This window comes from Camellia sinensis, unplaced genomic scaffold (genome assembly GCF_055761805.1).
Source record: "Camellia sinensis isolate YWXY unplaced genomic scaffold, ASM5576180v1 Unanchor1, whole genome shotgun sequence".
In the NCBI taxonomy this organism is placed as follows: domain Eukaryota; kingdom Viridiplantae; phylum Streptophyta; class Magnoliopsida; order Ericales; family Theaceae; genus Camellia; species Camellia sinensis.
The window spans coordinates 8481422-8553510 of record NW_028128987.1 but is presented as its reverse complement, the minus strand read 5'-3'; the positions used below and the strand labels follow the sequence as shown (position 1 = coordinate 8553510).

General features: G+C 39.2%; 1 protein-coding gene across 1 annotated transcript; it reads left to right on the top strand.

Annotated features, from left to right (window-relative positions):
• The first annotated feature begins 28618 nt into the window (after positions 1-28618).
• LOC114308252 (dihydropyrimidinase) lies at positions 28619-52410 on the top strand. Its single transcript, XM_028253802.2, has 13 exons — positions 28619-28871; positions 29265-29432; positions 31638-31689; positions 34758-35027; positions 35176-35387; positions 37177-37297; positions 49300-49387; positions 49502-49580; positions 49852-49939; positions 50072-50112; positions 50202-50254; positions 50417-50573; positions 52014-52410. Exons 1-13 carry the CDS (start codon positions 28773-28775, stop codon positions 52203-52205), a joined length of 1620 nt encoding a protein of 539 aa, XP_028109603.2. The 5' UTR covers positions 28619-28772; the 3' UTR covers positions 52206-52410.
• The last annotated feature ends 19679 nt before the right edge of the window (positions 52411-72089 follow it).

Here is a 72089-nt window from a genome sequence, read left to right as displayed (position 1 = left end):
AGATCCATACAAACCCTTACCAAAGTGTACTTTTAGGTTTTTGGCCGAGGTCTTTTAAACCTTCCAAAAATACTTCTTCCTGAAATCCGATATCCCTATTTAAGCTGACATCATGGGTATGTGGGAACATATGGTAAACACCCCAGAAAAATTAGAGTACTTTAGGCAGGAGTTTGAAATCCCGGCCGACGTTCATTTGAGGTTGGCTGGGGAGGATGACTCTATTTTGCCCGATGTAAACCTCATGCCCTTCCCAATAGTAGCGTTTATTGAGTGTGGACTTAGGTTTCCACTTGACCCTTTTTTTCCGTCAAATCCTTTACTTCTATAAGTTGAATCCAATGCAGCTCGCCATCAATTCCTACCCTGTTATTAATGGTACCATAGCCTTAGCCAAACAAAAAGAATGCTAGGATTACTCTTGCCGACTTCCAGTACTGTTATACCATGTGTCGTCTGAAATCAGAAAAAGGCCACATCTATTACCTCAAGCCGAGGTCTACTGAGTACAAAATCATTGCCGACCTCCCTAACTCCAACAAAGGAGCGGGGGATGATTACTTCATTGTCTCGGGAAACTGGGAGTTTCAGCCAAAAGATGACCTCCATCTCTATCCCCTTAGTCGAATAGTTTTCGGGGAAGGAGCTGGTAAGGGCCACCCTTCACAAATTTTCTTGCTTTTTTTGCATAAAGTTTTCAACATTTTGTTCTAATGTTTATGCTTTCTTTCTTCTTTTGCAGTTCTTCCTCAGTCACCAAAGGGCTTCTGCCAGTCTTTCTTTCCTAGCAAAGACTTGAGGAAACTACTAAAGTTGCCAGTTCATAAGCGGAAGGCCCCTCTGCTTCTCAACTTTATCCCCACTTACAAGTCAACTCTCCCCGACGTTCCAAAAAAGAAGAAGAAAAGCCTTTCTCCACCCTCTGCCACAACTCCACAAGTCGCGTCTACATCTCGGACAGACCAAGGATCGACTTCGGATCCAGCTGATCAGCCGTCGACCTCGACTCCGTATTTGATTCCTATATCCCAACGAAAATGTTGGCGACGACTTGTTCTTGCCGCCGAGATGGGCCACCCAAAACCAGTTGCTAAAGATCTTCTAGCCAACATTCCAACTGATGTTGACGCGCAATTAACACAAACCCTGCCTCCATCGAAGCGGAAAAGAACAAAAAAGGCTCAGCCAAAGACTAAGGTTACTCAAATTGAGTCTAAGAACGCTTTGCCAATCTCCAAGTTGACTAAGAGTAACAAATCTCAATCCTCTGTTGGGAAGAGGCGCTCTAAGGCCCAACCATCCAAATCGCCAAAATCAAAAAAGCCGAGGTTATCTTCTGCAACGACCTCGGGGTCTAAGAAGCCTAATGCCCCCTGGACCCCCGAGATTACTCTAGAAGATAAGCCTGTTATAGCTAGTGATAGCACCAATGATATCAACGTCGGTGTCGCCCTCAGTACTGCTCTACTTCTTCCCGGCGATCTCGACCGGAATGCTGAGTTGAGCGAGTACGAAAATTATGCTTTGATGCTCCAACGTTCTGTTCAAGTGAGTGTCCTTACCTGGGAATTTTTTCCTTTCCTGTACTTTAGAAGATTCTGCAATAACTTTTGTCTTGTGTTTTTTCAAGCCATCCAACATACGCATTCTTTCTCCATTCAATCTTTTGAAAATTGAGAGAGGTTGACCGAGATGAAGAGGGAGTTCTCTACTTTTCAAAAAGCCAACAAAAGCCTTCAATCGAAAATGAAGAAGTTAGAGAACCAGGCCGAAGCTGCCATCAAGGCTCAGACCGATGCCGAAGAGAAGTTTGATTCTGCTGAGGCCATTAGAAAGGTTGCTGAGTCCCAAAAAAGAGAGGCCGAGGAGAAGATGGCCTAGGCCCAAAAAGAGCTGCAGGAGGCCTTGGCTACCAAAGAGGCTGAAATCAAGGATGCCAACGAGAAGGCGTATCCCCAGGGCATGACCGGTGTTACGGAGGCCTATGAAAAACAAGTGAAGGAGGCATGCAACAAGGGTTTCACCCTTGGTTGGATGTCCCTTCTAAAAAAGCTCAATGTCCCTGAGGACTCGCCTTTGAGAAACGCCGACGCCATTCATCTTCCATTCCCTCCAACACCAACTCCAGCTCAATCTGATGACGACGACTCTGAGTCTGAGGAGGAGGAGGTATTGGTAAGGAAGTTCAAAGATACTGCTGGGGCCAAGTCTCCTCCTCAAAATGAGCAAGTCCTGGACTTGACTCAAGATAAGGAGGATGAGGAGGTTCGTAAAGATGCTGCTCCTGAGAAAGCTTTATCTGATGTTCCTCTTGCCGATAAGAGCCTAGATGAAACACTGCAAGAAATCGACGCTGAACTTGCGGACGAAAAGGTTGCCGAGATGTCTTCTCAGCAATCCTCCGAGGTCCAAACTCAGCCTGCTGTTGAAGACTCTTAATTTTGATGTTATTTTCTTCCATTTTTTGTACTTTTGCTTTTTTTTTTTTTTTTGGAACGATTGTAAGCTTTTGGCCGACGTGCCTTTTCTGAATATTAATACAACTTTCATTCTCTGAGTGCTTGTATCTTTGTTTTCTCTTTACTGCTCTTGTATGATTCTATACTTAGAAATTTTTGCATGTCTTCAATATACACTTCAATCCTTGTGCAACCTCCTCGGGGTGACACATCTCGGTTGTACAAACTGATGATTTATCTCGGCAAGTACCTAACTACCTTTCTCGGCGTAATCTTGGTTTCACCTTGTAAATACAAAATTTCAACAAGTGTTTAACCTTAGTCTTTTATCTTATAAATTGTTCACAAATTTCAACAAGTGTTAGATATCATCTCGGTTTAACTCCAACTTGTAAATTGTCCACAAATTTCAACTAGCGTTAAACAATGATTTCGGTTTAACTTCAACTTGTAAATTGTCCACAAATTTCAACAAGCGTTAAACAATGATTTCGGTTTAACTTCAACTTGTAAATTGTCCACAAATTTCAACAAGTGTTAAACAATGATTTCGGTTTAACTTCAACTTGTAAATTGTCCATAAATTTCAACGAGTGTTAAACATATTCTTCTTCTCTTTGCCCCCTAATGTGAACCTGAGTTCCACTTGGGTTCTCATTATGCATGTATTTTAGAGACAATGTCAAGTATCTTGAAAAGAGAACTGAATCTTTGTTTATTTACTTTGGCAAATGACAAATGAACAAAGAAATTCTAATGATAGAAAAATTTCAAATTGCAAGTGTTCCAAGGCCTTGGCAACTCTTTGCCCTCATTATCTTCAAGTCGATATGCCCAATTGCCCAGCACTGAGATGATTCTGTAGGGTCCTTCCCAATTTAGTCCAAGCTTGCCCTCTTTGGGATCCTTTTTGTTGCCGACGACTTTTCTTAAGACGAGGTCACCAATCTGAAATTTCCTTGGGTTAACCTTTTTGTTATAAGCTCTGGCAAGCTGTTGCTGGTATGCTGCGAGCTGGATTGCAGCTTTCTCCCTTCGTTCTTCTAGAAGATTTAGATCTCGGGCTAAGAGTACATCATTAGTCCCGTTCTCTACGCCCTGGGTTCTGATCCCAGGGATGCCGACCTCCAGCGGAATGACTGCTTCTGTGCCATAAGCCATGGCAAAAGGGGATTCCCCTGTTGATCTTCTCGGCGTAGTCCGATATGCCCATAGTACATTGGGCAATTCGTCTACCCACTTTCCTTTTGCTGCCTGCAGCCTCTTCTTTATCCCATCCAGAATTACTTTGTTGGAGGCTTCTGCTTGTCCATTGCTTTGTGGAAAGCTTGGGGTTGAAAAGTAGTTCTTGATCTTGAACTTTACACAGAAGTTCTTGATTAGCTTACTGTCAAATTGAGTTCCATTGTCCGTAACAATTGCTCTTGGAATCCCAAACCTGGTGATAATGTTCTTCCAAATGAAGTTCTTTACGTCCACATCTCGGATCTTGGCAAGAGGTTCAGCTTCTATCCATTTAGTGAAGTAATCTGTTGCTACCAGCAAGTACTTCCTTTGTCCAATTGCTTGGGGCAGTTGTCCGATGAGATCCATGCCCCATTGGGCAAATGGCCAAGGACTGGATACAGGGTTCAGGTCTGCTGCTGGCTGGTGTATTAGAGGTGCAAACCTTTGGCATTATTCACACTTCTTTACATAGGCTACTGCATCTTTCTGCATGTAAGGCCACCAATACCCCTGGGTGATGGCCCGATGAGCGAGTGATCTGCCTCCAGGGTGGCTTCCACAGATTCCTTCATGTATTTCATATAAAAAGTCTTCGACTTGTAAAGGGTGTACACACCTTAAAAGGGGTCCAGTGAAGGACCTTCTATAGAGATGTCCTTCTGCTGTCAGACTGAATCTTGTCGACTTCAATCTGATCTTGTGTGCCTCTTTGCGGTCATCTAGCAGCTTTCCTTTTTTTAGGAATGCAATGATTGTATCCATCCAGCTTGGTCCCATGTCTACACAAATTGCTTCGCACTTTGTGGTTAGTTGTTCGATGCTCAGGCCCGACAAGTAATCAACCATTATGGTCCTTGCTTTTCTAAGTTGTACCGCACTAGCTAGGTTGGCCAACGCATCGGCGTGGCTGTTATCATCTCGGCTTACCTGAAGTAGTCGGCATTTCTGAAACAAGACTGACAACCTGATGACCTCCTTCGCGTAGGTCGACATTCGTTCATCACGGGCTACAAACCCGCCCGTTGTCTGGTTAACTATCAGTTGTGAATCACAAAAGACTATTACCTCATCTGCTTGCACTGCTGCTGCCAGCTTCAGTCCTGCAATGAGTGCTTTATACTCTGCTTCATTGTTTGAGGCCTTGAACCCCAAACGAATTGATTGTTCTAGTACCTGCCCATCTGGCGATATCAATACTACTCCTGTCCCCGCTCCCTGTCGGTTTGAACTCCCATCAACGAACAGTCGAAAGGAGTCGCCGATGTAAATGCTGCAGGGTCTGAGTTTTTTTTCTTTCTTTTGTTCTTTCGTCTTTGCTTAGGCTTCTCCTTGCTTGTCTGGACATCGTTCATCTTGGCTTAACGGAGCCCGATGTACGATGGAATCTGGCATGAACTCGACCACGAAATCGGCCAGAACTTGGCCTTTGATTGCTGTTCTGGGCTTGTACTCCAGATCATACTAGCCTAGGGCGACTGCCCATCTGGCTATTCTTCCTGTTAAGTCTCCCTGCTGCAATAGTTGCTTCAATGGATGTTCTGTTAGTACCACAATTTTATGGGCCTGGAAGTAATGGTTCAACTTCTTTGAAGCCATTACTAAAGCCAGTGCCAATTTCTCTAAGGGTAGATACCTCGTTTCTGCGTTGGCTAGGGTTTTGCTTACATAGTAAACAGCCCTTTGCTCCATTTTTTCTTCTCGGATTAGTACTGCACTTATCGCATGTTCTAAAACTGCCAAGTACAGGAACAGCTCCTCCCCAGGTTCTGGATTCGAAAGAACTAGAGCTGTGGTCAGGTACTTCTTTAGATTGGCTAATGCTTCTTCGCACTCCTTTGTCCAAAGAAAGTCTGTGGCTTTCTTTACTAAGTTGAAGAAAGGTTTGCACTTGTCTGAGCTTCTGCTTATGAATCTGTTCAGAGCTGCGACCCTTCTAGTTAACATCTGCACCTGTTTTGCCGACGTAGGGCTCTTCAACTCTAGGATGGCCTTGATCTGATCTGGGCTGGCCTCAATGCCCCTTCTGGTCACCAGGTATCCTAAAAACTTACCAGATCCAACTCCAAATGCACACTTCGATGCATTGAGTCGGAGCCGATATGTTTTAAGGATTTCAAAGACTGCTTTTAGATAGGCGAGATGACCCTCAGGCTCCTTGGTCTTAACGACCATGTCATCGATGTAGACTTCTACTGTTCGGCCAATCAGGTGTTTGAACATTTTGGTTACCAACCTTTGGTAAGTTGCTTCTGCGTTTTTCAACCCGAAAGGCATTACTCTGTAACAGTACAGGCCTTTTGGGGTGATGAACGCGGTCTTTTCTTCATCTGGGGGGTACATGGCTATCTGGTGGTACCCCCTGTAGGTATCTAGGAAGCTCATTCTTCCATGCCCTAAAGTGGCATCTGCTAGCTGGTCAATTTTGGATAGGGGAAAGCTGTCTTTGGGACAGGCATTGTTGAGGCTGGTAAAGTCTATGCAGACCCTTCATTTATCGTTCTTCTTCTTTACCACCACTGTATTAGATAGCCATGTCGGGTAGTGAACTTCTCTAATGGCCCTGGTCTCTAAAAGTCTGTCTACTTCTTCTTCTACTGCTTCGACGTGTGCCAACATCAGTCTTCTCGCTCGTTGAATTACAGGTTTGGCTGACCTGTTGGCGTTCAGGTTATGGCAAGTGACCTCGGGGTTAATGCCTGGCATTTCGTAAGGTGTCCAAGCAAACACCTCAATATTTGCTCTCAAAAAAGCTTCCAACTCTTTTTCTTCTTCTTCGGCTAAGCCCGAGCCGAGAAGAAAGAAGCGTTCTTCATCCCCATCCTGGACGAGAATTTTCTTCAGTGCTTCTTTGCTTTTTTCGGCTGGCTTCTTGCTGATGTCTTCTAGGACTTCTACATCCTCATCTTCAATTTTTGCCTTTTCTGGCTCTCGTATGCTGCCGGCAGATTTCATTGCTGCCATGGAGCAATTCTTCGCCTGCAGTTGATCGCCTCTGACTTCCTCTATCCCATGCTTTGTTGGAAATCGCAATAGTTGGTGCAATGTTGAGGGAACTGCCCCCATCGTATGCAGCCATGGCCTTCCCAAGATGATGTTATAAGGGGAGGGTGTGTCGATGATGGTGAATTCTGTCTTGATCTTCCTGGTGCCAGCCTGCACCTCCAAGCTTACTGTTCCCAATTGCCATGTCGGCGTTCTATTGAACCCAACCATTGGGCCATTGGATTGTTCCATATCATCTGGGTGAAGACCGAGCTTGTAGACACCCCATTTTTGACCGACCTTAAGACTCAGATGTCACCAGTTGAGCACTTGGTGATATTGTATGATGTGCTTGTTCAGAAGCTTCAGAGTTGCGGTCGTGAGCCCTGCCTCCGGACTTCCGAACCCTCTTCTGTGCCTTGTCTCGGTTTGCGAACCAGACTCGGTTTTCTCTGTTTCTTTTCCTGAGGGGAGGGAGAGGTCCTGTAGACCATCTCTCAATGTCCGTAGGCTACATTTGGTGGCCGTAGGCCATTTTGCCCATTTCGGAGTCCGGTTCCCTGTTTTCGGAGCCGTCAGGCCGTGTGCCTCGGTTCGGGACCGCCTAACCATCTCCGTTTGCTCTGATTTTTGGCATACATCTTATTTTCTCCCTTTTGAGGGACACTGGGGGCTGAGAAACCCACTTCGAGGTCGAATACCATTTTCGGTGCTTAACGGCCCATTTCCGGGACCCCGAACTGCGTGTTTTGGCTCCGGAACATTCGTTTTGCAACGGTTTTCGCTCATTTTTGGCAGGTACCTCTGTTTTATCACAAGGAAGGTCACTGAAGGGTGGGAGGCCAGCAATTGTTGCAGCAACCAGTTATTTCTCTTCCGGAGCCTCCCGGCGCCCGTTTTTCGTACTTCCGGGCTAATGTTGAATATCTTAGAGCTAGTGTTGCCAACTTTCAACCACATATCTGTGATCTACACATCTGAGAGGCCCCTAAAAGTTCATGGCCGGCCATTAAGGTCATCTGACCCTTTTGACCCCTTTCTTCCGGGCTAATGTTGAACCCCTTGGACCTTTTTTCTTGAACTTTGAACCACATATCTGTGATGTACACACCTGAGAGGCCCCTAAAAGTTCATGGCCGGCCAGTGAGTCAACTTGACCCTTTTGACCCCCTCTTTCCGAGCCATTGTTGAACCCCTTGGGCCCACTTTCTTGGAATTTCAATTACATGGTTGTGTTGTACACACATAGGGCTACCTCCCCAATATCTGGCCGGCCAGAAAAGCTCCTTGACCCTTTTGACCCCTAGCCGGCCGGCTAGGGGGTGTGGCCGGCCGGCCACCTCCAGCAAAAGTATGAGGCCGGCCGTATTCTCCTCACTGTACCCTTTCCAGCTGTTGGGCAATATCCCCCAGATATTTTCTGTATCCGGGGGATATTTTGGGAGAGAGTTATGCTCTCCAATTCACCCCCCTTTTACACCCCTTTCTTGACCTTATAGCCAGCTGAGGGTCTTCTTCTTGAGGGTTAGAAAAATTCCTCTCCAAGCACAAACCCTAAACTCCATTGTCATCCTTCTCAATTCTCCAAAAAACCCTAACTTCTTAACCTTCATTCCTTCTACACCACCAAGCTCTACCACCACCATCTCATTTCCAGCAGCAAGGGAGGATTCTTGAAGGCTAAAGAAGCTGCAAATCAACCCAAGAAGCAACAAAATCTCGAATCTTCAAGGGTAAGTTACACTTTTACCCTTTTGACCCTTTATCTTGTTCCATTTCTAAGCCCCTCTTGCTTTTTGTTTCAAGCTCTGGCCCTAACTGAAAAGGGCCATATTTTGAGCTCATCTTCACTTCTCATTAAGGGCTCAACCCTGTTTGAGCCCTCCATAATACACTTGCTTCATTGACCATCTTGTATGTCATAGATTTGCATGCTATTTTTGACCCATGAGCAATTTATTTTCGAGCATGTTGTAAACTGATATAGGGCTTATTTTGAGCCCCTCTTCAACATTGGAGAAGGGCTCAACATTGTTTGGTGTCTCCATGTATCACTTGTAGTTCAATCCCTTATTTGGCCCCATTTTTGCATAAGTTGATAGCCCTCTTGGCTTCTGTTTTTGGACCTTGGTCCGAACTGAAAGTGGCCTTGTTTCGGCCTATACTTCATGTTTCATTCACACTTTTTTTCTGTTTGGTGATTATTTTGTATACTTCATGTTTTAGCACCTTTTGAGCCTCATTTTGCATCATATTTTTAGCATGTTTGTATACTGATTTTGAGGCTGCCATATACTGTAAATGTTCATATTTTTGGTCCATATTCAGTGTTGTAGAAAGAATTTTTTCAGTTTGGGTTTTGCTTATACCACTTGCTTCATTACCCCTCTTTTGGCCCCTATTCTTGCATGCTATTTCTCCCCTACCTATGCTTGCTGTTTGGCCATGTTTATAACTGTAAAAGTGCATCTTTTGGGACTGTCTAGCTTCTGTCTTTGCATTGCATATCCATATTGTGCATGTTTGGCATAGCTATAGGTCATTTCGGATGCCTAATGTTGCATTTCGGGACATTTTCTTGCATTTCATGTCATTTCGCCTCATTTCGGGGCTGTTTTCCCCCATATTTTAGTGCTGAAATTCCATTGGCATGCTTGCATATCATTTTTGCCACATTTCATCACATTTTATCATTGCCTCGGTTTGCGTGCCCGTGTGCACGCATTTCGAGGCACCTCATTTTCTGCCATCGGCATCTCATGTGAGTGCGGCTGAGGCTCTCTCATGTTAGTATAAGTCCATTTGTCATTTTCCATGTCATTTGCATTGCGTATGCACCGCCTCGGTTTGCGTGCCCGTGTGCACGCATTTCGAGGCACCTCATTTTCTGCCATCGGCATCTCATGTGAGTGCGGCTGAGGCTCTCTCATGTTAGTATAAGTCCATTTGTCTTTTTCCATGTCATTTGCATTGCGTATGCACCGCCTCGGTTTGCATGCCCGTGTGCACGCATTTCGAGGCACCTCATTTTCTGCCATCGGCATCCTATGTGAGTGTGGCTGAGGCTCACTTATGTTGGTATAAGTCCATATCATGTTTCCATGTCATTTCATCACATTTCATATCATTGCCTCGGTTTGCGTGCCCGCGTGCACGTATTTCGAGACACATATCATTGCCTCGGTTTGCGTGCCCGCGTGTACGTATTTCGAGACACATATCATTGCCTCGGTTTGCGTGCCCGCGTGCACGTATTTCGAGACACATATCATTGCCTCGGTTGGCGTGCCCGCGTGCACGTATTTTGAGACACATATCATCGCCGCGGTTCGCGTGCCCGCGTACACGCATTTCGAGACACATATCATTGCCTCGGTTCGCGTGCCCGCGTGCACGTATTTCGAGACACATATCATTCCATAACATTGTGCATGTTAGGATTGTATATTAGTTGCATTTCATGCATATCATGCATATTGCATCGTGTCCGGAATAGGAGTTAGCCCGGGCACGGGAAACGAGGTACATTTCGTACTCCGAGTGACGGAATATGTCTCAATTCCCCAGTCGCCGACACTCCGGATTATCCATGATGGAGTTAGGTTTTAGCTGTAGTTTCATGTGCATTCATCCTATATTGAGTTGTGCATTTCGACTCCTCTGCCATCATGCCTCGGTATGCGTGATTGGTGGCACGAGGATCGAGACATGCATATATCTGTGCAAATACATTGCTATGCCCCTTTCCAGCTCTCTGTTGCAGCAAAACCAGGAATCAGCAACCTTTTGGGGCTTGGCGCGCATTTCAAGAACAGGTGTAAACAGAGGCTAATTGGGGCATTCCGGTGGATTTCCGTGCAAGACAATCCGGACATGCATCATCCATCAGAAGCAAGGCAGTCCCTGGCTTGCATGCCAGTTTTATTTGCTTTCTTAGTTAATTTGTAAATTAATTAGGAATTTGTACATATTCGGACTGTAATATTCTTTTATTTGGGACTGTATATTTATTCGGACCCTCCGAGTGAGGCCACAACTGTAATAAGTGTGCGTAAGTGTGATGTATGTCTTCCAACCCCACGTCTTTCTTCCCTTTTATTTATCCGCTTTTGATGGTTAGATTAGGGCATATTTAAATTAGCATACAGTATGATAGCATGTTTGCATTCATTCATCTGTTTTGCATACATCGGGCTCGGCGCATCATACTAACTGCATTTGTATTTCAATTCCAAGTTGAATACATGATAGTTGTAGCATTTCACATGCCACCTTAGAATAGTCGAGCCTACTATAATTGCATCTTGCATGTGTTGCATTAGGCATTTCTGTATATTTAGGATCATGCATGATTTCTAATTAACTTCCTTTTTTTTGGCTTGGAGTACTCGGTAAGTTTTATGCTTTAGCATCCTTGCATGCGTGTGAGTGACTGCCATGAATAGCATGCTTACCATGAGGCTAATTGCTAATGTGATATAACTGCCTGAATGCCTGTGGGTGAAGGTTGGGTTATTTGAATTGGAATAATTCATCAAATGTGTGTTTTAAGCCCACTAGATAGTGGCAAAATCATGTTTTCTAAGCCCACCCGAGGGTGGCAAATCCACGTCTTAGCCTACTTGCGGGTAGCACCATCAAACCATTTTCAAATAAACAAGCATGAAGTGTTTTGTTCCAATTCGGACGACCCAGTCTATATTTATATGCTGCGAGAATCACATAGTAACCTAGGCTAATAACCGGAATAAGAACATACAATGTTTTCAAAAATTGATATCATGGTTAGTAGAGGCCGGTCTATGACCGGGCGAGCGGGGGTGCTCACGAAGTGACCTTCCCCAATCGTACCCAAGTTCCCGAACCGAGGCAACTTTGGTGATGACGGACACGTGGCCTTTTGGCACCGAGTCAGGGTTTCCTAAATTTCCCAAAATAAAATATTTAGGTGGCGACTCTGTATCTGGCAAAGCAGTCCATGTTTGGCACTTCTTTCAAAAATCAGTTTTCCTAAAACGATTTGCCGGATTTGGACTCTTTGGTTCAGATTTAGAACCGTGACTACGAAAAGTCGAGTCCGAGCTGTAGCGAGGTCCCCCCGCGGGCTTGTTACAGTTTCTGGCGACTCTGCTTGGGATTTAGAGAACTTGACTCGAACTCATGATATCTGTTTTTGACTACACTTGTGTGATTTTTTGCATTGCATTTGCATTGGTGCGCCTAGGACACCGTGTTTGCCATCTGCTATTCCTGAACGGTTTGCCGGAGGCTTGTCTTGTCAAGGCATGACCATAAGGCTGATCGGTTGTGGGCTCTGCCAGTATGGGAACACAAACCCCGGTTTCACCGGGGCACCCTTTTGACCATTCGACCTAGTGCATATTCGGATCCATAGTGACCATTCCAAATTAGGACAGGTTGCTTACCCGTTTATAAGTTGTTTGAAACCACTGCGTGCGTAGTGAAACCCTAGTTCCTGACACAATAGGACAGGGAAACCCTACCCCAACATAGGGGTGTTTTGGCTCTCACTTGTCTGCTATGTGCTTTAGAGTGCGTCTCTACAGGAATGCATGTGTCAGTTTGCAAGTCTGGGCATCAGGCCTGCGGGCATTACCATCAGTATCTGAGAATCAGTTTTACCTGAGGGTATCAGTTTGCAAGGGCGAAAATTTGGGCAGAATTCAGTGGAGGGCACACTCATTCAACTATGCTCGTAACTATTCAGATGGAATCAGGCTGAGATGCTGTCTGTTTTTCTCTTTTGCTAGGTAGTCTTGGAACTATAGCTTCAGAAGGCTCTGATATCCCCCGAGGTTCATCGAACTTGTGCTGATAGACTTTGCTAGGTCAGAAATTCAGTTCAAGGGCAATCAGTGTTCCTCCACCAGAGGCAAGGGATAGATACCAATCAGTCAGATGGAACGGCAGAACACATCAGGGATAGAGGCCATGATGCGCCAGATGCAAGAAAGTATGAAACTCATGCAGCAGGACGCTGCCCGTCAGGAGGAGTTTTCCAAACAGCAGGCCGCAATCATGACCCAACAGGCCGAACTGATTACTAGACTGCAACAGCAGAATGAGGCATCTGCTTCACAACAAATCCCTCCTCCGGCAGGGGCTCCATTACCTGAGCAGACACCTGCTGTTCGGAACGCTCCTCCAAACATCCAGAATACTGTGCCGACTATCCAGAACCAGCAAGAGGGCACAAGTCTTCCAACGGGGCCAGCTCCGCCCCCGCTTCCACCACAACTGTCCAAGGCCCATACACCCAATCACCCGGACTCTCCATTCGAGGTCGAGGTTGATAATACAGCTCTGAAATTAAGCAAACTGGAGAAGCTCTTCAAAAAATCCCAAGGGGCCAAGGCTATGCCGGATATCGGAGACGGATATACCGAGGAGGCCGTAACACTCCCTGATAGGTTCAAAATGCCACAAATCGACCGCTTTGACGGGACCGGCGACCCCATGGTCCATATTCGACTGTTTGCAGACGTCTTGCGGCCGATGGGCCTAACACGACCACAGAAGCTCTCACTATTCGGCCGAACCCTGTCGGGTGTGGCCTCCCATTGGTACGCAAGATTACAAGATGAAGTGAAGAAGAATTGGGATGAGATGGCTGAGGCCTTTGTCACACAATATTCATACAACACTCAAATCGAGATCACAACTCGTGATCTCGAAACGACAAGGCAAGAGCCCAAGGAATCTTTCTCGGACTTTGTGATCCGGTGGAGGGCGAAGGCCTCAATGATGACTCTAAGGCCTACTGATAAGGATCAAATTCGGATGATTGTGCGCAATCTCCAGCCTAAGCTAATGCAAAGAATGATTGTAATCCCCTTTCCCACTTTCTCAGATTTACACGATATGGGGGTACAAATCGAAGATGCAATGAGGCAGGGTTTGTTTGACCAGGATAAGGAGCAGCCCAGGAGGGCGTTTTCCCGCAGTTCGAATGCGACCACTAGTGGTGATGCAGCTGCAAGATCTTCTGATGTGGGCATGGTGGCTACCACCGTATCAAAAATAGCTACCCCATTCACCGGTACGTCCGGAAGTAGCTCACAAGCGGCCAAATATCCACCCCAAGCTAAGAAGGTTTTCACCCCACTTTATATGCCTTTGTCAAAGGCTCTTGGGGTTTTGATCAAGAAAGGGCATCTGAAGCCCCTGGAGCCGCAGCCATTACCAAAGAACCTCTCCCTCTCGCACAATCCAGCCGACTACTGTGCCTTCCATCAGCGAGCCGGCCATGACACTGACATGTGCTTTCGCCTCCGCCACGAAATACAAGATCTGATCGACAACGGGATCATCCCCGCGCCAAGTCCTGCAAAGTCTATCGGCACTTGATCAGTGAACTTGTGGGGGATAATGTGATACGATCGAGGGATGAACCACCTGCAGGCGGCACTCAGATTACTCCGGATGTGGCGTATGGCACGCACTGTTTTGAACATTTTGCAAATACTAGTTTTTGTGCTTTCTGACTTGGGTATTGAGTCAGTCTTGTCGTTTTGTTTTGGGTCTGTCTTGTTGTATCGAGTCAGTCCTGTTGTATAGAAGTCGGGTGATTCTGGGGGATGTTACCTCGGGCGTCACCATTTTGTTTTATGCTTGTCTTTTCGTTTTGTTTTGAGTCTGTTTCTGCCAGGGAGCCAGTAACACCAACAGATTTGATTGAAACAGTAGTGTTTTTTCATGCTTTGTGCTTGCTCCTGCTTTGTGCCAATGGTACCAAACGATTTGAATGAAACAGCAGTAATTTTTGCACTTCTGTGTTCACTTCTGCCGTGTGCTAGATGTGATGGAATCTGAATGAAATGGCAGTGCATTCCACCTGCTCTCTTGTACCCCAGAATCATTGCATCGACCTAAGTTTTTCAAAATTCTTTTTGAACATTGCAGTAAAAACGAAGAGGAAGGAATTCCTTGGGATTTGCAAAACTTTGATCATTTGAGAGAAAGAGAGGCGTGCCAAGCCCTTAATGAATGAAATCATGCTTGTTAGCGTGAGTACTGGGAAGGATCCTGGCTTGATCCAGATTGGTTCTACACTATCTTCAGCGTGAGTGATTTGTCGCTTTCTTAAAAATTTTCAAAAACAAAATGTTTTGCGCGGTCTTGCGAAGACCTGTGTGGAATCACTCTTGAGATTGTGCAGCCTAGAGTCACTCTCAGCCTCGAGACTCAACCCCTTCGCTTCCAAACCTTGAACTTGAAATTAGAAGGTTCGACGGTCAACTACGATGTGAGGCCTGTGTGGCTAGATTTGAAGCAGCCCTCGAACAAGAGGCGCCAAAGTCAGATCAAGAAGATCAGATCTCATCAGAAGAAGCTTACAAAGCAAAACATCAGCCATTCCCCTGGATTCAGATGACTTCAGGATCTCAAAACCATTTGACATGGACAAAGCTACACTTTTACCCTTGAGAGGCTCGCTGGGCCGAAAATCCGGAAGGGCGACCCAGGCAAAAGTTAGAGCAAGAGAAAAATACAAAAAAGAAGCAATACAAAAAATGCAAAGAAAAGAACAAAAAAGTAAAATAAAATAAAAAAAGGGACAAAGAAATGAAAAGAATTGAAAAGAAAAGAAGAACAAAGCTCGCAAGGTCGAAAACCTGCAACAGGCGCCTTGGCAAAAGTTAGAGCATAAAAAGGAGAGGTTAATACCCGAGTGTACCTTAACCCCGAACTACGTAAGGCTTAATTCCCATCTATGGGATACGTAGGCAACTTCATTCTGAAGTCCAGCCGTAAAACACTTCAAATTCGACTGCGTCCATGTAATGGTTTTGATCATCTTCGCTTTCTCTGTATCCGAGAATTTGGTTGTGTTCGTCACTCTGAGGACTGACTACAATGCACCGCGGTGTCATTCAAACAAGGGGCAACTTTCCGTTGCCATTCAATGCGCTGCGGTACTATCCAAACAAGGGGCAACTTTCCGTTGCCATTCAAAACGCCGCAGTGTCATTTCAAACAAGGGGCAACATTCCGTTGCCATGCAGTGTCCTTCAGACAAGGGGCAATTTTCCATTGCCATGGATCCGAGGTTGCGCATCTCAAGAGTAGGTCCCATGCTCGTTGAGCAGTGGTCGTTTGCGAAAATAGTTTTTGAGAATTGTTACTGAGGTTGACTAATCTTCTCGAAAAGTATTCCATTTTCAAAACTGGACCATTTCTTGGACCCAAAAAAGGAAAACTCTCAGTGCTCACTGCCTAACTTGCATGATTTTAAATCAGAAAATTGAACAAGCATGTTAATCTAACTCTCATTTTGGTCAAATTTTTTTTTAGGAGAAAACTAAAACTAAAAAATGGTCAAAATGATGAACTACGGGCACAGTTGAGTCAGGCTTCCTGTCTTTTCCCCATTGCCAACATACTTGCCAGAAAGACCACTCTACCCGCCAAAAAAAAAAGGGGATGACCGAAGTTAACAACAAAGGGCTGAAAGCTCTCTCATCCTCCAAGCAGCGAGGTATCAAGCCGAGTGTGAAGCACGAATTGGAATGGATCAAGATGCTCCATTCCCTCATCCGGCGCATCGACAGATGTCATCGAAGGAAATAGCCGCGAGCTGATTATGTTGGGCATGAGCCCGCAATTTCCTGTTCATCCATCAACCACCCAGGGGAGGGATGAAAAATGAGAGATTGAAGAATAGAGAGATGTGTGATGAGAGAAAAAGTGAGAAAAGGGCTTTTTCAGAAAAACAGAGCTTGAGGGCCGAGTGATGTGAGGATTACAAATGAGAGAGGGTGGGGAACACTACCCGGTGAAACAGGCTCCCTGTGCACGTCTGAGTGTCGTGTTTTTTTGTTTTATCTCGATTCTTGTTTTGAGTCGTTTCGAGTGTTACTCGATGTGTCTAGGTTGTGTGCCTTTTATTTCCTTGTTGCGTCGTTTTGCTGCGTTCAGTCATAGGCTCAATACTTGGTCGAAAGCTCATCTCTGAATTTCAAAAACAAAATCGTTTTGTGCTCCGAGTGCCATGCCATTCTCCACATTTGTGCAAAACAAGATTCGTTTTTTCATAAAACCGCAGGGTTCAACCCAGGTCATGCGAGAACAGTAGAACTAGGACCTATTTGAAGCTATATGGGTTCCAGACTACAAAGCAAAAGCAAAAGAGGAAATGTCGGGTATCTGAGTTTGTTTCAACTTCAGTAAGTTCCGAGACTACATCCCGTGTGTGCCTCTTCAAGTCTTGCCAAAGCTCCGAAGTATGAGTGTGCCTCTACCTCAAGCTCAAGATCAAGCCTGCTTCATGCCAGAATGGAAATCGAAGTGCTCTCCCTGAGTACCATTCCCTGCCAGAGGCATCTTGGCTGTGTTCGCAATGAGTTCCTAGGAGACCAACTGCGACGGTGGAAACTAGAGTTCGAATGGCTGAGGCCTAGAACGTAAAGGTTCGGGATTTCCGAGACCAAAGTCTGGTTTAAATACCCAGAGGCATGCCCTCGACTTGAAATCTGTATGGCAGCCCCATAGATTGAGATAGCATGTGAATGCGCCTCGATTCTGGATACTGAATCAACCTAGCCTGTCACCCCGTTGGAGAATAGGGAAAGTTGTGAACATAGCCAGGAAGGAAAGGTAGTAACTGCGGTTTGGAAGTACAATCAAGAAAGTGCAAGGAGAACCCACTCTTTTCAGTTCAAAATGTTTCTGCGGAATTTTCAACTCATATCTTCGATGTGTGGCTCATCGTCAGTCGGCATGCACGAGGTGTATCCTTTTTGGAATATATCGTGACCCTTCCGAGAGGTAAATCGGAGGTTGCGTTTGGAATTTGGTCTACTTAAGGCTTGTATTCCCTTATTCGGTATTTTTGTTTCAAACGGGTGTTGTCACGCACACTCCACTTGCGTTGTTATGCATCCTTCCACCCGCATTGTTATGCACCCATTTATCTAGCATTGTTATGCTCATTCGTTGCATTGTTATGCACATTTATCTAGCATTGTTATGCTCATTCGTTGCATTATTATGCACCCATTTATCTAGCATTGTTATGCTCATTCGTTGCATTGTTATGCACCCATTTATCTAGCATTGTTATGCTCATTCGTTGCATTGTTATGCACATTTATCTAGCATTGTTATGCTCATTGCTTGCATTGTTATGCACATCTATCTAGCATTGTTATGCTTGCATTGTTATGAACACTTCACCTGCATCGTTACGCACCTTTTCACTTACAATTGTCGTCTTTTCTCCTCTCGCATGCGATGCGTTAGGGCATCCTTGGTTTCGAACATTCGGATGAGTTCCGGTGTTCAAACTTATCTTTCCTCTCTTGCATGTGATATGCTGAGAGGTTTTCTCTTGCGTGTGATACGCTGAGAAACTTACCTTTTCTCTCTTGCATGTGATATGCTGAGAGGTTTTCTCTTGCGTGTGATACGCTGAGAAATTTATCTTTCCTCTCTTGCATGTGATATGCTTAGAGGTTTTCTCTTGCGTGTGATACGCTGAGAAACTTACCTTTTCTCTCTTGCATGTGATATGCTGAGAGGTTTTCTCTTGCGTGTGATACGCTGAGAAATTTATCTTTTCTCTCTTGCATGTGATATGCTGAGCAGTTTTCTCTTGCGTGTGATACGCTGAGAAACTTATCTTTTCTCTCTTGCATGTGATATGTTGAGCGGTTTTCTCTTGCGTGTGATACGCTGAGAAACTTATCTTTTCTCTCTTGCATGTGATATGCTGAGCAGTTTTCTCTTGCGTGTGATACGCTGAGAAACTTATCTTTTCTCTCTTGCATGTGATATGCTGAGCAGTTTTCTCTTGCGTGTGATACGCTGAGAAACTTATCTTTTCTCTCTTGCATGTGATGTGCTGAGCAGTTTTCTCTTGCGTGTGATACGCTGAGAAATCTCCCTTTTCTCTCTTGCATGTGATATGCTGAGCAGTTTTCTCTTGCGTGTGATACGCTGAGGAATTTGCCTTTCTTCTCTTACGTGTGATACGCTGAGAAGTTTACCTTCCCTCTTTTGCGTATAATACGCTGAAAGGTTTACCTTCTTCCTCTCCTATGTGTGATACGCAGAGAGATGTTGTGTGTTAGACTCTGGGTATTCTCGGTAGTCGATTTTAGCCTTCTCCACGTGAGACGCAGTGAGAATTGCATAATTTTCTTACATCCTTTCTACATGAAATGTAATTAGATTGGTATTCACTTGCTTAAAACTGTTGCATGGTATGCTTCATTACGGCTTTCATTTGCATAATCATTAAGTTATGTTCGGCTTCTTGCCTTATCATTTTGCATTTTGCCCCCTGCCTGCGGGCATGCCTGCGGGCGCATCTCTGTTTATCCTGTATGTTTGTCTAAGTCTTCGGCCTTGTCAAAAATGGGTCGTCTCTGGGCTTTGACATTCACTCCCGTCACTTGTGACTTCCGAGTTCTGTCAAAGAGGGGCAACTGTAGACACCCCATTTTTGACCGACCTTAAGACTCAGATGTCACCAGTTGAGCACTTGGTGATATTGCATGATGTGCTTGTTCAGAAGCTTCAGAGTTGCGGCCGTGAGCCCTGCCTCCGAACTTCCGAACCCTCTTCTGTGCCTTGTCTCGGTTTGCGAACCAGACTCGGTTTTCTCTGTTTCTTTTCCTGAGGGGAGGGAGAGGTCCTGTAGACCATCTCTCAATGTCCGTAGGCTACATTTGGTGGCCGTAGGCCATTTTGCCCATTTCGGAGTCCGGTTCCCGGTTTTTGGAGCCGTCAGGCCGTGTGCCTCGGTTCGGGACCGCCTAACCATCTCCGTTTGCTCTGATTTTTGGCATACATCTTATTTTCTCCCTTTTGAGGGACACTGGGGGCTGAGAAACCCACTTCGAGGTCGAATACCATTTTCGGTGCTTAACGGCCCATTTCCGGGACCCCGAACTGCGTGTTTTGGCTCCGGAACATTCGTTTTGCAACGGTTTTCGCTCATTTTTGGCAGGTACCTCTGTTTTATCACAGGGAAGGTCACTGAAGGGTGGGAGGCCAGCAATTGTTGCAGCAACCAGTTATTTCTCTTCCGGAGCCTCCCGGCGCCCGTTTTTCGCACTTCCGGGCTAATGTTGAATATCTTAGAGCTAGTGTTGCCAACTTTCAACCACATATCTGTGATCTACACATCTGAGAGGCCCCTAAAAGTTCATGGCCGGCCATTAAGGTCATCTGACCCTTTTGACCCCTTTCTTCCGGGCTAATGTTGAACCCCTTGGACCTTTTTTCTTGAACTTTGAACCACATATCTGTGATGTACACACCTGAGAGGCCCCTAAAAGTTCATGGCCGGCCAGTGAGTCAACTTGACCCTTTTGACCCCCTCTTTCCGAGCCATTGTTGAACCCCTTGGGCCCACTTTCTTGGAATTTCAATTACATGGTTGTGTTGTACACACATAGGGCTACCTCCCCAATATCTGGCCGGCCAGAAAAGCTCCTTGACCCTTTTGACCCCTAGCCGGCCGGCTAGGGGGTGTGGCCGGCCGGCCACCTCCAGCAAAAGTATGAGGCCGGCCGTATTCTCCTCACTGTACCCTTTCCAGCTGTTGGGCAATATCCCCCAGATATTTTCTGTATCCGGGGGATATTTTGGGAGAGAGTTATGCTCTCCAATTCACCCCCCTTTTACACCCCTTTCTTGACCTTATAGCCAGCTGAGGGTCTTCTTCTTGAGGGTTAGAAAAATTCCTCTCCAAGCACAAACCCTAAACTCCATTGTCATCCTTCTCAATTCTCCAAAAAACCCTAACTTCTTAACCTTCATTCCTTCTACACCACCAAGCTCTACCACCACCATCTCATTTCCAGCAGCAAGGGAGGATTCTTGAAGGCTAAAGAAGCTGCAAATCAACCCAAGAAGCAACAAAATCTCGAATCTTCAAGGGTAAGTTACACTTTTACCCTTTTGACCCTTTATCTTGTTCCATTTCTAAGCCCCTCTTGCTTTTTGTTTCAAGCTCTGGCCCTAACTGAAAAGGGCCATATTTTGAGCTCATCTTCACTTCTCATTAAGGGCTCAACCCTGTTTGAGCCCTCCATAATACACTTGCTTCATTGACCATCTTGTATGTCATAGATTTGCATGCTATTTTTGACCCATGAGCAATTTATTTTCGAGCATGTTGTAAACTGATATAGGGCTTATTTTGAGCCCCTCTTCAACATTGGAGAAGGGCTCAACATTGTTTGGTGTCTCCATGTATCACTTGTAGTTCAATCCCTTATTTGGCCCCATTTTTGCATAAGTTGATAGCCCTCTTGGCTTCTGTTTTTGGACCTTGGTCCGAACTGAAAGTGGACTTGTTTCGGCCTATACTTCATGTTTCATTCACACTTTTTTTCTGTTTGGTGATTATTTTGTATACTTCATGTTTTAGCACCTTTTGAGCCTCATTTTGCATCATATTTTTAGCATGTTTGTATACTGATTTTGAGGCTGCCATATACTGTAAATGTTCATATTTTTGGTCCATCTTCAGTGTTGTAGAAAGAATTTTTTCAGTTTGGGTTTTGCTTATACCACTTGCTTCATTACCCCTCTTTTGGCCCCTATTCTTGCATGCTATTTCTCCCCTACCTATGCTTGCTGTTTGGCCATGTTTATAACTGTAAAAGTGCATCTTTTGGGACTGTCTAGCTTCTGTCTTTGCATTGCATATCCATATTGTGCATGTTTGGCATAGCTATAGGTCATTTCGGATGCCTAATGTTGCATTTCGGGACATTTTCTTGCATTTCATGTCATTTCGCCTCATTTCGGGGCTGTTTTCCCCCATATTTTAGTGCTGAAATTCCATTGGCATGCTTGCATATCATTTTTGCCACATTTCATCACATTTTATCATTGCCTCGGTTTGCGTGCCCGTGTGCACGCATTTCGAGGCACCTCATTTTCTGCCATCGGCATCTCATGTGAGTGCGGCTGAGGCTCTCTCATGTTAGTATAAGTCCATTTGTCATTTTCCATGTCATTTGCATTGCGTATGCACCGCCTCGGTTTGCGTGCCCGTGTGCACGCATTTCGAGGCACCTCATTTTCTGCCATCGGCATCTCATGTGAGTGCGGCTGAGGCTCTCTCATGTTAGTATAAGTCCATTTGTCATTTTCCATGTCATTTGCATTGCGTATGCACCGCCTCGGTTTGCGTACCCGTGTGCACGCATTTCGAGGCACCTCATTTTCTGCCATCGGCATCTCATGTGAGTGCGGCTGAGGCTCTCTCATGTTAGTATAAGTCCATTTGTCTTTTTCCATGTCATTTGCATTGCATATGCACCGCCTCGGTTTGCGTGCCCGTGTGCACGCATTTCGAGGCACCTCATTTTCTGCCATCGGCATCCTATGTGAGTGTGGCTGAGGCTCACTTATGTTGGTATAAGTCCATATCATGTTTCCATGTCATTTCATCACATTTCATATCATTGCCTCGGTTTGCGTGCCCGCGTGCACGTATTTCGAGACACATATCATTGCCTCGGTTTGCGTGCCCGCGTGCACGTATTTCGAGACACATATCATTGCCTCGGTTTGCGTGCCCGCGTGCACGTATTTCGAGACACATATCATGGCCTCGGTTGGCGTGCCCGCGTGCACGTATTTCAAGACACATATCATCGCCGCGGTTCGCGTGCCCGCGTGTACGTATTTCGAGACACATATCATTGCCTCGGTTCGCGTGCCCGCGTGCACGCATTTCGAGACACATATCATTCCATAACATTGTGCATGTTAGGATTGTATATTAGTTGCATTTCATGCATATCATGCATATTGCATCGTGTCCGGAATAGGAGTTAGCCCGGGCACGGGAAACGAGGTACATTTCGTACTCCGAGTGACGGAATATGTCTCAATTCCCCAGTCGCCGACACTCCGGATTATCCATGATGGAGTTAGGTTTTAGCTGTAGTTTCATGTGCATTCATCCTATATTGAGTTGTGCATTTCGACTCCTCTGCCATCATGCCTCGGTATGCGTGATTGGTGGCACGAGGATCGAGACATGCATATATCTGTGCAAATACATTGCTATGCCCCTTTCCAGCTCTCTGTTGCAGCAAAACCAGGAATCAGCAACCTTTTGGGGCTTGGCGCGCATTTCAAGAACAGGTGTAAACAGAGGCTAATTGGGGCATTCCGGTGGATTTCCGTGCAAGACAATCCGGACATGCATCATCCATCAGAAGCAAGGCAGTCCCTGGCTTGCATGCCAGTTTTATTTGCTTTCTTAGTTAATTTGTAAATTAATTAGGAATTTGTACATATTCGGACTGTAATATTTGGACTGTAATATTCTTTTATTTGGGACTGTATATTTATTCGGACCCTCCGAGTGAGGCCGCAACTGTAATAAGTGTGCGTGAGTGTGATGTATGTCTTCCAACCCCACGTCTTTCTTCCCTTTTATTTATCCGCTTTTGATGGTTAGATTAGGGCATATTTAAATTAGCATACAGTATGATAGCATGTTTGCATTCATTCATCTGTTTTGCATACATCGGGCTCGGCGCATCATACTAACTGCATTTGTATTTCAATTCCAAGTTGAATACATGATAGTTGTAGCATTTCACATGCCACCTTAGAATAGCCGAGCCTACTATAATTGCATCTTGCATGTGTTGCATTAGGCATTTCTGTATATTTAGGATCATGCATGATTTCTAATTAACTTCCTTTTTTTTGGCTTGGAGTACTCGGTAAGTTTTATGCTTTAGCATCCTTGCATGCGTGTGAGTGACTGCCATGAATAGCATGCTTACCATGAGGCTAATTGCTAATGTGATATAACTGCCTGAATGCCTGTGGGTGAAGGTTGGGTTATTTGAATTAGAATAATTCATCAAATGTGTGTTTTAAGCCCACTAGATAGTGGCAAAATCATGTTTTCTAAGCCCACCCGAGGGTGGCAAATCCACGTCTTAGCCTACTTGCGGGTAGCACCATCAAACCATTTTCAAATAAACAAGCATGAAGTGTTTTGTTCCAATTCGGACGACCCAGTCTATATTTATATGCTGCGAGCATCACATAGTAACCTAGGCTAATAACCGGAATAAGAACATACAATGTTTTCAAAAATTAATATCATGGTTAGTAGAGGCCGGTCTATGACCGGGCGAGCGGGGGTGCTCACGAAGTGACCTTCCCCAATCGTACCCAAGTTCCCGAACCGAGGCAACTTTGGTGATGACGGACACGTGGCCTTTTGGCACCGAGTCAGGGTTTCCTAAATTTCCTAAAATAAAATATTTAGGTGGCGACTCTGTATCTGGCAAAGCAGTCCATGTTTGGCACTTCTTTCAAAAATCAGTTTTCCTAAAACGATTTGCCGGATTTGGACTCTTTGGTTCAGATTTAGAACCGTGACTACGAAAAGTCGAGTCCGAGCTGTAGCGAGGTCCCCCCGCGGGCTTGTTACAGAGCTCCTTGTAACATCGGACATACATGATGTCACAAGAGCTGCCTTGGTCAATCAGGATGCGTTTCATTTGGCACTCCCAAACCTGGAGGGATACTACCAAGGCATCATTATGCGGATGCTAGACCATCTCTAGGTCGGCTTCAGTAAAGGTTATCATTGGTCCCTGGCACTCTTCTGCCCGATGTCTTTTCTCCCCGGCTTGGTAGACATGTTGTAGGTGTTTTACCTTCTGGGGTCTCTCCTCGGATTTCATTTTCGTTGACCTTCGAGTGGATTACGTTGATTACTCGAGGTCCTCCTGCCTGCGGCTGCTATGCTGGGGGAGGTGGGGCTGTTGGTGCCTAAGGCAACCTTGCCCGTTCTTCTCTTGTCCTAGTCTCATCGACAAGGTCTCTCAGATGTCCTTGTCTCACCAGGTCTTCCAAATGTGTTTTCAGGGCTCTACAACCCTGAGTTGTATGCCCATCTTCATTGTGGTAGGCACAAAGCCTGTCAATGTTTCTTCCCATGAACTCTCCTGGAGTCCTCTCTGGCGTTCTGAAATAGGGCTGGTTCCGAATTTGATCCAGGACTTTGTGAATTGGGATTCGGAACACAGTTGTTATTGTATGTATGGCCCTCAGTTCTGCTTCTTGTTTGCTCGACCCATTGTTACCTTGGCCTCGCTTCGGCGAGCCGTTTCCTTTCTCTTGTTTTATCTCCTTAGCCCCCGACGTGTCTTCTTCGACTCTGGCATACTTCTCGATTCTCGCCATGCGCTTTTCCATACTTTTTGGCAATGTCTTTGCCAAAGACTTTCGTAGTGGACAGTTGTCTTTCAAGCCATTCTTGAAAGATATGTCTACCACCTATTGATTACATTCGGGTATTCAATTGAACACCTCATAGTATCTTTTTGCATAGGCCCTAAGGCCTTCATCCTTGCTGATCTTCAGAGCCATCAATGCATCCACCCTTAATGGCTATAGCTTGTTTGTCACGAACTTGGCCACAAACATCTCGGCTAGGCCTTCCCAAGTCTTCACGCTTCCCTTCGGTAGTTTGTGGAACCAATCTGATGCAATCTCCCCGAAGGATAAGGGAGACACTTTGCAGAGCAACGGCTCGTTCCCACTATACAATGCCATTGAGTTCAAATACAGTCCAACGTGGAAGTTGGGGTCTGACTTACCATCGTATATTTGAAACCTCAGCATACTGAATCTCTTCAGCGCCTCAAACCTATCTAATTCCACCGAGAATGGTGTCCTCAACTTATTTGGGGAGGTTACCTCAGCGTCGGCATTCTGTTGCTTTCTCTTGAGGTAATCTCTTAAGTCCTCCTTCGTCCACCCAGGAGCTTGGCTATCTCCTACTTTCAATCTTTTTGGTGCGCTACTTGCAGCTTCATGGTGAGTCCTTTTCGACCCTTCTCTATGAGTTATGTCGAAGCACAGTGCCTGCCCCCCTGAATATTTCGATGTCCTTTGGGGTCTGCCTCCTTTGTACGATGCGTCCTTCGTGATTCTTCTCTTTTTGACTCTCTTCGTCTGACTTTTCTAGAAGGTCGGTGAGAGTATCTGTCACTCCCGTTGTGCTGAGGGGCTGCGGGGATTGTTTTATGCCCTTCCTTCTGGGCATTGGTCGCTGGAACCGGCGTGTCCTGCAGCGGGAACGGTGGCTACATTACGTTATTTTGCATCATGAAATTGACGACCGACTGCAAGTCTACCGATTTGTTTGCCATTTCTTTTACCTCTTCATCCCTCCGTAGGCACCTATCTTTCCAAACCTGGAGGTCGTCCTCGTTGTAGTATCCACTTCGATCTGGTTTCTTTGGTGCGTCGCCAGTCTATCCGACATCTTTCACTCCGTGATTCTGGTCACGAGTTTCTGCGTTGCATTCGTCTCTTGTGATATCAAGGTCAATAGGTCTCCCACTCCCAGCAGGAGTGTCGTCTCCAATCTTTTCCTTCTGTCCGTTATTGGCCATCTATTCTCCTTTCGTTCCCACAGACGGCGCCAAATTGTGTGGGTGAAAATCTGACTACACTGCCAACTTAGTATTCAGTTGGAGAGCACTGGCAAAATAGATGACACCTGACTAACCTACAACAGAAAGAGAAGATTCCGACGGTGGTTCGTCCACCCGGGGGCACTCCGACGATCAAGTTAGTATATCTCTCACAGATAATCAATAGTGCAAACTCACTAGTCAGAATATAAATTGCGTACCTTAGACCCACGGGGGTGCCTCTCTTTTATAGCTAACTCAATCCTTGTCTCAACAAGAGCCTAGCTCTAATGGACTTAGGATTACTATCAATCTTAGACTCCTAGTAGGATTGGGATAAACTTCCTAAGAGTCTTATCCTTTTCCAACTGTAGTCTTCCCCTTTTCTAGGACTCTTATGCCTTATCCGCTTATCTCAGATTCTGATATCTTCGGAGGTAACCTCGGCGTCATGTCCAGGACACGTGGCACCTCGGCTGACGCGTCGGCGTCACCTTAGCCACGTGTTAGTACTGAGAAAATATATCCCCACATAAATTATACTTTGTAAAGTATATTATTATTTAAAATATATTTTTTTCTTAATGAACCCTATTTGTTTAAAAAAAGAAAACCCCATAAATATAACTGTTATTAAATATGTTTTTGGAGACAATTGGATAATTGATAATGTGAGTAATTTATTTTGTAAGTATTACCACGGAGGTCCCATGTCTGGACAGACTTAAATAATTATTAACTCTCTGATTAGTTACTTTAGTGATCTTTTGTTTATCATAGATTCATTGACTCTCTGTTCTGTTCTGTTCCGTACCATGGTTATGATTATTTTGCTTATACAATGTCTGAATTATATTTATTATTTAAAATAATTAATTTATTCTTGCTGAATTATTTATTGTTTAGCCTAAATAATTATTCATGGTGATTTTTATACCCTTCTACTCTCAGTATAATATTTCTCACTCTGCTATGTGCTTATAATACTTTTAGGTGATGAGGCTTAGGAAGGGGCTGTTAAACCTGTGTTCATAAGTTTCGAGAGTAGCAAGGCCGAGTTTGGAGTAGACATAGTGCACCTTGTATATTTGTAAACATAGTCTAACACTGGCACTATAAATTAATAAAAGCTTAGTTGTATGTTTAAATAAAATAAATATTTAGGTACCATTTTATTTTACTCCACTATGTTATTAATCTGTTAAATTTAGAAATTAACCTTTGATAACCTTAGTTATTGACTGGTTGCAATGCCTAACCTTTGATATCGAGGTTGGGTCATGACAATGGTAAAACGAGGGTTGGGGTTTCTGTGGTAATGGTAGAATCAAGTGGCTGAATGGTAGCGCAGTGGCGCGATGGTCTCCAAAACAGGTTTAGAGGATGGTGTAGTAGTAACAAGATGGGGCTAAAAGGTGGCTGGAAGGCAAGGTGTAAAGTTTCGAGGTGGTGGAGGAGTTGGTTAGGAGTGATAGGATGATAGTTGTGAGAATGGGTTAGAGTTTATGGATGGTGGTTATTATTGTGAATGTGAAGAGGTGTGATAGTGGAGAAGAGAGAGAAGGGTGTGATTGACAAAACTGCCGATTTTTCGTTACCTTAAATAAACGGAAATGGATGACAGGCCACATTAAAACATGAATAGAACTACAAAATTAAATTTATCAAAATTAAAATATTAGGGTTTAAAATGTAAATCTCGTAAAATCTCTGTATTATTTTTATAATTAACCCTATTTATAATATGAGCATTGATAGAAACCCCTCCAATCATCACCCCTACCACTCCCTCATACACACGTGACGGGTGGTGATTGGAGGAGAAGGAAAAAAAAAAAAAGCAAAAGAAAAAGTAGTCAATCAAAAAAAGAGGGGGTCAAAAGGTGGGGGGAAAAGGGTCTCAAACATTAATGTTATAATATTCGGCCAAATCCCTCAAAAATAAAATAAATAAATAAATAAAAAATAAAATAATTGACAGCGTAGAGATTTTCATATCCAGATTTGAAATTTCTACACAAAGATCCCATGGGCGCTCAATGGGGTGTTTGTTTCAGCTTTTCAGAGCTAATTTATGACTTTTAGCTTTGAAAAACTTATTTTAAACTGTTTGGTTAAACTTATTTCAAACGGCTTCTGATTCTAACAGTTTATTTTAACTCAAAAAAGCTGATTCTGAGAAGCTGCTCACCATTTACTTCTGATTATTAGCTTCTGCTGTGGACATGTTAATTTATGGTTATACTCTTAAATTTTTTTATTTATTTTTTTTTAAAAATAAAAAAAAGACCCAAATGGACTATAAATTATTATTATTATTTTTTATGAGAAATGTAGATAAACAAAAAATAAAAATTAATTGAAAAACTATTTCACTTCTTATTTAATAAACACTATTCAATAACTTAAATTTATAATCTATCAATTAGACCAAATAAATTAATAATTTTTTATTAAAGTCCTAATGTATAATTTGTTAATTTATAATCTATAATCAATAAGTTAATTTAACAGCTCCACCGAACGGACAAGTACCAATAGGAACTTCTTCCTTCTTGCGTAGAAATACTAGTAGAGTGATCCGTTCAGGAAGGTCACACTTCTCGTCAAGCTCGCTCACTCTCTCTCCCTCTCCTTCTCTGACTCTGCCTCTGTCAAATCCATGATGATGGGTACGAGTCTCCAAACTCAGATGATCCATTTCACATCCCTTGTAGTTCTTGTGCTCTCAATCTTTTCATCTGTATCAGAATCCAATCAGGTACTCAAACATTCTTCTAACTCCCAAGTCAACGTTTCATTTTTAAAGGCAAGTTTTTCTGTGAAAATTCGTTTCCTTTTGTTCCAACAGAGCTGGAAATAAGGTTTTGATATAATCTCTCAGTTTCTCAGCAAGCAAACAAAGGGTTTTGGATTGATTAAGCAACCGGATATGTTTGTAAAATCGTTTTTGTGATTCTGGAAGTGAAAATACAAAACTGATTTATTGAATTTTACTGGGTTTTGGTTTTCAAAAGCTGAACAAAGTTAATTCAACCTAGCTATAATTGTTTGCCTCAGACTTATTTGATTAAAGTTCTTCATTTTTTGGGGTTCCTAAATGATAAAGAGAGTTGGGTTTGATTAAAGAATTTTGGATTCCTTTTGTTTACAGTTTTGTGAAGCTGGAATTGGTTATGGCAATTCAGAGTGCGGAGTCTCATCTTCTTCCTCGTCGAAGATCTTGATAAAGGGGGGAACTGTTGTGAATGCTCACCACCAGGAGATAGCTGATGTGTATGTAGAGGATGGGATTATTGCTGCTGTGAAGCCTAATATCAAGGTATAGTATGTATTGTGCTATAATGAATTTAATTTAGGTCCACTATCAATAGGCCATAACAGTTTGACTTAATTTTCATAAAGTGTTATTGAAAATAAGTTCTAATAAAATCATCCCTAAAAATAATTTTTCTGACAATTTTTTGCGTATGTCGCTAAAAATTACCAATTAGTACTTATTTTGTCACGGTTTTTATAAATTGTCGCTAAAATTTAAGTGATGTTTTTTTGTGACGAATTTTTCAGGATGTAGCTGAAAGTTGAAAATTTGAGACTTTTTTTGTGATTTTTTTTAAACTGTCACTAAAACTTATAATTAGTGACATTTTTTGTGACAAAATTTTTAAATTATCACTAAAAATAATATTTAGTGACATTTTTTAATAGTGTTTGATAAAAAATGCCATTAATTATCACAAGACCTATTGGATAATAAGTCTACTTATTAGGACCTTCACGTAAGTCTCCTTCAATTTATGATGGTTTTCAGGTGTTGGAATTCATCTGAAAGCCAGTAATAAAACTAAGACTAATGCTATATGCACCAATTAGTGCACTAACTAGTGTACCAATTAATGATGTGGCATAATTTAAGATGTTTTTGGTATTTATAATTTGTATAATGAGTGGAGTCAATAATAATGTCATAACTAGTATTGGTATACTAGTTAGTATACTAATTGGTGCATGTAGCACCACTCTAAAATTAACTTGCCGGTAAAGGATTCTCAATTGTTGAATTTGGCATGATTTATTTTTTGTCAAGTTGGGACACAGTTTGCATGTCATTAACCAGCTTCTCTGTGTTGAAGAAGATGACTTTCTGATTTATTCTATGGGTTGGTAAAACATTTTAGTAGAAAAAATAGATTAATCATTTAAGAAGAATAAATTATAACATTAGGGGAAGATTATATTGATTATAGAATGATTGGAACAGTAACCGGTCTTGGAGTTTTTCAATTGTGAGAAGTAGAAAGTAGATATTGTAAGCATTTTGTATAACCCAATTGTCACATATAAATTTTATCATTCTTCAGAGTCAAATAACACAGGCCTTGAAAAGTGACCTAATGTATTTGATAGCTTTTTGAATAATGCACTTTAAAACAACTACAACACACTTACCCTAATAGGTCATTGAAGTCTTCCCCCATCCATTTGTTTGGCTCTAAGGTTCAGTTTGAACTTTTCATTTATTTTATTTTATTTTATTTTTTTTAAACTTTGAATGATTTCATATTTATAAAGAACTGGCCAATTTATTTTTACCAAAGTTAATACTAAAGAATTCAAATTTAAGAGAACCAAGAATATTCTCAAGAGTCACAACTTTAATGGTCATCAACATTGATCAGGAGTAAGGATTATGAACAAAATTATCCATAATCCTTTGGGTTATTTTGGTTAGGCATGCTAAGATGTTCATTGATACTTGGTACCTGTTACACGGTCTTGGTTAGAACTTACCCAAGACCATGTAACATCGTATCTGAGCCGAAGTACTTAGGGATGGGTAGGGTATGTGTCCTTGGCTTGCACTCTGCAAGTGCTGTCAAGTGAGCATGCTGGGTGTGAGGGAGGGTGTGAGGCGAAGTCATACATTGCTAAAGTACTAAAATAATATTAAGCATATAAGCGTGAGGGTACCCTCACCTCTTAAGCGTTGAGTTCTACCCAAGACCGTATAACATAATGTTAGAGTTGGAGTACTCAGGGATGGGTAGGTCCCACATCGCCTGAGTACTAAAATAATATTACACATATAAGCGTGAGGGCACCCTCATCTTAGGAGCTAGCTTTTGGGGTTGAGTTCTACCCAAGACCGTGTAACAGTACCCTACTTCATGTTATAATTGAAACGCCAACATGGACTAGGTTTTTTGAGGTGTGCTGAATGCATCCACAAAATAAATTCTTTCTTTTGTTTTTTAGATGAAGTTTTGATTCTTTGAGCTAACAGTAATTTCTTTTCTTTTCTCTTCTTTTGGCTGTATGCTTATTTATTTAGTGAATCTATTATAGATTGCAACTTATGCTAGTCATAACAGTGTAGCTCAATCTTACACATACATGCCTTTTAATTGCGTTTTCCAGGTCCTCTTGCAATCTATTTGCAGGAAGTCGTTTTCTTGTTGATTCTTTATTTTCTTTATTTTGTTATATGGTTGGATGAAAATCTGAATTTTTTGAGTGGCATCTGCAGGTTGGTGATGATGTTACTGTGCTTGATGCCACTGGAAAGTTTGTCATGCCAGGTGAAACTTCGTTTCATCATTGGGTGCCCAATAGCTTACAACTGGTTTTTAAGTCTCTAAAAGACTTGTAAAGTAGTTCAAGAACTGAGATTATATGGAATCGTAACTTTAATGAATCTCTATCCACTGGTTACTTATTTCAGTTTCATGATTATTCATATATTTTATATGAACCTTGCACACTAAATTAGGGCAAGTTGCAACCTTTCAGCATTAATCCATGCACATTAAGACTTGGGAACCTGTTTAACTGTGTCATGGGTATACACTTCCAAGATAGCCTTGGCTATGAATGGTTAATGTGATTAATGGAGTGGTTTTCCAAATTGATGGTGAAATTGTTCATGCTTTTCAAGGAAGACTATTAAGCAGATAATTACAATTATAAGCTCTTCCAGTTCCACATTTATAAAGATGAATAAATCACACAGAAAAGCACCTTTGAACCTCAGATTCTAACCTGATACAATTCACTATCTAATTTGTGCTATTTGTGAGACGTGTTCCACATTTTTTGGATAGGTAAACTTTATATGGTGGTTGGCTGATGTTAGGGCACCGTTAAGATCTAAGATATATATTGTGAACTATAAGTGATAAACCTGTATCAGTTGTAGAGGGAAAAAGTATAGTTTACGGTTTATTAAGGCTGAACAGTTAGGCCTTGGAAACCTGTGAAAAAAGAAAGAAAATAGAAGAAAAGGGAAAAAAAAAAAAATGAAGAAGAAAAAATAATCTGTAGCGACAATGCGAAAAGGGAGTTAACATTTGAGGTGACAAAAATTGTTTTACTTATTGAGATTAGGAGCCCAAGAAGATTAACGCATTCATACACTTTTAATTTAATGAGCTCTAGCTTCAAAGGTCATTGTTCACAAATGTTTGGTGTTGTTTTTCATATTCTTCTGTCAAATTTATGTCGTATAGTAATTGAATTAAAGTCTTCTTGATTCCCCTATAGACTTGAGAGGAGGATTCAGACTTGAATTCCAGTTACATGGTTTTATTTGTTTATTTAGGTTAGTAATTTTATTCATTAAAAGGAGCCAAAGAAAGTGTGAACCATGTAGATGGGAAGAACACAAGAGCTCCTTAAAAGCTAGCCCCCTTTAGAACTTAAGTCTCCTAAAAAATCTGCAAACTAGGAATTTTTTTTCGCACCACCAAAACTGGAATGAGTTGAGTATGACGTTCTTCTAATCGAGGAATCCTTATCTCCAGCTCCTTAAGTTATATCTCTTCCTCTCCCTCTAGATGATAGTCCATATGAGGCAAAGTGAGGTTGTGGACCAAGCTTGCTCCAATTGCTTCTAAGCATAACCCTAATGCCAGCAACTAGTCAAAATTAAACTACCTCGCAATTCAATAAGAGGTGATTAACGGTCTCCTTTAGCTTTGTGCACATGGAACACCATCTAGGGAGTGTGTTTAGTGTTCAGTGATTAGTAGGTTTGTCTAACTCAAAATTCATACACTTTTTAATTGAAATTATTTTGTAATCAATTTCTCAGAATATTTCACCAATAGCACCAAATGGAGGAACCACTGAAATCTTCCAGATTTCAACAAGTAATAGGGTTACCCCTTCGCACAATGTATAAGCATTACACACTTTTTCACTTTGATAGGGATTAGTTAATATAATTTTCTTTATTAAACCTCTTGAAGGTTGGTGAGGTGCAATCCAACACTTCTTGTGAGGTGAGATATCTTTGATATAATATTCTTTACTATACTTTTGTTTTATGAAAATGTAGAATAAAACAAAATTATCTAAGTAGGATTTAATTGTTAAAATCACAACCAATTCATCCTTCTTTTCCTTTTTCAACCTAAAGGCATACTCCAATAACTTTAACCCTCTCTAACCTATACTCCAAATATAAGTGGTTCAAGGTTTAGAATTGAAGGCTGTTAAAAAATATCAATGACATAAACTTGGAGGTTCCAGCTCTCATTCTAAAAGTGGATATATGTATGTGATGAATAAATGCCAATTAGATACATTGATGTGATTTAAGGACGTGAAATGAGTTGTAACTAATATTGGAAGAGAGGCAAGTGAGTTTCTAATAAAAATAGGCTTACATCAGTGATCCACGTTTGGTTATTGTTTATTTTATTCTTTTATATCACTTCTAGATGAGCTTATTTACATATTCATGAGTTTCCAATAAAAATAGGCTTATTCACATATCAACAAGTTATCACTTAAATTTGACGATTGACCTTCCATAAAATTGATCATAGATGGGCAACGTCATTATCCCTTGGAAAAGTCCATTATGGTGCATATATTCTCTTATTAATATTTCATCTTATTAATGTACTAGGCATAAGTTAACCATACAAGAAGTGCAGGGAATACTCTCTTGATCCTCTTTCTCCAATGTTTGTGTTCCTTTCATTCACAAAAGTTATTATCATCATATCTTAGCCTGTTGGTTTGTTAGTTATTTATGTCAACAATCAAGATCATTTCATCGCACAACTATGTTTATATAATATATATGTATATTTCATGAAAGCTTTGAGCACATAGCAATGTTATGTGGAATCTTCTATTCCTCCTAGTGTACCTATGTTCACCGGATATAACAACATAAAGGTATGGGATGTGTCTGACACCATACCCAAATTAGACTCTGGGATCATTTTAATTTTTACAATGTTTGAAGACAAAGATGCTCACATTTGGTTGTAAAGAAAACTTTCTAGTCTCTGACATGGATGAGAGATGTAACTTCTCTGTTTCCCCTAAATCCCATATAATTTTAGTTATATTCTTGATAATTTACATCTTATCTCAAAATATAATACAATACACAATACATTTAAATGTGTCTATGTACATATACCTAACTTTTGGATACATGTCCCAATATCCAAATATTTAGGCTTATAAAATCCCGCCGACACCTGCACCAGATACTTGTATCCATGCCCATGTAACATAGGTACATAGATTAGATCTTCATATGTTGTAATAGCAAAGTAGGACCTGTCAGTCATTTCATAGCGCTGATTCTTATGTTAGTATGGTAAATTTTTCTGTATGATGTTTACAGGAGGAATTGATCCTCACACACACCTGGCCATGGAGTTTATGGGTACTGAGACCATTGATGATTACTTCAGTGGTCAGGCTGCTGCATTAGCAGGGGGAACAACAATGCACATTGATTTTGTTATCCCAGTAAAGGGGAGTTTATCTGCCGGTTTCGAAGCCTATGTAGGAAAAGCCAAGAAGGCTTGTATGGATTATGGTTTCCATATGGCAATCACCAAATGGGATGAAACTGTATCAAAAGAGATGGAAATCATGGTTAAGGAAAAAGGTTTGTATCTCTTATTTCCTTGTAGTGTAGAATGAGTTTGGTTGATGTAACCTGATCTCAAATTCATGAGTCATTGGTGAATATCTTTATCTCGATTTTCATTGGACTTGGGTAAAATATTAAATAGGTTATTTCTGCAAACCTGCAGGTATCAACTCCTTTAAATTTTTCCTAGCATACAAGGGGGCTCTTATGGTCAATGACGAGCTTCTATTAGAAGGACTTAAAAAATGCAAGTCTCTTGGTGCCTTGGCTATGGTCCATGCAGAAAATGGAGATGCTGTATTTGAAGGACAAAAAAGAATGATAGAACTTGGTATTACAGGTCCAGAGGGACACGCGCTTTCAAGGCCTGCAGTGGTAACTCCTTAAGAATACATTTTCGTTTTCTATGGACATATTATTGCTAGCATTGCTCTTGGATGTGTAGCGTCCTCCACAAACCAAAAAATAGCACACGGGTTGTGGATGAAAACTTCTGGTTCAATTGCATTGCTTAGTAGAAACGTTAACATGGTGTTGTTTTCTGCGAAAGAATCCTTTTATGCTGCTTTCTGGTGGTTTCTACTTCTTTCTTCTTTTTCTAAAGATACGTGAAATATTTAGAAAACAATAATGTTGAGAGGGAGTCGATGAAAAGAATGCATGTTTTTTGAAGTGGAGCTAAATTTGTTAAGTTATTTATTGTTCATTGCACATACTGACTAGCACTGTTGATCATTTTTAAATGCATTTGTTACTGATTGACACAGTTCTGGAACTATGGCACTAAAATGGTTTTAAACTAGGTGAAATTTATGTATTCTTTCAATGGTATGGTAACTCTGGACAAAATGTCAGATTATTGAGGTGTCTGAGCTGGATGTGAGCAGGTTAGTGGAAGTGTATCATCCCCACGTGGATTTGTACTTCTCTTTAATTGAAATTTATAGCAGTGCATGGAGCTGTAATCTTAGAACTTTGCCTTTACTTTTCTATATTTATAGGCTCTTTTGCAGGGATTTTTTGGGTATTCTTGTAGGCATAATTTTTGTATGTCATCTTCATAACCATGGACTTCTTATTTGGGAAGAGAGAAACGGAGAGAGGGTGATGTTGTAGTACAGTGAGTTGTAGTCCACCAACCCTTATGGTCTGATTGCTACAATGGAAGAGTGGGAGGAAGGAGGAGGTATCGAGAAATGGAGTTTCTAGCATTCAGGATGAAGTGAAGGTGCACAAAAAGGAAGAAAGGGATAATACACTTTTCCCTTTGATGCCCACCAAATCTTTTTGGGGTGGCGAAGGTGGTTGGGGCTTTTTTTGTTGGTTTGGTTTCTTTCTTCTTCACTCCAAACATGGCTGACACTTTAATAGTAAGGGTACAACAATAAATTCAAACAATACTTATATTTCTTTCCTTGGGTCATTCAGGTTCTTTTTAGAGAACATTTTAGAGAACAAATGAAGTTTATGTACCTGTAAAGATATGTTTTGATCTCATGTCATATGATGTAAAATGGGCTCAGAAGGCTAAGTTTTCTAATTTTTTTCAATGATGCAGTGCTGTTGAGTGACAATTATTCTGCATTATTGATCACTTCCATGTTAACCATTCTAGTTGTAAAAATTGAAAGTTTTTTGTGATTTGGATTCTGCTGTTTTTATCTTTGGTTAAATATTGGGATCTTGTTTGGTCCTCAATATTGACCTCAATCTGTAAATGCTGTCTTTAATTATCATTATTATTATTTTTAATTTTTTTCCTACTTTCAAAATTTTGACTTTTCAAACACAAGTAAAACTTTTTCGACAATTCCTTGCTTTCTAGCGGATAGTGCATGTCAAAAATTCAATGTGCAACTTTAACACCCTTTAATTTGGTTATCTTCTTTTTCAGAAGCTGCAATCTTTACTTATGATATCTTTGACATTCTCCATCAAGGATCTTCTAACATATTTTGGAAAAATGAAATTAGAAACCATGGACTAGTTGTAACTTGTACGCTAGTAACTCTCCTAAGTATTTATTCTTCTGTCTTCAGAGTGTCAAACCCAACCCTCCTCCCTTTTTATTTTTAATTTTATGTGCTTCACCTCTGAACACTTCATTTCCTTTATAAAGCTATGCTTATTATGTAATTAACCTTTTGGTTTAATGTTCGTGTAGCTTGAAGGAGAGGCAACTGCTCGAGCCATTCGTTTGGCTGCTTTTGTAAACACACCTCTTTACATTGTCCATGTCATGAGCATTGATGCGATGGAAGAAATAGCTACAGCTCGAAAATCAGGTTTGAACTTTTTAAATTGTAGTGGTGATTATTGTGTCAAATTCATATGGTACGTTGACAACATTATTATTGCACTGAGATGGAGCATTTACCTGTGCTCTTGTATAGTTAACAAAGCCCTAGTCTAAAAAAATTCAGTTACATGAATCTAGAGCCACACCCTCTAATAGATTCTTGGAATCACATTTGTTCTCACGGCCTCTACTTAATTCTTGTAACCTTCATTTTTTCATTCTCCTCCTATATACAATTGGGCCTGAGAGACATCTACGCATCAATTTGAGAGGGACTGTTGAGTATATTGTCATTATTGAAATAGGGATGCTTTTTAAATTTCTTGGACTTTATTAGGATAAATACATGGACATAGGGATGAGGAGAGTAACTTATACCAAAATCCCTATTTTAATATGTCCAAGGGGATATGAATTTTTTTTTCATATTTCTTAATTTAATTTAATTTTTCATATTTAATGGTGTTTACAAGGTGAAAAATTATTTTTTTCATAATTATCTTATCAAAAAAAAAAAAAAACATTTTATGCATAATTATGTGGTAAACTCAACTTCTTAGACATACTTGCTAAGTGAATGTCCATCTACACATGACAGACACATACTGGATATCCTTACTCTACTATCAATTGCTTGACACCAGCAGTTATACATTTAGAATAGTTCATGTAATGTAACATAGCATACATCATATAAATACAGGAAAATTATTTATACTATGTCATATATAAACTGCTTATGTACACATTCGTGTTGACGTTGAATGTATGTGTACAAGTCTATAGTTCATGCTGTAAGTATTTCCGAATGAATTGTATATTCAACTTGTATTGATTGAATAAAGAATACATCATTTATATAGAACACTAAATCCTAATCATACATGAATACATCACTGATATATAGAAGTCTAATAGATATAGGACTCTAATTCCTAATCCTATAGGGAAAAAGGAGAACACATTCTCACACCCCCGCTCAAACTCAAGGTGTTTTAGCAGAAAACACTGAGAGTTTGTCAAGAAAAAACCGAAACCAAGCAGTGGTGTGAGTCTTGGTGAAGAAGTCAACAAGTTGCAGAGCCGAAGAGACAAAAAGAAGCGAGATAAAGCTAGACTGCAGATGCTGACGGACAAAGTGACAAATCAATCTCAATATGCTTTGTCCGTTCATGGAAGACAGTATTATGTGCAATTTGAATAGCACTTTGGTTGTGACAATAGAGAGAGGTCGGGGAAGATTGAGGGACGCCCAAGTTAGATAAGAGACCATGAAGCCAGACAATTTCAGCAGTAGCATAAGCCATAGCACGATACTCAGCTTCGGCAGTAGAACGGGCAACAATAGTTTGTTTTTTGCTTTTCCAAGAAATCAGGGAATCGCCAAGAAACATACAAAAACTAGAAGTAGATTTACGATCATTAACATCACCAACCCAATCAGCATCAGTATAAGCCACCAAGTTTAAGCAAGAAGTAGAAGAGAATAGCAAGCCTTGGAAGAGAAATAATAAAGAGAGAAAAGAAATAATATGTATTGGTTCGGCGGACGGCCAAGGCAAGACTGTCGCCCGCCGATAAAGCGAAATTACTAGGTACTTAACCTAGCTCCGATGACATGTTTTTCTTTCAGTATCACTTCGTGGTGATCTCTCTCTACTATTTTTTTTTTTTTTTTTACTCGTAATACATTTTTTTTTTCTCCACTATATCTTTCCCTCTGCTTCAACCTCAAATTAGGTTCTATCTGCAAACCTATTTGAGTTTGAGGGGGGTATTATACCTATATCATGGTGAACATGGTTATATACCATGCAAACCGCGTAGCCGCCTCCTTTGGCGCACAATCCAAGCCGCATTCTCTGGCGCACCACCAAACTCGCCCCCTAGCGCACCATCTAAGCCGCCTCCTGGTGCACTCAGTCATCTGTTGCCATCATCGTTCAGCACCACGTCATAAGTTATGTGTGGGCAAGACTGCCGCCCGCCGATAAAGCAAAATTACTAGGTACTCTAGCTCCGATACCATGTTTTTCTTTCAGTATCGCTTCGTGGTGATCTCTTTCTACTTTTTTTTTTTTTTTACTCGTAATACATTTTTTTTTCTCCACTATATCTTTCCCTCTACTTCAACCTCAAATTAGATTCTATCTTCAAACTTATTTGAGTTTGAGGGGGGGGTGTTATACCTATATCATGGTGAACATGGTTATACACCATGCAAACCACCTAGCCGTCTCCTTTGGCGCACAACCCAAGCCGCCCCTCTCTAGCGCACCACCAAACTCGCCCCCTGGTGCACCATCCAAGCCGCCTCCTGGCACACTCAGTCATCTGTTGCCATCATCGTTCAGCACCACGTCATAAGTTATGTGTGTGCCACGCTTGCTGGTTCAACATCTAGTCTTTATAACGGTCCAGCATAATCCCTTCAAACTGTCCCAACATTGATTCCGGTTAGCCCCTACATCGGTCCGGCATGACCCCTTTAAACTGTCCTAACATTAGTTCCAGCCAGTTCTTACAATAGTCCGACACGACCATAAACTGTCTCTCGGCATTAGTTCCAACCAGTTTCAATGTTGATTCGGCACGACCTTAAATTGTCCTGGCATTAGTTTTAGCCAGTTCCGACAATGGTCCGACATGACTATAAACTGTCTCCCGATTTTAGTTCTGGCCTCTGATCTATTTCAAGCACCCTTGCGCTCTCGTTCGAATTTTGCAATCTATTTGCCTTTTAGAATAATAAAGAGAGAAAAGAAATAATATGTGTTATGTTGAATGTATTGTATTGAATGTCTTGTCCTATACAATAGAAGGCTTGTATATATAGACTAAGAAAGAGTATCCTACTAGAAATCTAACTATGAGAAAGAGTATCCTATAAGAGACCTAACTATGGCAATAACTTATATATTTAGGAAATCAATACCTAATATGTGTAGGAATATATACCATATATATATTAACATCCCCTCCCTCGAACTTAAGGAGGATAAACATCTTGAGTTTGGAGAAATAAACTAAAATATGAAATAAAACTAAATAAAATAAAAGGCAAATAGATTAAAAAATTCGAACGAGAGTGCAAGGGCACTTGAAATAGATCAGAGGCCGGAACTAAAGCCAGGAGACAGTTTCTAGTCGTGTCGGACCATTGTAGGAACTGGTTAAAACTAATGCTAGGATTAAGGTCGTGCCAGATCGATATGGAAATTGGCTGGAACTAATGCTGAGAGACAGTTTGTGGTCGTGTCGGACTATTGTAGGAACTGGCTGGAAGTAATGCCAAGACAGTTTAAAGGGGTCATGCCGGATCGATATAGGAGCTAACCGGAATCAATGTCAGGACAGTTTGAAGGGGTCATGCTAGACCGTTGTAGAGACTAGATGTTGAACCAGCAAGCGTGGCACACACATAACTTATGACGTGATGCTGAACGATGATGGCAACAGATGACTGAGTGCGCCAGGAGGAGGCTTGGATGGTGTGCCAGGGGGCGAGTTTGGTGGTGCGCCAGAGAGGGGCGGCTTGGGTTGTGCGTCAGAGAATGTGGCTTGGATTGTGCACCAAAGGAGGTGGCTAGGTGGTTTGCATGGTGTATAACCATGTTCACCATGATATAGGTCGCGATGATGAACCAAGATGAAGCCGACGCGGACTGAGAGAGATACGATAAAGCAAGCGCGATAATTGATTGCGATTTTCTGACTCTGGTTGTCTCTCTCTCTCTGTGGCTTCATCATCGTGACTCTCTCTCGCAACTCTGGTTCTCATCTCTCTATCTCTGTCTCGGTAATTTGTTATCAATAGTATTAAAGCCCTTATTCTTGTTTGGCCCATTTATTAAGTTATTAGTATACTTTGACCCATTAATCTTTAGTTTATTAACTTAGAAAATATGAGGAAGAAGAACTCCGAAATATGAGGAAGAAGGAATATATTTCTGTTATATTCAAAACTTCTTATCTTACAAGACCAAATGACACTCCTTATATAGGAGATATTACAAACATCATTATAACCCATTATATGCCACTTGCATATTATATATTACCACTATCTACCACTATCATATTATATACATGCCACTATCTGCCACCAACACCACTATCATATTCTATACATGTCACTATCTGCCACCAACACCACTATCATATTATATGCATGCCACTATCTTATTATATACATTAACACAAATTTCCAGCACTCCCCCTCAAGCTGGTTTGAAGATATCTTCCATAGCCAGCTTGCTAGTCAGCTTATCAAATTGCTTCTTGTATAGTCCCTTCGTTAGCACATCAGCTAATTGTTCACCTGTTGGAAGGTAGGTCATACAGATTATGCCAGCATTGATTTTCTCCTTGATGAAATGTTTATCCACTTCTATATGTTTTGTGCGATCATGTAGAACTGGATTATGAGCTATAGATATAGCTGCTTTGCTATCACAATAGACCTTCATAGGTGTCGGGTGAGAAAGTTTTAATTCTTCAAGAATTCTTTTAATCTACATTACTTCACAGATTCCATGGGCAACAGCTCTGAACTCTGCTTCTGCACTACTTCTAGCTACCACATTCTGTTTTTTACTCCGCCATGTAACTAGGTTCCCACCTACAAAGGAGCAGTGTCCGGATGTTGATCTCCTGTCTGTAACACTTCCTGCTCAGTCTGCATCTGTGTATACTTCCACTTGAAGATGTCCATGTTTCTTGAACAGTAAGCCTCTCCCTGGAGTTCCTTTCAAGTATCTTAAGATCTTATAAACGGCCTCAAAGTGCTCTGCCCCTGGTGAGTGCATGAACTGACTTACCATGCTGACTGCAAAGGCAATATCAGGCCGCGTATGAGACAAGTAAATCAATTTCTCTACAAGTCGCTGATATTGTTCCCTCTCTTTGACTTCTTCAGCCTTAGCAGCTTGTAACTTCAAGTTAGGCTCGATCGGAGTCTCCACCATCTTACAACCAAGCATACCTGTTTCTCCAAGGAGATCAAGAACATATTTTCTCTGATTAACGAATATACCTTCCTTGGATCTTGCAAATTCCATTCCGAGGAAATACTTGAGGGCTCCCAGATCCTTAATGTGAAATTCTTTTGCGAGTTTCTCTTTGAGGGCTGCTAACTCTACTTCATCATTACCAGTTAAAATGATGTCATCAACATAAACAATCAAAATTGCAATTTTACTGTTTTTTGAATGTTTATAAAATATTGTGTGATCTGTTTGACTCTGCGAGAAGCCACAAATGATGACTGCCTTCCCAAAGCGTTCAAACCACGCTCTTGGTGATTGTTTGAGTCCGTATAATGACTTGTTCAATCTGCATACTCTGTCGCTTCCAAGTCTCTGCTCAAATCCCGGCGGTAGGCTCATGAACACCTCCTCTTCAAGATCACCATTGAGAAATGCATTTTTAATGTCAAGTTGATGTAGAGGCCAATCTGAATTTACTGCAAGAGATAACAGTACTCTGATGGAATTTATTTTAGCAACAGGAGCAAACGTCTCCTGATAGTCGATCCCATAAGTTTGAGTGAAGCCTTTAGCCACCAGTCTCGCCTTGTATCTCTCAACGCTTCCATCTGCGTTACATTTTATCGTAAACACCCATTTACACCCAACTGTTTTCTTGTCTTTGGGTAGATCAACTATCTCCCAAGTACCACTTCTCCTTAAAGCATTCATCTCCTCCATGACTGCTAATTTCCAATTCGGATCATCCAATGCTTCCTGTATATTCCTTGGAACAAACAAGTGTGAAATCCTAGATGTGAAAGCTCTATGGTTTTTAGACAGTCTTTGATAGGAGAGGTAATTTGCAATAGGATGTTTAATGCAATTTCGGACACCTTTCCTAATTGCTATAGGAACATCAAGGTCGGAAATAGAAGGAATAGGATTACTTAAAATTTCGATGCCAGAACTCGGGTGGACATTCGGGTCATTAGGATGGACATTCGGGTCATTATTCCTCGGATGAAATCGCTTCCTAGTATAAACCTGAAGCTCAGGATTTAGATCATTTTGTAGTACTTTTCCCCCTAAACAAGAACCTTCTTGACTAGGCACCATAGAACTTGGTTCTCTTAAGTGATCATTATCAGACAGATGTGGTTTTTGTGTAGGATAAATGACATTGGGGAGCGGGATAGAAATATCCTAAAAACGGTCTTCTACTCCACTTGTCTCCCCCTGAAGAGAAGTGTTGGGGAAATAGGATTTTGTTCCACAAATGACACATCCATACTCACATGAAATTTCTTGGTTTGAGGATCGAAACACTTATACCCCTTTTTGTTTGAGGAATAACCCAAAGAAACACATTTTATAGCACGGGGGTCAAGTTTTGAACGAAATTGACTGGGAACATGAACATAGGCAGTACATCCAAAAACTTTGGCGGGTAAATCAGAAAACAACCTCGTGTCAGGAAAAAAAGTTTTGAGACAATCAAAAGGTGTTTTGTATGTTAACACCTTTGTAGGCATCCTGTTTATCAAATAAGAGGCTGTTAAAATTGCTTCACCCCATAAATATTTAGGAACATGCATGTAAAACATTATAGCACGTGCTACTTCAAGTAGATGTTTATTTTTTCGTTCTGCAATGCCATTTTGTTGAGGGGTATCCCGACATGTAGATTGATGAAAAATCCCCTTTTTTTTCAAAAACTCACCCAACTGCTCATTGAAATATTCTGTTCCATTATCAGAATGTAAAATACCAATTTTGGTTTGAAATTGGTTTTCAATCATATTGTAAAAATTTGTGAATAAATTTTTCACGTCAGATTTTTTATTCATCAAATAAATCCAACATAAGCGGGTATGGTCATCAATAAATGTAACAAACCATCTTTTACCAGAAAGAGTAGTGATTTTAGAAGGGCCCCAAACATCACTATGAATCAAATAAAAAGGTTTGGAAGCCTGGTAAGGTTTTGGCAAATAAGTAGAGCGATGAAATTTTGCAAAAATGTAACTTTCACAATGAAAAGAAGAACAATCAATCCCTTTAAATAATTCTGGAAATAAATGTTGCAGATAAAGAAAACTAGGATGTCCTAGCCTATAGTGCCATAGCATTATTTTTTCTCGAATAGAGATTGAACTAGTACTATTAAAGCTCTGAGCTTTTTTATTACTAACAGGTACTTCATCAAAGTAGTAAAGACCTTCAAGCATCCTAGCACGCCCAATCATCATCCCCGAGTTTTGGTCCTGAAATTCACAATGGGATTCAAAAAATGTAACACGACAATTAGAATCCTTAGATAGTTTACTGACAGACAAAAGGTTACAGGCTAAGTTGGGGATGTGAAGAACAGCATTGAGATTAATTTTCTCAGTTAGTTTAATAAATCCTTTTCCTGCAATAGGTGAAAAACTACCATCGGCTATTCTGATTTTGTCATGACCAGAACAAGGGAAATAGGTACTAAATAAATGGGAAAAACTAGTCATGTGATCGGAGGCACCGGAATCTATGATCTACGGAGAGAAGTTTAGGCAAGAGAAGGCTTTAGGATTTCTACCTGTTTGTGCCAACAAAACACTAGGAGTACCGGATGAGGAGTTGGATTTTATCAGCTTTAAGAGTTGATCAATCTGCTCTTTGTTGAAGGGACCTGAATCGGCTTCATTAGCGGTAGGAAAGCCACGATTCTTCTCTCCTTGTTTGCTGCTTTTCCAGTTGACAGGTTTGCCATGGATCTTCCAACACGTTTCGCGTGTATGGCGAGGCTTGTTGCAAAAATCACACCAGACCCGTGGCTTATCATCAAACCTGCGCTGGTAATTTGCAGCCTTGTTGGCCGCAGCATCGCTAATTAAAGCAGAAATTTCAATTGATTCACCAGTACCTTTTTTCTTAAGCATGACGCTCCTTCGGCTCTCTTCCCTTCTGACTTCGGCAAATACTTCGCCAATGGATGGGAGAGGAGGTGTGCCAATAATTCTTCCTCGCACTTCATCGAACTCAATGTTGAGGCCGGCAAGAAACTTGTAAATACGGCTGTCTTCCACAGTTTTCTTGTGGTGGTTGCAGTCGTCAACCGATTTCCATTCGTATGTGTTGAAGATGTCAAGATCCTGCTACAACCTTTTCAACGAATTGGAATATTTGGTGACGGAATCATCTTCTTGACGAATCTCTCCCAACTTCAAAGTTAATTCGAAAACTTGAGATTGATTTCCTAGGTCAGAATACATCTGACTAACATTATCCCACAATTCTTGTGCAGTAGTATAGCACATGTAATTAGAGCTTATATCCTCCTCCATGGAATTGACCAACCATGTCATAACCATGGAGTTTTCAGCGTCCCAACTGTCGAACAGCGGATCATTAACAGTAGGAGCCTTCTTGTCACCAGTGATGTAACCGATCTTTCCTTGCCCACGGATATACATCCGGATAGATTGTGACCAGCGGAGAAAATTATCACCATTTAGGCGGATGGTGGTGATTTGGACAGAGTGAGAGTTGGACGTTTTCACCGGAATGGCAGCGGCAGGGGTTGAAGTGGTTTCGGACGTGACTTCCGACATGGCTATGACGGTTTTAGGGCTGCTGTGTTTTTTGTTGCTCTGATACCAACTTAGAAAATATGAGGAAGAAGAACTCCGAAAATATGAGGAAGAAGGAATATATTTCTGTTATATTCAAAACTTCTTATCTTACAAGACCAAATGACACTCCTTATATAGGAGATATTACAAACATCATTATAACCCATTATATGCCACTTACATATTATATATTACCACTATCTACCACTATCATATTATATACATGCCACTATCTGCCACCAACACCACTATCATATTCTATACATGCCACTATCTGCCACCAACACCAATATCATATTATATACATGCCACTATCTTATTATATACATTAACACAAATTTCCAGCATATTACAATGACGGATACCAAAATTCAAGCCATCAGATGTAAGCTCACTGGTGCCAATTATGCTTATTGGGATAGTATTATGAAGAATTTCCTTCTTGGTTAAAAAAAATAGGGCTATGTTTCTAGTTCTGTTCCTCGTCCATTGGACCCGAAACAAGAAGGATATCCGACTTCCTATGACACTTGGGATTGTGATAATGCCTAAGTTTTGACCTAGTTTCATAATTCTGTGGATGACCGTATTGCAATAATGTTTTCAAAATACAGTACTGCTAAGGAGGTGTGGGACTATTTATTAGGTGTGTATCAACAGTCCAACTTTGCCAAACGGTATGAGTTGGAAATAACGATTCAAAGTGCTTGCCAACGGGATCAATCTATTCAGGACTTTTACATTGAGATGACAGGTCTCTGGGATCAGTTGGCTCTCATGGAACCGTCTAGTCTCAAGGCACGAGACGCTTATATTGAGTTTCGAGAGCAAGGTTGTTTAGTGCAGTTCTTAACGGCTCTCTCTTCTCAGTATGAGGCTATCCGTGGTGGCATCCTTCATCGGTCTTCGCTCCCCTCTGTAGATGCTATTGTTCGTGAGCTCCTCTTCGAGGAAATCCGTCTTAAGACGGCCAGTCAGACTCTGTCTCCTTCAGTCTTCTTAGCACAGCCACCTCTATTGGCGACTCCATCTGCTTCTCAACCTCAGTCTTCTGCCAAGCCCAAAAAGGGGCCCTTAGCATCAGATGAGTGCTTTCTGCCATCAAAATGGTCATTAGAAGTACAACTGTCCCAAGAAGAGCCGTCGGTCTACTTAGCCGTCTCAACCACAGTTCCGAGGTCCTGCTCCGAGTACTTTTTGCCCTCCTGCTGCTTATACTGAATCTGCTTCGACTTCTGATCCTGACCTCGCTTCCTGGTCGCACAACTTCAGCATCTCCTATCCACTTCTCAGGTCGCACAACTTCAGCATCTCCTATCCACCTCTTAGCCATCCCCATCTGCCGCCGCTCTTACTTCTCTTCATTCAGGTTTGCTTGTGTCCTCTTCAGGTATCTATTCTTCTGTCTGGCTCTTTGATTCTGGTGCCTCTCATTATATGACTCCTCACATTTCCTTACTTCAAAACTATATTCCCCCACCCGTTCCTATTACTATTAATACTGCTAATGGGTGTGGTATGTCTGTTCTGTCTATTGGGTCTGTCTTACCTTCTGCCATGTCTGCTGTTACTATTCCTTCTGTTTTTTATGTCCCTCAGTTATCTATCAGTTTATTATCTATCAGTCAACTTGATACATCTGATTTTGATGTTTTCTTTTCCTCTTCTGTCTATTATGTGCAGGATCAGGTGTCCAAGAAGCAGATTGGGACCGGCCGTAGAGTTGGAGATCTCTTATGTGGTCGAAAGCTTGCATTTTCCCTTATCCACCTCTCTAGCTGCACTTTCCTCGTTTCAGTTAGATTCTCGGTCGAATCATTTTTACTTGTGGCATTCTCGCCTCGGTCATTTGTCTGTTGACCGCTTACAGTCTTTAGCTCAATCAGGGTTGTTGGGTAAGGTTTCTTTTAGTTAAATTGATGAATGTCGGGGGTGTAAACTTACTAAAATGTCAGCTTTACCATTTAACAAGGAATACATCATTTATATAGGACACTAAATCCTAATCATGCATGAATACATCATTGATATATATAAGTCTAATAGATATAGGACTCTAATTCCTAATCCTATAGGGAAAAAGGAGAACACATTCTCACACGTGTATATATATATATATACTTGTCAATTGGTAGAAGATTGACATTAACATGTGATTTTTTTTTTTGGGGGGGCGGGGGGCGGTGGTGGGATGATAAGTATAAGAAAATACAAAAGGGGTACAATCTGTACATAAAAGAAAACCTATATCATTTTATATATCAAAAACTTCATTTACATAAATATGTCTGTGTGGCTTAATGATAAAAGGTCTATGTACATACGTAGTGGTTGATAGCTCATATTGATAATGGTTGATCACTATTCCTTGTGTCACTTTGTTGATCCGTAAATCCTTTCAATTGGAGTTAAAATGAGAGTACAAAATGAAAGTGGGAAAGTGAAAGATGAAATGAAAAAAAAAAATAAAAGTTTGAGTTTTCGGTGAAAAGGGGAGAGGAATGATGGGTGAAAATAGGAGTGGGATAGGCTTCCTTTTTTAAAATTTTTTTGGACAGATTTTCAACATCATTAATTCTAAATTTTTTGCTTTGTAAATTAATTGAGTTTACGTAAGTAAAAAAAGTTAAAGAAAGACAGTTTAAAATGAAAATGAAAATAAATAAAATATGCTGATGAATTAGTTTGATATGTCACCGATTCTAACTCGATAACAACGAACAAGCTATTGAAAATTTTAGGAAGGTACAAAGAAATTCTGTTCGATAAGTCTGATATTGTGGATGTATATCATTGATGTTAAGGATATTCCGGCCGTTTTATTTTAGTTAGATATTTTCAAATAATTTTTATCACTCATACCGTTACCGATATATCGCGATATTCAAAATCATTGGAAATAGTCAAATTATGGTTACATTCTCATAATTATCCTTGACCTTTTAAATACGTTCACAGATACATTGTGATTTGTGACTCTAAAGTAACAGCATGCAGTGAGTCTGCGACAATACTATCCATGCAACAAATAGTTTGCTAATGTTCATTTTCTTCATTGAAGCAATGCTCACTATTACACTAGACTGGTGTAATATTTCGTCATCACGTGTATATTTGGTTGACTAATGGTTGGCTTGCGTCCTTTTATATCTGATTATATATTTTTAAAATCTGGTTTAAGAAATTGCTACTGATTGCATATAAGTTGTTCCTCCTTTTTAATTTTTAATTTTCATTTGTAACAGGATTTTGATTTTGCCTTTTGCTTCTGTATGCCTTGCACAAAAACATCAGAGATGATTGTGATCCTATTTACATAATTTTTGATTCACTAAGTTTTCATGAATTAGGATCTTTGGAGCAAACTCTTTGGATTTTTCATTATTATTATCCTTCAACTGCAGGGCAGAGGGTTATTGGGGAGCCAGTAGTGTCAGGATTGGTCCTCGATGATTCTGGGCTTTGGGATCCTGACTTCATCACTGCGGCTAAGCAAGAACCTGACTCTCTTTCCACTTTATTTCTTGTTTTTCATTTTTTTATATCTTGCTGCTAATCTGTCAGGTTCAATTCTATGTGAAGCAATATTGTCCTTTTATGTTTCAGGTTTGTCATGAGTCCCCCTATTAGGGAATTGGGACATGGAAAGGCTCTCCAAGCTGGCTTGTCAACAGGGGTTTTGCAGGTTTTGCTCTCATCTTTATAGTAGATAGCTTCTATGTTCTACTCCGAGGATAGGAATTTGAATGTTAGATGTTCTCCTAAAATCATGGCATTTGTAAATAGATTATTTCCTTGAATTGCAGTTATTGATTTTCTGATATGTGCTATTAGAATCACCAAGAATGTATATATCTAATTTAGGATTTTTGCTCAGATAGTCTATGACATGATTGAGCTATTTTTATGTCCCAGTCCTTGTTAATTTGCCTATGACTGTGCTTCATATTTTGCAGCTAGTAGGAACTGATCACTGTTCCTTCAATTCCACACAGAAAGCTTTTGGCATAGATGATTTTCGTAAAATACCAAATGGGGTCAACGGTAATTATGAGCTTTTATGGTTCTTAGTATCTGCAAAGTTTCCTTTTTCATGGCCCGAGTCAGTAAGTGGGGTTTATTTAACCTATTCTACTTTCTAATTCATCTCTTTGTGGCAATCCTGGGAATGTATAGGCATCGAAGAGAGGATGCATCTAGTTTGGGATACGATGGTGGTGAGCTTCTGTGAATTTGTACTTTGACCATTGAAAACTAACTGTATTCGTTAAAATTTTGTTTTCTCAATTTCTATTTGTTTGTCCAGGAATCAGGCCAAATATCTATCACTGATTATGTCCGAATAACCAGCACTGAATGGTATGCTTTCACTGTGAAAGCTTGGATTATGTCTCATCTCTATTTGAATTTCTATAATGCTCCCTCAGATGCCAAATTTAATTCATAAAATCATGTTTCTTAACAGTTCGGTCCCACTAACAGGTTTATGGTAAATGATTTTAAAATTTTCATTTTGTTCAGTGCTAGGATCTTTAATATATATCCAAGGAAAGGAGCAATCCTTGTTGGATCAGATGCAGATATAATCATACTCAACCCAAATTCAAGCTTTGAAATTAGTGCCACTTCTCACCACTCTAGATTGGACACGAATGTCTTTGAGGGAAGAAGAGGGAAGGTAACATTTCGTAATTGATTGGTCCATGTGTTAATAACCAATAAACTATGGTAATTAATTGCATTGTGATGAGAGAATGGAATTGAAACATTTTGTTTTATTTTACATTTAAATTTGAAAGGCATAAGCTTAAGGAGAGTACATGGATTTATGATCTCTGCAAAGGTTAATTTGCTATACTGTTGCTGATTGTTCTTCTGATGCTTTCCATCTGTCTGAGTTATGTGTTCCTCTTGTTTGATCCATATTCCGTAAAGTTTTTGCAGGTAAATGCTTGCCTATGGTTTATTTTGTAAATTTTTGGGTTTGTGAGAACTATGGCGTGAATGTTATTGTAGTTGTTTGGATGCAGTAATTTAGTGGGAAGGATTTTTCAATTTTGATTTGTCCGTAAGGTATGCCATCATTTGAACAGTTGAGATTGGCTGCACTCTACCTGTGACGTATCTCTCTCTAATTCGTATACAATTCTATTACAATTTTGGAATTAGTAAAATACCTTGCTTTTAGTTATGACTAAATAAAATTTTCTTTAAGAAATTTCCCTTCATATTATTTCATCCCTTAATGCTAAATGCCATTCAATGCAAATGTGAAATCTCCTAATATGCTCTGTTTTTATGAGGGTTTATCAAATAAAGCTCTACATAAAGTAAAGCCAAGTTGTTCTGCTAATAGCTTTGCTGATTGTTAATCTGGTGAAGTTGGCATCGTAATGAATAAATAAGATTGTGCCGTTATTCCACAAGTTTTGTTTTTACCTTTTTTCCCATTCTCTCTCTGTTATTGCTCACCTGGAAATGCTACAATGGGCACCCCTAAAAAGGTGCACATTGTAAGAAAAGTTTTGATTTTGTTGGTGAAAGTTATGAATGTTTGTGGTGAAAGTTATGAATCCTTGTAGTGAAAGTTAGGAATAACGAAGATATAATGTGCACCCCTAAAATTATGAGCTGTAAAGTTATACTTTTGTTAGTAAAAATTATACCTATTTGTATAAGGTGCATACTGTATGCATCCTTTTTGGGGTGCACATGGTAGCCTTTTCCTTGTTCACCTCATATGAGTTTGCATGCTTATAGTTTCTAATTTGTTAGCAACACAAACGTGATTCTGTAATATTAGGGGTATTGCTAGAACTGTTATATATATATATATATATATGCATGTACATATACATATTTTTCTTTTTTATATGTAAAGTTTATTAGAAGAGGCATTGAACAGGGATGCTGCCTATGTGCAACTTCAATTGTTACTTTATGTTTTAATGTTTATTGCATGATGAATCAACACACTATTATAATTGTCCGTGAATATTGCAACTATAGATAATTTAATCTCAGTTTTTAATAACACTAAATGGTGTTGCTCATGGATCACAAACGTCGATTTCTACTTTGTGTCAAGTTCCAATGATTTCTTTTCCTGTTTTCTCAGGGAAAGGTTGAAGTAACAATTGCCGGAGGAAGGATTGTTTGGGAAAATGGTCAATTGAAGGTTGCCCCGGGTGAGGGCAAGTACGTAGAAATGCAACCTTTCAGTTATCTTTTTGGTGGAATTGACAAAGCAGATGCAAAGTACCTCTCTTCCCTCCGAGCTCCAGTGAAGCGATTCAAAGCCACGACTTGACTTGCAGGTTCAATTACTTTCACTGTTTATGATAGCTTTTCACAAACTTATGTTTAAGGGATTAAGTAATGTAGAGCTTGAGTTCGTGTAAATACAAGCTCAAATAATGAAAAGAAACAGGTGTTGATATTGTATATATCCTGTTGTAAAATATATATGCATTCATGATATAGGATTTATGCAATAAATTTTGCTATTTTGCTGATTTTTTTATTTTTATTTTTTTTAATATATCAAGAAATAATCTACTTATCTTCCTTGCTTTTCTCCTATAAAAGCATTCCAAAATAGTAAGAGCACGATACACATAGCTCACTCAAAGTTAACAGAGGTTTTGATCACGCCTACCATGACTAGCGAACTTGTCTCGCTGACAAATACAGGCACAAAGTGCACTATCGAGTGAAATATTATTAAAATCCTCAGAAATGTATAGAATTTGTCGGATATTTTGGAAATCAAGGCCTAATACAACAATTAAGGTAGGTCAGAACGTTCTTTTTTTTCTGCACAAAAATCATACATATGAAAATATTAGATCAAAGAATATGACAACACGTGTCATCTTTATCTTTTTTTTTTTTCTTCTTCTTCTCCCTAACATATTCAAGCATGTTTTAATCCATGTGCATCGGTCAACCAAGGGGATATGGATCAAAACAGGACCTGAATATGGTATGTTATTAATTGGGAGAATCATCTTCATACATAATCATCTTAAACATAATAATGTAGTGGTTGAAAAATGCAGTAGAACAAAATATAATATACAAGACACTAGAAAATGGAGTCCTACCACAACTGAATCATCATGTTGATGGTCGGATTTCTGAACGGGCTGATGCTCGGGCTGTTTCTGAATGATTAGCTCTTGTTCATTTCCGATACTATGGCGGTTGAAGTCGTTCTTGTTCTGCTTCTTATTAGCACGAGCTCGAGAAAACACCATAGAGTAGTCGGTATTACCAACCTTGTGATCCCACCCTCCAAACTGAGGAACCGACATCCTAGTAGGTTTCTGAAAATATAAAATATCAAACAATTAATAAATAATATCATTTTTCAAAGCTATAAAACTAGTAATTTTCAATGTGCATATTCATTGTTGAATGCGTGTGAATAAAAATCTATCAATTACAGTACTTGAGCTTGCATTGGCCAACATCCCCTTGGTTAGTGCACATTGCCGAATGCAATTCAAGTAATGCACGTTGACAAGGTAAATATTATCCCTAATGTTGGATGTTATAATGATGCTCTGTGAACTACCGTACTTGAGCTTGCATTGGTCAACATCCCTTTGGTTAGTGCACATTGACCAATGCAACACAAGTATCGCTTGCTAACAAGGTAAATATTGATGATCCGTCAACTATCATGCTAGAGCTTGCATTGGTCGTTATCCCCTTGGTTAATGCACACCGACCAATACAACTCTAGTATTGCATGTTGAAGGGGCAAATATAATCCTCAATGTTGGATATTATATTGATGATTTATATAACAAATAAAAGCAAGCTATGAATAGAATTGACAAAGGGTGGTCTTGATTAGCAGCCCTGCACAAAGCAAAACAATTTTACATAGGTGAGAGTTGCTGCTAATCAGATGTGAAGTAGTGTAATAAAGAGTTGTATCACATCAAAAAAAAAAAAAAAAAAAAATTCAATTTGAATGGTTATACGTGATCTTATGGTTGTTTTAGTGTAATTTTTTTCAATTTAAAAATTGATAATCAAATTTAGAAGTTGAAAACATTCCTCTAAATTCAAATAATTAGTGTTTTTTAAACTTGTTTAAGCTATAACTGTCCCCATAAACTATGAGTAGTACCAAACACTCGACACATTTCCAAAATAAAAAAAAGTTACAAGTAGCTTAAATAAAGAGTGGTGATTCATCCCACTAATTTTTGGACCACTAATAGCTCTAATGAGTTTAAAAAAAAAAAAAAAAACAAAACAAACAAACAAACAAACTCAAGCCAAAACATCACATCACTTTGGTGAGGGCCACTGTGCCACATCATTAGTGATGATGCTTTAGAGTTCCCAATTTAGTGCTCTAAAACATTATTCCTTAAATAAATTGGACAAAGCATGACATGACTATAGAATTGTATCAACAACATTGTATCAAAGAACAAAACAAAACAAAAGTTAAAAAGAATTTTATTAACTTTCAAAATACTTCAGCAGCTCAACACTTGCATGTACACAAACATTACATGCAATGATGCTAGTGAAAGTGCAAAATGAGAAGTATGAGAATGTGTAATAGATGTCAAATCAAGGTAATTAATATAATGACAGACATGAATATAAATTGTGAATTCATATTTCACGCAAATAAGTAAAGGTGATAACAAGGAAACTATGATAATGCATATATCCCTTGATAGAGTTGTGAAAAAATTAAAAAAGAAGAAGAAAAAGAAGAAGAAGATTTATATAGCTGATCATACTTGATTAGGACACAAAATTTAGTTTAATTTGATTTGATTATTGAAAATACGTATAAGAAAAATACCTTGTCGCATTGACATAAAAAATTTTATAAAAAAAATGCAACAAAAAGAAGAATGTACACGATTGTTAAATTTTTCCGTCATTATAAATGCTTTTACACAGTCCTATAAAATGGTGGGGGAAGGGAACACGAGGAAGAAATTTTTTTTTTTTTTTGAATATCCATGAAAATGAATATTTCTTTAAATTTTTATTGTTTGGAGGAAACAAACAATATCAAGTATTATGTGGATAACTAATATATATGTTGAAAAAAATCATGAGAAATTAAATTGAGTTTCATATTGTGCAATTGCCATGAATTTCTTTTATTTATTTATTATTTTTAAAGAATGAATTGTTATATATTTCGTGACTGTTGAAATCACTTGATAACAATTACTCTACAATGAATAATACTTTTAATTTAAAAAATGTTCGTGAATACAATGAAAAGGTTTCACATAAGAATGAAAATATTCACTTAAATGAAGAAATTTCATGAAAAAAGAAGAAAACAAACAAAAAATTGATTGCTTTAATTTTTTTTTTTTTTTTTTGAACATAGCGTAGAATTACCTCCCGTTTTTCCATTGTGGATTGAGAGGAAAGGATAGGAGAGAAAGGGTGGAATTGTTCGAAAAAACAAAACAACTATGATTATTCTTAATTACATGATTCTCTATTTTAGGATAATCTAAACATGCTTTAGGATGTTTTGAAATGCAAATAAAAAGAATAGTTTGATTTCTATCCATTCACATGTTGTGTTAGAGGTTGTAGTAACACCTCAATAAACTAATTCTCCGTTAAAAACTCTTCGGCCCAAATTGGATAGAGGGAGGAAAATGAAATGGTGGATTTAAAAATTAAAAAAAAAAATCCTAAATTTAGATATTTTTAAAATCTAAATTTAGCTTCTTTTTTTTTTCTTCTTTTTTTTATTGTTAGTTATACTTGTCCAAATTTATTCAACTATAATTAACTGCGGGTTGTTTTGGAAGATAGTTAAAAGTTGATTTTTTAATTTTTAATTTTTTTTTTTAAAAAGTGTAAAAAATGTGAGATGATATGACCCAAAATCGGTTAAAAACTGAAAGATGACTTTTAACTATCTTTCTAAAATAGTCCTGAGACTAGTTCAATTCAAATCTTGTCACAAATAAAATAGAGCCTCCTCAATCTCATACTTCCATCCAATATACCAACAAAATAATAATTATTGTTCAACAATCATGGTAAGTAATCATAATCATAATTCTCACAAGAGCTTTAGCTCTTGCAAAATTTTCATTTTTCTTTATTTGCCACGTTTTGGACTCTTGAGCATGGTTCTCCATGCACTAAGACACAAAGTTTTGATTTTAGCATTGCTACGAGTTGCTACTTACTCAACTTTTTGAATACACTCTACAAAATTATGTCTAATTACACGTTAATACGCTTTACAAAATTATGTCCAAGTACACATACCTTAACGTGTGACATAATTTTAAATATTTTAAAATACACCTTTAAAAATATTGTTATGTTGGGTAAGGAGTATTTTTGTTGGGACACATACCAGCTAATATTATATTTCTTTTATTTTTTCCGTTCCAAAATATTAGTCCTTTTATTTTATTTTTTATTATTCCAAAATATTAGTCATTTTCAAAAATTAAGAACAAAAATAATATAAATTTTTTATTTTGCCATTCTTTTAAATTCATTAACAACATGAAAAGTATAACTATGACAATTGATATTCCCTATAAAATGTACTATCAAAGGGTAATTTTAGAAAATTAATTTTTTTAAAGTACAATAATTGTATTACTAAAAAAAGTTAGATTCCTTAAACAAAATCATTATTTTGGAACAGAATGAGTAAATATTAGAATAAATAATGAATGTAACATTGGCAATCGACATTACATTAATCTATTAGATACTGTAATTGTGTCATAGGTTTTCAAATGTAATGTAACTATTCACAAATGAAGGAGAAAAATCGTACATCAGTAAAGTCCAAAAAATAAATAAATTAGTTCGAGTTGTCACATGGTGACCCATACTTTGATTAGAGTACAATTCCAAGTTATTGAACATTCGTTTGGAATAAACAATAGGTATATTGATCCATTCAAATCAATTCAAATCGATTTGTCCCATTTTGGACAGATGCGTAATGACGAGCAGACGGTTGTGGATTGATTTTTTTCAATCCACCTAGTTTTGAACGAATGACGGATTTGAGGTTCCTTTGATCGCAACCAAACCGCCAAACCGCAAGCACCCCTAATAATTTGTAAGACTTTGTGTTTTCAATTTGGTTAAATATTCTATTTGTGTTTTCAACTGAAAAGAAATTAAATACTTTGTTGAATATATTATATTGAAAAAGAGTTTTTAATTTGAATATATTTTTTGAATTGAAAAAAATAAATGTGTTATTTATTTATATTTTTTTATTTTTAAATCTAACTATAAAAATAATAATAAAAAAGATGATATATTGAATAAGGCCGAAATGTACATCATTGAGGCCGTTAATTAGAATCTTTTAACTTTACTTGCTGGTCGAACTGTGTATTTTATGTGTGTTGAGTGTCAATCAGGTTATACATCGTTGGAGCATAAAATGAGCAAAAAGATAGAATTTGGGCAGAGTTGACTTTCTCGCACGTGCGTTGACTTTCCCGCACGTGCGTTGACTTTTTCTGGGAAAGTCAAACCGACGTTTTAAACCTGTTTGGACGAGATTGGAAGCATAAAAAGGCAAGTAAAAGGCTGGATTAGGGTTCTGAAATTGTTTTAACCTAAAGAGGGAGGCTAGGGTTTGCAAAAGGAGGAAGAAACAAGAAGCTTCAAAGATGTCTCCCATGGTTGTTCCTTCTCCTTCTACCTCCTTCCACTCCTCCATGAGTGGCTAGTCTTCTTTTCTAGGGTTTTGATGAAACCCTAACCATGTAATTATGTAGTTTTCTTTTTTGATTTTATATTATGTAAAGGTTTGAACCATTGTATGGTGTTTTAGAAATTCTTTATATATAATTTTCATTATCTTTTCAAATATTTGACTTTCTGTGATTGTTGAATATTATCCATACATGAGTTTTCTATTCCTTCACATTCAAGGGATGGGACGAACCATGCTACGAGGAACGAGTCGTATCACTACCCTAGTTTAGAGTGAACGATTCGTATTACTTGAGATGGCTCGTGCTCGTACATTGAATGTGATGATCTTCTTGTTAAATGCTTTGAGCTTGTAGTTGTGAAGCATTAATTCGTTCAAACCATAGCATAATTAATTTCAATTGGAAACCCTAATTATGTGGTTAGTGGTGAATTCTCTACCCTAGGATTTTTTTCCAATTCAGTAAACCTAAATTCAATTATTCTTGATAATTTAAGTCATTAGTTTAATTTATTCGTTATTAAATTAGGTTATAAACAACAAATCTTTTTATCAAAATTAATTTAGGAATTTGACAATTAAATTAGTTTAATTTCACAATAGTTCCTGTGGATCGATACATGGACTTGCCATTATTCTGATAGAATTTGGTATAGTTTAGTATTTAATTTTGGTGTGTTCAACGACCCATCAAATTTTGGCGCCGTTGCCGGGGACTTCTGGCGAAATTAGTTAATTTAAAGTTACATTCTTATTTTAATTTTTAGTTTAGGATTTTATGCTTTTGGTGTTGCTAAGTGTGCAGAGTGTTTGAAATTGGAGCTATCATTGAAGTGTAAGCGGAGCGCAGCCGAGCTTAAATAAAAACTGCAGCACTAAAGTGAGTAAACAGAAGCAAACACTCACAAGCAAAGCACCAAAGTGCTAAAACGGAAGTCAAAGCTCAAACAGAGGTTGGAGACAACGTCTACACGTCAAGCATCCGCAAGGCGAGTAAAGCGTTTTCGTTAAACCGTTGTGAGTATTTCTTTCTTTGGTATTTTGCTTTCATACTTAGTGCACAGAGTCGGAACTTGTTGTGTGTGTTTGGGTAGTGTATGCACGGGCGTCGTTCTTGTCGCCCTGAATTGTGGAGTTTGGACCTCGAACTAGAAAGGACCCTTAGGAGACTTAGGACCTCTGACCGTATTCCTAGGCTTGAATATTCATACATTGAGCCATTAGAGATGGCAGATCCTAATGTCCCGAATGTGCCCAACCGGACACTTAAGGATTATTTTACACCCACTGCATATACATCACCATCATGCATCCAATTGCCCAACACCACTGCTACTCATTATGAGATTAAGTCCAGCACCATACAAATGCTCCCATCATTCCATGGACTAACTCATGATGACCCTTATAAGCATTTGAATGAATTTCTATAAATTTGCTCGACAGTAAGGATCTAGAATTTCACAAATGAGGCCTTAATGTTGCGATTGTTTCCATTCTCGTTAAAGGATAAAGCCAAACACTAGCTAAATTCTTTACCTGCTAATTCAATCACAACTTGGGACCAATTACAGCAACGGTTTTTGGAGAAGTACTTTCCCATAGGTAAAACCAACCAGCTTAGGCGAGCCATCACAAACTTTGCTCAAATAGATGGCGAGCAATTCCATGAGACGTGAGAAAGACTTAGAGACCTTCTCCAACAGTGTCCCCACCACCAAGTGCCTGATTGGCAACTTGTTCAAACATTCTATTATGGCTTAACTGAGCCACACCGCCAAATGGTGGACTCGTCCTGTGGTGGGACATTTATGTCTAAAAATGATGCCGAGGCATGGCAATTGTTTGAGAACTTAAGTGATAATTCCCTTCACCATGCCTCCGCAGCCCGGCAAGTCCGGCAACCCGTAGTTGGAGCCCCAAAAAGAGGGGGCATTTATGAAGTCGGGCAAAACCTAGAGTTAGCCCAACAAGTAGAGGCACTATCCCGCAAGATAGACCACTTGTTAGCTACGGGACATGCCCCTACCCAATAAGATCAGCCTCAATTCCGTGAGACATGTGTTATATGTGCGAGCCCTGCTCATGACTTGAGTGAGTTCCCTTCGGCATCACAATTTCCGGAGTTAGTCCAAGAGCATGTGAATGTGGCTCAAGGATTCTCCAACCCGGGTAATGACCCATACTCCAACACATATAATCCGGGATGGAGAAATCACCCTAACCTCTCATGGAGACCCCCTTCACAAGGCACTTCTTATAATTCTCCACCACCAAGGCAGAATTTTAATAATTTTGCCAACCAATCATCCTACCAACCACCGCAACCTTATCGACCCCCACAACTGTACCGGCAACCACAACCCCCGCTTGTTCCTCAGGGCAACTCTGTCTTTGAAACTCAGGTGTTAAAAGTTCTCTCAGAACTTAAGGGGTTAGCACCAATAGTTCACTCCCACACTCACTCTATTGCCAAGATAGAGACCCAATTGGGTCAAATAGCGAACTACATGAATCGGAGAGAGGAGGGAAAATTACCAAGTCAAACTGTGGCCAACCCTAAGGGACAATACGGGGCAGAGAGTTCGGGTGGGAATGGTAAGCAACATGAGCAAGTGCAGGCGGTGGTTGCTTTGAGAAGTGGTAGGGAGTTAGAGCCTCAGTCGGTTGCGCCAGATGCAACTAGAGTTAAGAAGGGTGACTATAGGGGTACACCTAATGAGAGCAAGGGTGAGGGGGAAACACTTAAGAGGGATAAGTTAGTCCCTAGCACTCCATATGTGCCTAAGGCACCCTTTCCCCAATGCCTCGATGCACCGTCCCCTTTTAATAAGAAGGCGGCATCTATGGAGGCAATGATGGATGTCTTTAAACAAGTAAAAATCAACCTTCCCCTGTTGGAGGCGATTAAGCAAGTACCATCATATGCCAAATTTCTGAAGGACCTTTGTACGCAAAAGCGTAAATCTAGGACACATGTGTCCCAAACGGTCCTACTCACGGAGCAAGTAAGCTCCATCTTGTTAAATGACACACCTCCTAAGCTTAAGGACCCGGGTGCCCCAACCATTGCATGCATTATAGGGGACCATTTCATTGATAGGGTCTTATTAGATTTAGGGGCTAGTGTCAATTTATTGCCGTACTCTGTGTACGAGGAATTTGGGCTTGGCGAGTTGAAGCCCACTACTGTCACTCTTCAATTGGCTGACCGGTCCCTCAGAGTGCCACGTGGCATGATTGAGGATGTGCTAGTTAAGGTTGATAGGTTCTACTTCCCTGTTGACTTTTTGGTGTTAGATATGGAACCGGTAACCAGTTCTAAGAAACAAATCCTGGTGATTTTAGGTCGACCTTTCTTGACTACGGCCAATGCATGCATAAATTGTCGGACCGGGGTTATGGAAGTTTCATTTGGCAACATGCAAGTGAAACTTAATGTTTTCCAAGCATCCCAACAACCTCATGAGAGAGAGGAGTGCTTATTAGTGGATGTTTGTGGATGAGATTGTGGAGGAGGCTTTGCCCTCCATTCTTGTAGAGGACCCATTAGAGGCTTGTCTAGGTCATTTTGGGTTTGAAAATTTTGATATTGATGGGTCAGTTAAGGAGGTTTTGAAATTGTTGGATGCGGGTATCATATACCCCATCTTAGATAGCAAGTGGGTGAGTCCCACACAAGTAATACCCAAGAAATCGGGCATCACTGTTGTTGAGAATGAGGGAGGAGAGTTAGTCTCCACACGAACCACTACTGGGTGGCGAGGCTGCATTGATTATAGGAGATTAAATTCCTCAACTAGGAAGGATCATTTTCCTTTACCCAGGGGTTTGATGGACCCATTTATTATGATTGATAGATTGATTCCTTAGTCTCTTTTCTTTCCCTTCTATGTTATTTTGCTTTTCTTTGTTCTCGTCATGCTTTATTTGCGTCTAGGAGACTTTAAATCCTCTAAAGGTGTAATTCCTTTGGTGTTAGCCGTGCCCGAACGGCATCTGACGGTCTGGTATAGCCACCTAACCGTGTTTGTAGTGAGTTCCTAGGAGACCAACTGAGACGGTGGAAACTAGAGTTCGAATGGCAAAGCCTAGAACACAAAGGTTTGGGATTTCCGAGACTAGAGTCTGGTTTAAATACCCAGGGGTGTGGAGATTGCTTCAAAACTACCTCGGCTTGAACTCTGTATGGCAGCCCCATAGGTTGAGGTAGCTTTATGCGCCTCGATTCTGGATACCGAATCAACCTAGTCTGTCACCCTGTTGGAGAATAGGGAAAGTTACAAACACAGTTAGGGAGAAAAGTAGTACCCGTGGTTTTCGCGTGAAGATTATACCTTTAGCGGGCATTCCGTTATTTTCTTATGTTTTATATTTATTTCGGATGTCAATTGAAGGTAGAAATACTTAGTTTTTGATTTTTTTTTTTTTTTAAAAAAAAAAAGTTTGTGTTGTACTTGTCAAAAAAAAAAATTATTGTTATACATGTTCATTTGTAAACAAATACAAATATAAGATAAAAAAAAAAAAAAAAGACTTTGAACAAATTGCCCCCTGCTTTAAAAGCAGGTGCGGGCTGGAGCGCCATGACCAAGCCGCACGTGCGGCTTGGGCCCCGCACGTGCGGGATGCCATTTTTCAAAAAAAAAAAAAAAATCAATCAGCGAGGGGCTGGAATCGCCGCACGTGCGGCTTGGGCCCCGCACGTGCGGGAAGTTTGGCATTTGAAGGAGCTGCACTCTGCTTTAAAAGCAGGTGCGGGGCAAGTGCGAAAAATTCAAAAATTTTTTTTTTATTATTTATTATTTATTTATTATTATTTTTTTTATTTCAAAAAAAAAAAAAAAAACGAATTTTTTTTTTTGCAGATTTTGTTTTCCTTTTATTTTTCTTATTATTATTATTTTTATTTTTATATACTCATTTTAAAAAAAACATAATAATAATAATAATAATAATAATAATAATAATAATAATAATAATATGAATAATAATTTAAAATATTAAAAAAAAAAAAAAAAAAACTCAGAAATCATGGTGCTAACAATAATCTTAATTTAGTTTTTTTTTTTTTTTTTTGTTATATTTGTTTAGTTTAAATTGCTTGTTAATGATTCTGGTTAGTTTAATTAGTTAATAGATTTTGGTTTTATTTTTATTTTTATTATACTTGTGTAGTTAATGATGTTATTATTATTTTTCTTCTATACTGTAATTGTTCATTTAATTAATAAGTAGTTTAGTTTTTATTTTATTTTATTTTCTTCTCTTCTATTAACCAAATAAAATAAATATAAAAAAAAAAACTAAATAAAAAATAAAAAAATAACAATATCGGTTAGTTTAGGTTATTTTATTCTATACTTTAGTCTCTTTTGTAGTTTAGTTATTTTATAGTTTAGTTTAGTTTAATTTTGTTTATAGTTTAGTTAATTTAATTTAAGGTCATTTTTTTTTATTCATTTATTTAATTATTTTCGTTTTTATTTACCAAAAAAAAAAAAAAAGAGGGAAATTGCATGTGGGACATTAGTGGACCAACTTGTGCTTTCATATTTTATTTTATTCTCATGATTGGTTCTACGGTTTTGTGTCTATTTGCTTTTGGTGTGTGCAGGCTATGAGTCGAACGTGTATCTGCTCGGGCCTCCAAAAAGGCCAGAGGTTCCAACATTTCCCACCACCATCGCCACCGGCTTCCCTGTAGTACCCACCTGTACACTGCTTTATCTCTTTTATTTTTGTTTTTATTTTTATTTTTCTTTTTCTTTTTAGTTCTTTCTTTTCTTCCAAAAAAAAAAAAGTGTGACGTGTGTATATGTTACTCTCTACCTATCTGGATGTACACCTACAATTATGGTAATTTTCTCTCATTTCTCTTTACTTTTCCATTGAGGACAATGTCATATTCAAGTTGGGGGATGAGGGTTATATTTTCTTTTGTGCATTCCTATTTGGCTCATAATTCATGCTTATACCTGTTTTCACTTGATTGCATTACTTCACCTGATGTGACTTTTTGCTAGTACAGTGATGATATTTGCATATGTTAATTAGAGAGCATAGTAGACTTGTATGAAAATGGTTTATTGGGTAGATACTTGCATGCCATGTTTACACGAGGAGAGTTGTCTATGTTTGTGAGTATGCCTTAATTCACATGAACACACTATCATAGCAGTGATCTTTTTATTATAATCCCTGGTGTACATTATTGATAATAGCTAGAGTTGCAGAAAAGAATAAATGAGGAGCCAAGATTCTTAAAAAAAAAAAAAAACACACTTGACTAGTTTGGGTCCGTAGCCTTTTTAACTCGAGTTATTAAGCCCGTAGGGGTGTCTCTACACCTAGTGCCCTAAAACCGTCTGGTTTGGGAGTCATTGGCCCAAAACTTGCTACATGGGTTAATTAGAAAGCTTAAGGGACTTGGACATTGCACAGTTAAGGAAAAATAAGAAGAATGACTTGTTCGGATTCGTAGCCTTTTCAACTTGAGTTATTAAGCCCGTAGGGGTGTCTTTACACCTAGTGTCCTAAAACCATCTGGTTTGGGAGTCATTGACCCAATGCTCGTTACATGGGTTGATTAGAAAGCTTAAGGGATCAAGACATTGCACAGTCATTTAAAAAAAAACAAAAAACAAAAAAACTTTTGAAAATCTTGGCTGCAACAGGTTAGTTTTTCTGTATATGATGGGTGTTATTATGAGTTACACTGGGCTATTATAGTGGATAGTTAACTAATATGGAGATTGCACTTTACACCGAGGGTACTCATGACTTGTCTACTAGCATGCACAAGTATAGTGAACTTTACTTTTGTATTAACTGAATTGTGGTTTTGACTCAATAGGTTCCTTCGTGCTTGTCCACTGTGTCTTTAATGACTCATGATGTCTAAATATCACACTGTAGTGGCACATAAGTTGATTGTTAGATGGAGTAATGTGGTCATTTGTTGTTGAGTATATATGAATATGTTAATGTTTGTGGGTATCATTTCTGGAAACCCTCACGAGACTTTACTCGTCCACTTGGGGTAACCTTGTGGTTTAAAGGCTTGTTGCATATGCTAAATGCAACCGTTTTCCCACGAAAGAGGAAATAGATAGATTTTGTTTAATTTTATTTTATTTTACTTGCTTGAGGACTAGCAAGTAGTAAGTTGGGGGATGTGATTAAGGCCGAAATGTACATCATTGAGGCCGTTAATTAGAATCTCTTAACTTCACTTGCTGGTCGAACTGTATATTTTATGTGTGTTGAGTGTCAATCAGGTTGTACATCGTTGGAGCATAAAATGAGCAAAAAGACAGAATTTGGGCAGAGTTGACTTTCCCGCACGTGCGTTGACTTTTTCCGCACGTGCGTTGACTTTTTCTGGGAAAGTCAAACCGACCTTTTAAACCTGTTTGGACGAGATTGGAAGCATAAAAAGGCAAGTAAAAGGCTGGATTAGGGTTCTGAAATTGTTTTGACCTAAAGAGGGAGGCTAGGGTTTGCAAAAGGAGGAAGAAACAAGAAGCTTCAAAGATGTCTCCCATGGTTGTTCCTTCTCTTTCTACCTCCTTCCACTCCTCCATGAGTGGCTAGTCTTCTTTTCTAGGGTTTTGATGAAACCCTAACCATGTAATTATGTAGTTTTCTTTTTTGATTTTATATTATGTAAAGGTTTGAACCATTGTATGGTGTTTTAGAAATTCTTTATATATAATTTTCATTATCTTTTCAAATATTTGACTTTCTGTGATTGTTGAATATTATCCATACATGAGTTTTCTATTCCTTCACATTCAAGGGATGGGACGAACCATGCTACGAGGAACGAGTCGTATCACTACCCTAGTTTAGAGTGAACGATTCGTATTACTTGAGATGGCTCGTGCTCGTACATTGAATGTGATGATCTTCTTGTTAAATGCTTTGAGCTTGTAGTTGTGAAGCATTAATTCGTTCAAACCATAGCATAATTAATTTCAATTGGAAACCCTAATTATGTGGTTAGTGGTGAATTCTCTACCCTAGGATTTTTTCCCAATTCAGTAAACCTAAATTCAATTATTCTTGATAATTTAATTCATTAGTTTAATTTATTCGTTATTAAATTAGGTTATAAACAACCAATCTTTTTATCAAAATTAATTTAGGAATTTGACAATTAAATTAGTTTAATTTCACAATAGTCCCTGTGGATCGATACCTGGACTTGCCATTATTCTGATAGAATTTGGTATAGTTTAGTATTTAATTTTGTGTGTTCAACGACCCATCATATACGCTGGTTGGTTTTTGTTTTCAAAAATAGATATAGATGTAACAATACAGAGGAATACAATATCTACTACTACTCTATTCATAGTTTTGGTGATTTAAATTGTTTTTATATTTTAAGAACCACAGATTGTAATGCTTTATATAGATGAGGTATGCAGTGATTGTAATATGTGGATGTAGCATGCAGTAATTGTAATATTCTAAAGTTTTAAATTTTCTTTCTTTGGATAAGACATGCAATGATTGTAATACTTTTTTAAGTCATTGACTGCAATACTTTTTTTTTTTTTTTTTGAGGAAGTGCACAAGTTGAGTTTTGTTGAAAATTTATAAAATTTTAAACTGCCAAACCGATTCGCATCTATCCGCTAATTCACTCAATCCACATCCATCGGATTGGCTGACGGATACAGATTGATTTTCTTCAATCTACTAATCTGGTGGACAGATGGAGGATTAGAAGTTCCGCAACTGACCCGCGTCCACCTCTAATAAAAAGATAAAATAGTCTAAAAGCTAATAAGACAAAATGTTACATCCAAACTATAACCATTTTATTTTTTCTCTCAAAAAAATTAAAAAACTTATTCTAAATAAGGCATTTTAATCTCAAACTAAAATAATTAAAAAATTAAAAAATCAAACTCTCATCCAAACGAGCAGTGAGTATCATTAAGGATGTAACTCTTAGGTTGGATAAAGTTAAAATTTTTGAGGGTTAATCTCACTAAGAAATAGTCCTTACGATATATACTTGCCAGACGAGTAGAGTTCAAGAAGGATACCTAGGTAGGTAGTCAGCGTGAAATATTGAGTTGTTGCTCACTTTAACATCGGAATGCCCAAAGAAGAAACGGTTTTTCTCAAACAAACAAAAAGATACCGATAAAATAATACAGCATAAAATTTCTATATTAAAACAAATTTTTTCAATTTTTTAAGAAAGATAAAACACGTATTTAAATTTTTTTAAAGTAAAACAAATAATATGATTGAAGTTTAAAAGAGCAATGCAACTAAAAAAAATACGCCGAATTTTCAATTGGCTCGTTTGGAAACTTAATTATTTTAGTAGGTTATTTTAGTTTTTGACTATTTTAATAAGTTAGAATTTTTGTGTTTGAGAAGAATGTTTAATTTTTTTATAGTTAGATGTGATGTTTGTGAGAAACAAAATAAAATGATTATGAATTTGATATAATATTTTATCTTATTGATTATTTTACTCTATTTTGTCTTTTTGTGAATTTTAGTTAAAAAAAAAAAAAAAAGAGCCAAAATTTAGCTTTCCAAACCCGGCCAATGTAAGGTGATGGTGACGGTTGTGTGAGGTTATAACTGTATATGTTAATATTTATGTATAAATATTTATAAATTCAGATAAAATTATGTAAGTTTCTTATAATTTAAAATTTTTTTTTCTTACCTATTAGAGTCATTTAAAACCTTAAGTGATATCATTTGTGGTTGTCAAACGATTCAACATTTAAAATTGAATGTATTAAGTGAAAATCAATTAAACTCGTTTGATAATCATAATTGATATCACTTAAAAAATTAAATACTTCTTAAAATGTAAGCTAAAAGTTTAAAAAACTTTAAGTGAAATAAAATTTGTTTAAATCTAACTGAATTTATAAATATTAAATATAAGTATCGATATACATCATTACAAACTTACTACTACTGTCACAATTACCATTTCTACTATTACCGTTGTCGCTGTTGCCGCCATCGCCGCCACTACCACTGCCACCACCACCACCACCACCACCACCACCACCACCACCACCACCACTACTATCACCACCTTCATCATCACTGTCATTGTTGTCATAAGTACCACCATCATTTCACTATCACTACCACACTACCACCATTATCGCCGCCGCTACCACTATTATTGCCACCACCTTCATCACCATTGTTATTGTTATCATAAGTACCACGATCATTTAACTACTACCACTACACCACCACCGCCATTATTACCACCACTACAACCCTTCATCTCCACAACAATTGTCACTGTTGTTACAACCACCACCATCATTCCACTACCGTTTTCACTCTTCTTCTTTTTCATTACCCTTTCCACCACCATTACAATCACTACCACAATCCCTTAATCTCCACCACTATTGCCATTAGCACCATAACTAACGCCGCCATTGCCTTCTTCACCACTACCAACTCACCATCACAATCAACTAGGTCTAACTTAGTTGGCTATCATGACTTTCTTAATGATTTAGTCTCTAGGGAGAGATAATAAGTTCAATTTTCAATTTTATCACTACCACTTTTAATTTTTAATTGTTAATTTTTTTTAAGGAGCATTTATTCATAAATCATTCTTCACCTACTTATGTTCCACTTAGTTCAAATTATTTTCTTATGTTCCAATAAATCTTATGAGTGACATAGTTACTAAAATACCCCTAATAATAATATTCACATTGATAGTGTGAATGTTAGTGATGTGAATATTCATACGTTAATGTGAATATTCACACTGCTAAATATGAATGTTCACGTGACCAAGTTGCTAAGCGTTCAAAAAATATTTATAAAGATAAAATTATATTTACATGTGTAACGCCCTCAAAATAATAACATTAAACCCATCAAATAAGACATGCATTGACATATGAACTAGCCGCATTCTTTTATTCATTAGAGTCTCATTACATAAGTATTACTTGTTAACATCATAACAAAATGCCCTACGGGCTTACAGCTTTCCAAGTTAACACTTGGTTACAACAAAAGAGTACTAACTCGTTTACACATTAAGCCCTTGGCTTGAAGTTACATGTAATACATCAAAAGTAAAACGACAAAACTTGTCCGCCTCAAGCCTCCCAAGCTATGTCCTTGGAGGTGGCATGCTACCTGCACCTGAAAATGATATTCCCATATAGGGTGAGCCACAGCCCAGTAGAAATACACTAAACCAACCATGAACAATGACTAAAATATTAGCAATTGATAGATGGCCAACACTGATACAATCACATAAATCACCTATTTATGTCATACGACTTATGAGTCCAAGTTTCCTTTCATTTTCCCTTTTTCAACGGATAGGCATATAAGCACTAACCATATTCTCAACAGATATGTATATCAACAATATCCACATTCTCAGATAAGCAAATAAGCTATATCCACATTCTACAACAGATATGTATAACCACAATATCCACAGATAAGCGTATGAGCTATATCTACACATCACAAAGATAAGCATATAAGCTCTATCTTCACTTCTAGACAAGCATATGAGCTGTATCTACGGAGTTCATCCCCTATCTTCTCCCAACACTAACCGGTTTAGAGGTACATCCCCTATCTTCCCCTAAACCGCGGAGTACATCCCCTATCTCCTCCTCTACACATAACGTATACAAATACATTGGTTCTATATACAATCACCCAATACATACAATTAATGTATTCTATCAACCGTCAAATTTCATGACACACTTCATTGATTAGTTTCAGTTTGCCTAAGCATCATGCATTGTCTACAACAATCACGACTATCCTCCACCGATAGCCCAAAGCAGTTATTTCTAAACAGAAAATAAATGCACAAATGGATATTCAATCAACATTTCATTTCTTCATTCTTCTCAATTAATTATCCCAATTAATTAAACAATGTAATTAGGTCAATTCCCATAATTAACATTTCAACCCTTAGGTCCCATTTTCATCAATGATTCAACAATCACTCCATTTCTCTATGCCAAACATGCATCTAGGTTTATTATGAATAAAACCCCAACTTTTGTAAAATTACACAAAAGCCCCAAACTTTCATAAAATTACCAAACCAAGCCCAACATCTCAAAATACCAAAATTTAAAGACAAAACCCATAGAGAGGAGTAGGATATCCCTACCTTGAAGTTTTAGCCAAAAAGGAGATGAAGACTCGAAGATCAACGTGCTCCAAATCCAAACTTTTTCAGATTAAGTCGAAGCTCTCAACACCCTCTATCTTTTTAACAAAGGCCCTAGGCTAGATTCACACTCTAGGGAGATCAAATCTTAGAGAGAGTGCAAGTGTAGAGAGAGAGGCTCGGATTCAGGGTTTGATCAAAAAAAGAAATGAAAAACTGAAGCTCAAAACCGCTACTGTCCGCTGATATAAAACACGCTCGCTCGAGCGAAGCCTTCGTCGCTCGAGCGACCAGACACAGAAACTCTCGCTCGAGCCAAGAAGTTCTCGATCGAGCGAAGAAAAACCCAGACCGCTCGAGCGAAGAAAGCTCGCTCGAGCCAAGAAAGGCAACTCTTAGGTCCAGAACCAGGTGCAACCGCTCGCTCGAGCGAGCCACTCTGGCTCGACCCACCAGACACGAACCCCACTCTCGCTCGAGCGACCAACTCCTCGCTCGAGCGAAGGTCCAAAATTCTGGGCAGCAACACTAGGCTCCCGAACACAACCAACCTGTAACAAACCTGCCTAACACATCCTATATCTCAAATATGAAGAAAAAGGAATGTAAACACGATAATAACCAACTACCAACATCCACGGACACATGTCCGGATCACTGTACAACAAGGGTAAACCCGGGATCGCTATAACATGTAAGTAATGATTCGATATCACTGTTGCACTGAATATTTTTGTATAAAATTTTCATACTTTATAATTTGGCTTATTGTAATTTTTTTCATTTTTAATTAAAAACAACCATCAATATTTTCATAATTTAAAAAATATCGTTAAGAAATCATTCTAAATGTTATTTTTATATAATTTTTTTATTTATTAATTATTTTCCTTATATGCAAACAAAAAAAAAAATGCAAAAAATGAGAGGGGACGTGCCCCCGGTACCTCAATAGCTTCGCTATTGGCGAGGGATGACAAATCCGCCCCATGGTCATCCCTAATGTGAATATTTACACTGTCAAATATGAATGTTCAAGTGACCAAGTTGCGAAAAGTTCAAAAAAAATATTTGTAAGAATAAAATTATCCACAAAATTACTTAAACATGCGAATTAGATTTTGATGGATTAAATGGCTACAAGAATATGTTATGAATACCACTCCTTAAAAAATAAATTTCTAGTAATATTTTTTTTTAAACACCGCCTAAGTATCTTATGGCAATCAAAATTAGAATCATCCTAATAATAATCCAATCCAAATGTAAGAATACTTTACCCTCACAATTTCACGAACATATAAATTGACACTACGAATAAAAATTAAAAATAAATTACTAGTAAATAAATAAATAAATTAATTAATTAATTAATTAACACTTTAATTTCAACCACAGGCAATAAAAACACAAAAAAAATTGACAACAAACCCGGTCTCTCTCTCTCACAGAAAAAGCACCAAAACACAGAGAAATAATGGTGACGATCAGTCTCGGAGAGGGCAACACTCAGCTTCCGCCGGAGGTGAACCGGGTTCCCTACGTCCAAAACCTTCCCTTCAACATCTCCAGCGAAGAAATGTACGATATCTTCGGCAAGTACGGCGCCATTCGCCAGATTCGCATTGACACCAATAAGGACACCAGAGGCACTGCCTTCGTTGTCTACGAGGACATCTACGATGCCAAGACAGTCATCGATCACCTCTCTGGCTTCAATGTCGCCAATCGATACCTCATTATGCTCTACTATCAACAAGCTAAGATGAGCTAGATGTTCGATAAGAAGAAGAAGGAGGACAAGATCACCAAGTTGTAGGAGAAGTATGGCGTCTCTACTAAAGATAAGTAGTGATGACAATAAATAAACGAAACGAACAGTTGTTTTCTTTGTTTTTGTTGTGGTTTTATTGATCGATCATGTAGAGAGAGGTTTTCACTGAACTATATGCAAATTTGGATTATCTATGAGTTTGTGTGAAATAGTTTCACTATGCATAGCTTAGTTTCTGAATGAATAGAAGGATTTCTTTTTCATTCATCCATGACATAAATAATGGAAAACATTTTCCTTCTAAGAAATATGGTAAAATAATTTGTATAATTGAAAGTGTCCTAGAGAAGAAAGGGGAGACAATTCTTAAATTTTGGCTTTTCCTTGATCTACAAACTACGTTATTGATCATCCAAATGTGTTGTGTGCGCATGTTTGATTGAACTTAATTGTTTTTGCACCTAATTCACTTTGCAATTAATACCTTGATTAATTATGTTGTTCTTTAAAGTTC

What these genes read in the sequence shown, in the direction of transcription:
- LOC114308252 (XM_028253802.2), top strand. Translation starts at nt 28,773, where the DNA reads ATGATGATGGGTACGAGTCTCCAAACTCAGATGATCCATTTCACATCC. An exon ending in TAGTTTGGGATACGATGGTG is followed by an intron (nt 50,113 to 50,201) that starts GTGAGCTTCTGT and finishes TTGTTTGTCCAG; the next exon opens with GAATCAGGCCAAATATCTAT. An exon ending in CGAATAACCAGCACTGAATG is followed by an intron (nt 50,255 to 50,416) that starts GTATGCTTTCAC and finishes CATTTTGTTCAG; the next exon opens with TGCTAGGATCTTTAATATAT.